We start from the raw sequence: 60,948 nt of genomic DNA, 5'->3' as shown, positions 1-60,948 counted from the left end.
GTTTTAATGAGAGCTTCAATGAGTTTTATACACATTGCAGATTCTTGCGCAGAAAAAAATCTGCATGTGATACTAGTATTGTGGTGTGAACAGAGCACAGAGAACTATTGATTTTGTTGTGCCCTTGAAGAATAACGGACATCTATGCACCAAGGGCTGAACAAGCCCTAATAGTGGCCACAGATCACAAAAACCCTCCCAATGTATGTTTAGACCCTAAAGTGAACCTGTGCTCGCCACCCCCCTGCAGCTGCACACTTATGTTGTTTTTGCTCCACTGCACTCCATGTATCCACAGGAGCGAAGGGAAGTTGTACTGTGCAAACACAATACATGGCAGAGTACCTGCTATCTGCCAGCTGTGAATGACCAGCTCTGTCACATGAAGGGAAGTTGACAGAATACCATGTTCCAGAATACCATGTATACCACTTCCCTTGAGCTAATACAGTAAGTATAGGCAGTTACAGGGGCAAACATTAAAGTGAACCTGTTCTTTTCTCCTGCATGGCCAAGCACGGATTTATGTTAGGGGCGTCAGGCATTTTTTTTTTGTTTGTTTTTACTGCCTCTTAACTCCCCTGCATGTTATCCTATGTGTTCATGCACACACAGGATTTAGCAGCGTTTTGTGGCAGGACAGCTTATTGCCACCACTGCCTGGGCGTCCAGGAGAAGCAGCGTTTTGGCTGGAAAAACACTTGACACACATAAACGCGTCTACACCCGTGTTTAGTGCTTAAATGTTAATTTATTTTCATGGCCAAAATAGATTATTTATTCTGGCCAATGAAATCAATGCCCAAACGCTTGATGCGGGTAAACGCGAAACACACTTTTACAAGAGCGAAACGTTTTTTGGTCTTAAAAATATTGTAAAATACTTATTATATTTGATAAAAACATGACTACTTTATTACAGCAAGGTGGATCAAGTCCCAAAGATGTGAGGTTTCCTTTGCATATATTGGCTAAAGGTTCTTTGTTTTTGAGTTCTTTTCAACAGCTCTAATTGAAGAAGTGTGTTGGAATTAAAAAGGCACTAGTAATTGCTTGGATGCCCAGGCTCGCCATCATATTCCTTATTCCACAGTATTTGTATTATATGTAAAGTGATACAAGTCTTTATTAACAGCCATAAGGATGCCAGGAACATTCTGTCCTTTCCCTCCTAAGTGGGAAGAAAACACCACACTTGGTATAGTGTCTTTGGATGCTGGATGTGGAGATGGGATAGTCCGGAGCAGTCTGGTATCTTGCAGGTTCCAAATTCTTGTGTAGCAATCCTGGCCAACTGAACAAGTTAAACACAGACATTAGTAGTCTTCACTGCCATACCTATGTACTTTAATAAACCTCAATATTTTGCTTATATTTATGAATTTTCACTTCACTTTTAGGACCTTTTTACAACTTCATAAATTGTCACAGATTAACGCTTATAAAAAGTATTAATTACCTTGGAAGTTTTTATGTTTTATTGTAACACATTCATTCACTGCATCTTTTATACTCCGCTTTTGGTTTTTGTTTAAACATGTGCAATAAACAAGCATATTCTCTACAATGCTCATATCCTCAAACAAAAATTAAACATGCTTCAATGAAGTACTCCATTTCCAACAATCAGTGCCATAGTGTTCCCGAAATCCTCCCCAATAAACACAGAACACTCACTAGATTTATATGACTACCTATCACAGATGAGTCATACAGCGCTTAGTATCATGGAGAACCACCATTAGCCTTCTCCTCCTTTGGCCAGCTGCACACTTTCCTTTTAAATGTCTCACACAACATGTAGGAAGACTACCATAGTGTGAGATCTTTAAATCTTTTATTTATTAAAAAACATTTCCACAACGCCCACTCACATTGTTAGGTGCATACCCTTGCAGGAAAAAAACGCATGTTACATCATAAGCATAGGGATAACACGGATCTGGCTCTAGGCTCTCTCATCGCCACCTTCTCCTATATTAACCACTTCCAGTGTCGCTGTGTGGGATGATGTCCCTTCCTGCTATGCCCCAACACAGCATTTCATTTTCCTGATGTTCTCAAGAGGCGAAGGTGGCGGAGAGAGAGCCTAGAGCCAGATCCGTGTTATTCCTATGCTTTTGATGTAACATTCATTTTTATCTTGGTGCAAGGGTATGCACTTAACAATGTGAGTGGGCATTGTGGAAATGGTTTTTAATAAATAAAAGGTTTTAAATATTTCACACTATGGTAGTCTCCCTTAATGTGAATAGCTGAAAGCACTTGGACACTTTAATAAGTTTGAAGGCATTGTGTACTATACTGTGAATAGCTGAAAGCACTTGGACACTTTATATGCACAGAGAGACTTTATTGAAGCACAAAGGACACTTCATTGAATCAGATTTAATTTTTATTGAGGATATGAGCATTGTAGAGAATATGCTTGTTTATTGCACATGTTTAAACAAAAAACAATAGTGCTGTATAAAAGATAGAGTATATATCAGAACTGATACGATTAATATAGCACTTGGTGCAGCAGCTGCGGTGAATTAAGAAATCGCATCCAAAGCGCTAGTTCACATTATTTAAATTAATTCACTACAGCTTTGGTTTTGTTTAATTCATTGAAAATAGACTTTTTCCTGTCAAGGTAAAAATAGATCTTTAAAATGAATTACAATGAAAAACGCAACACTGATTGCACATATAAAAAAACTTTTTAGTTGGCATTCAGTAGATACACCATCCTCTTTTAAACATGCTAGTTCTGTGGATATCATTGAGATCCTCCAGCTTTACTAATGTATGAGCCACTGTCCCGATACATACAGTACATGCAGCTGATGTAAGCTGCTCACGTTATGCCAGGTCAGTACGTACGAAAGCTTGAACATCATATGACAGCCATTACATAAACATTTTGAGTGACAGTTTAACTTAAAAATCCATACATACCAGCAATGAGCAATCCTTCGTCTTCTGTAATATGCAGTGGTAAATATGCATAACTATTGGTATGCCCCTCATAATCCTGTAAACATTTTACCATTCTCATATCCCACAATTTGATCTGTACAAAATAAAAAAATATTTTGAGCTGCCTTACATATAAAAATGCAAATATTTTCAACAGTAACTTCTAGTTGCATAGTTTTATTAAGTTCTATAGTGTTAGCTGTTACTGTACCTGTCCAGACATATCAGAGGCCATCAGGTAATTTTCATCCTGAAGAAGACGCAGACAAGTGATAGCGGAGTTCTGGAAGAAAGATGTCCCTTTTTTCCAGTTAGACGGAGAAAGTGCAGGGACACGCATATCAATAGAGAATACCTCTCCAGAGCGGCACCCATTATACAGCAGTAAGTTCTGAAAAGAGAAGAAATCTCTCAACTCAAAGTGTTACTAAACCCATGACCCTGCATTCACTATATCCGGTCTTCCGCAGTACACAGAACATGGAAATGCAATTTTTTAGCAAATATAAATTGCTAAATACCCCTTTTCCCCCCATCAGCAGAATATACCAGTCTTGTGACTTCTATCAGTGTCCAGCCAAACACTGGTTACTCTTGTAGGAGTTTCATTCTCCTCCGACTGTCCTATGAGACTGCATGACCCCTGATCTTCTGCCCAGACAGTGCTGTTTGACCTTGTGCTGATCACATGCATCCTCCCCCAAAAAAAGAAAACCCTCTCTAGTAATACGCACCAAATAGAGCATATACAAACTTGCCACTGCTGTTCTGTAATATGGCAGATGGAATGGGGACAGTAAAGGAAGTGGAGGATCAGAGAAGACAATATCAAACAGCCTTTTACACAATGTGGAGAATTAACTACTTAGGTTCCACAGTGAGTATAACATGCATGCTTTACTGCACATACAGACTGAGATTTTACTATTGAGGGTTTAGTAATACTATTAAAAGATTGTGCAAACAAAATATAAAAATTACATAGCGTACTTACAAAAGGCTAATATTATTTCAAGAGATGTGAATTTTAATCTTTAGTGCAGTTTCTTACTACGCTAAAAATGCCTTAGCTTTCATTCACATAGACCTTCTGCATTAAACAGTTAAAATTGTCTGGGAAATCAATAACAAACTTTATTTATCGTGTAGTAAGGGACACAGGTATTCAATTACAGTGGGGTCATACTGCTGCCCTCAGATGATTTGGACACTGACAAACAAAAAAACTTTAAGCCAGCTTCTGTAAAATCCCTTCTCTATGCAGCTTGCCACAGTTTTTACTGGCACCCTAGCAGGTTGGCCACCTTCTCCTTCCCTCTGCTGAATAAAGGCTGTATTTTTACTAGCCTTTTTTTCCACACAAATTTTTCTTCTGGAACAAAAAAAAATCAAGATTTTTGCTACACTGCTGCTGGTCTCTATTTAGCAGCCTGCTGGATAAGACCTATGGGCCTAGCCTTGAAGGTGACCTTGGGGCACTGCATTGCGGCACTTTCTGCATAACAATGTACTGTGTTAGTTACTGCAGAACACTTTCCAGAGACATTGCAAAGCCCCAAGTGTTACCATGTCTCTGTAGACTTGTTTTGTGAATAAGGTTGGCGATGCTGAAGCACTAGAAGTAATCTTAATGTACCAATAGGTGCCTTTTCAAATTTCTCACTACCTATAGTTTACAGCAGTAGGGTTAAAAGTTGAGGGACCAAATGCTAATGTCATCCACTGATGGAACTCTGCGCTCTCTCACCTCTCAGCCTAGAGAAAACACCTTCCCTCTGCTACTCCTGAAAAACCATGTGGTTCTCCGGTTCTCATTCTCTTTTCGCTGCCAGGCTACGATGTTCACTTGGTCTTTATGGCTTACTGTACTCAGCTACAATGGCATTCTGCCTTAAGAGGCTCTAGGTGCCATCTCCTGCAGAGTCTGATTTTGGTCATCCAGAGTCCCTTGATAAGGCCATGCCTGTGGCCTCTGGTATCATCTCTGACTCCCAGCAGTCTACCACTGAGGCATCAGAGTCTGTTGCCATCACCCCAGATTTGCAGAGGATTGTTTCAGACCTCATTGAAGCAGTGCATTCTCCCCTGCACATGGAGGATCAGCCTGCTGTTCCAGGCCGTGGGATTTTAGAACTTCAACAGCTGCAAAGACTCTCGCTGGTTCAGGCTCACTATTCCTTCAGGTGGAGTAATTCCTCGCTGGTGGTGCTTTCCTCTGCCCTGGTCCTATGCATTAGCTTGATCCTCTGTGGCCTCCCCTTGATCATTGCCAGCTTCACTTGTCTTGCTGCGGGGTTAATTTCAATTGATCAAATTTGACTATAGGTTCCTCAGGTGGTCCTGAGTTGCATGTGGTTCTCAGGCCCTTCTTATAGGGCTGTCAATGTCTGTTGCTCACCTCTCAATGCTGTTCTTTCTGGTCTATTAAGGGACACAGGAAATCAGATACAGTAGGGGATATTCAATGAGAAGCTATGGGAGCTTACTAGAAATCTACCAAAAGAGTTGGAATATATAACCCAGAAATAAGAAACAATACCAACAATGAGGGATAGATCCCAGGATTTCCCTGAAAGGGAAATCTGGACAATCAAAAACAGTCCCTAAAGAAAGGACCAACCGGTCTACATGATAAGGCTCAAGCCTCATAATTCTAACCCTTAGGATTCAGCTTCCATGATAAGATCAGTGAAATGCAAATGAAACATGAAAGCCATCAATGCATGATATCCCAAATAATAGCTAAAATACCCACGAGACAGGTAGCAAAACAACAAGGGTACACCTTCCTAGGTCAGACTGACTGAAAGAGGGAAAAGGGTGAACAAGAGATGAGATGAGGGCATAATGCAACCCAGAATGGTGCACAAGACGCCAACAAACACAAGGATGAGCAGGGACCCAACCACCTAAACATATGCAAGGGTCTCTGGGTCTGACAGAGGATATTTGTCAAATCTAATCGTGGTCCAGAAGACATGCTAAAACTTCCTTAATAGGCTACACATCAGTGGCAGGAGGAGGACCTACCTCCCAGTGATCAGGCCTCATAGGCCTCTGGCTATACTTTTCTCCCACCGGGGAAGGGGAGGAACCAGCAGCAGGATCTCAGCATGTTCTGACATCCAAAGGAGCACAGAGCCATTCAACAATGGATACGTCTTGCCATGCCAGGTGACGAGGAGTGCCCAAGTGCAGAATCCTCCTTCTGTTTGGAGACTACCAGTGGAAAAGAGCCAGATGACAATGCCATGTCTCTAAAAAGCCCAAAACAACATACTCATACTCAGGTGCAAGGAACATTTAATCTTGCATGTGTAGTCAGATGAAGGAAAACTTCAAACAAGCTTAATAGCCCTGGCAAGGCAGCTCTCACACTACCAAGGCTTCCCTCAATTGGCACCCAACAGTAGCTCAAACCATAGAAATACAGAAAGGAGTGCCAGACCAAAACCAGATAAGAGTCCAAGATAATTTTAATTGTTGGTAAAAAATATACGAAACAGCCAACACATTTCGGGTGCAACCCCACTCCCCCTTCATCAGGGCTCAACATAGGATAAAACATGGATGGACTTCAGTATTAAATTTGACAGCAGGAGCAAAGCTATCAGCCTCAGTGCTTCAGTCTTTCTACTGGAAGCCTGGCCAACTGCGTTGCTCCCCTGCTCTCAAAGCTTCTGTTGCCAACATCATGGTGCACAAGCTGGACTTGGTAGAGCCAGCACACCTGCTCTCAGTCTGATCTGTGCAATAGACAGTGGAAAGCGACTTTCAGACAGCTATATCAAAAATGTTGTGTGTCCCTGACAGCACCAGGAAAAAAAGATCAAATTAAAAAAAAAGAATAAAATTAATAAAATAAAATGTTCCCTACACAAGGATTAAGTTTACTTTTGAAATCTGATATATTGCAAAACAACATGGTGTGATAAAGGAAATTACCTCTGTAGCAAACTGCTGGGCCAAAACATCACTATTTGTTTTAAATGTTCTCCGAACATCTGTTACAGTGTTCATTACCAGGACTTGATTCCTCAGCCCTTCAAAGTGAAGAAAACACAAAAATTAGGAGAAGACATTAAAGCAGTGTTGGTAAACTTTCTTAATAAAGGAGGGCTCAAGTGCAACCCTAACACCTCCAAAGGGCCAGGGCCACACATGATATTCAGTAAATGTAATGTTACAGAAAGCTGACAGATACTGTAAAGATGCAACAGTAGAAAAGAGACTATGGGCAAGTTTAGAGGTGGGAAGGCCTGGAAAAAAAAACAGAGAAATTGGGAAAAACTGTTTTGTTTTTTTTCCATTTTTTCCTAAAGCCATTTCCCCCCCAGAAATATTGAAAAAACAAGGAGCTTGCAATATGTTCTTGTACAATGATAATGAAAGATTTCTGAGACTTTATGTAAAGTCTTTAATTACTGCAAGTTCTCTCAGCTGAAGCAAGCACATCCTGGAATACAATTCAAGTAACACTCTACTTCTCAATGCAAAAATAAACAATATGATAAAATGTACCACCATTTAAACTGTTTTTGCCCGCATCCCAATATATATAGACCAAGAAAAGCTAGAAATGTGGGACTTTGTATGGCAAAAACCACAATGAGTATGCAAAAATATAAAACAGTAATGTTTATTACAAAGGATTAACACAATAAAACAAATCAAAAGATTCAATATAGTAGCTTGTGGTACAATGATTCATATATCGCATATAGAACATACATAGTGTGCAAAAACCCCGACAGTCTGTAGTACATCAACTGGCAAATGGGTTGAAGGCCCAGGAGAGCTATTACAGTGATGTTGTTCAGACAAATCCAACTGTTTCTGAACTCTTATTTCCTTCTTCAGGGTTAATATATGTCAGGTCTAGAACATAACATATCAAATGAATGTAAACAATATAATACATAATATCATTTTGAATTGTTTACATTCAAATGAATATTATTATACAGTATTTATAAAGCGCCGATAGTTCGCTCAGCGCTGTACATTACAAAGGGGGACAGAACATGTGACAGAACAATAACAATACAATGCAAAACATGAGCGGATTGAGGGCCCTGCTCTTTCGAGCTTACAATCTAACAATATAAACAATATAGAACATAATATTATTTTAAAAAATTTTGCAAATAAATAAACCAACTTTTCTTCATAAATTTAGGTCAAAACGTATTCTGCTACATTTCTTTGGTGAAAATACCCCAAATTAGTGTATATTTAGTCTGTAGGAAAGTTATAGAGTCCACAAACCATGGTATATATATCTGACAATTTCTAATTTCTTGAGGCCCAAAAACGCCAGGATAGTACAAATACCCCCCAAATGACCCCTGTTTGAAAAATAGACAGTCCAAGGTATTTAGTAAGAGGCAAGGTGAGTTTTCTTGAAGTTGTAATTTTTTGTTACAATTTTTTGGGAAAATGAAGAAATCTAAAAAAAAAAAAAAAAAAAAAAAAAAAAAAAAAAATCACAATTTTTTTTTACATATTGTCACCAGTCCAGTACAGCGTTATTATATAACTGGTGTGGAGGTGATCAGGGACACTGACTGGTGACCGTATGTAAAAAAAAAATAAAAATAAATTTTTTTTTTTCTAATTTTTCTATTTTGATATTACATTTTTTTTCTTTTACAATATACTCTCACCAAAGCAATACAATGTTACCCTAGTAACATTGAACTACTCTGGGCAAGTGATCAGGATTTTGTTTTTGCAACCATTGTTACCGAATTAAACTGATTCATTCAGTCTTTTGTTGTGATTAACTGTGATTGGGCAAAGCTCTTCACATGATACAGATGGGCTGTGATTGGCCCTGTCTGTACCATGTGATTGATTTGACCAATCACAGCTAACAACACATTTGTATACAATGGATGGCATGACAGGAAGCCATCCATTGTATACAACTGTCATGTGATCTGCTGTTATTGGTCACATGACCCTAGCAACGGGCCGGTGTAGTGATCTGTCATCGGTTGTGTCCCTTGGACACAGCCGCTGACAGCTCACGCCGCTGAGTGGCCCCATGGCCATGTGAGCGTCTCCTTCTGACAGGACGTTATATGACGCCCACTCAGAAGGAGGAGTGTCCCGCCCGGCCATCAATCTGCTATAGGCCGGGAGGGAAGGTGTTAGAAAGCAAGTTTAATTTATTTACCAAATTGGCTGTACTTTTATTTCCATTTGTAAAACTAATCAGGAGAGGTCTTCAAATGAGGAACTTCAGCACTTACCTCAAGTCAGCAGTACATGACAGGATGATAACCTACTAATTCCTACAGAGTGATCCTAATAATCCAGCAGGGATGTGGGCTGCCCACGAGGTTTAGGAGGTGGAAGGGCCAACTGCTGATTTCCTAGGTTAAAGCAGAACTTAATACAGAGAGCATGCTGGGGAGGAGCCAGGGCCGGGTTAACATAGGTGCTGTCTCAGTCAAAGGTTTTGTCCCAGAATCTGGCATGCTTCCTGCACCTGGAAGAGGCAGCCAGCTAAAGAGGACCAAGATGGAGGAGTGGGAATTGCAGTGTGGGAGAGTGGGAACGCTAGATGCACTATGTGGACAAATATGTTTCTGAAGAACATTACAGCACTACCAGAGAGTGGTATAAAAAAACATGGGGGGGGGGGGGGGGGGGAGTAGTCCCAGTTTGCATAAGGGCCCTTTCACAAGGGCGGACCGATGGGTCCACCTGTCCAATTTTCAGGCAGACCCGATCAGACCATCCACTGATCTCTATGTAGCAGCAGATGTAAACAGTAATGTATTTGTTTAATGTATCTGTTTACACGCACCTGGATCAGATCCGCTAAAAACAGCTGGATGGGGATCTGTTCAAAATCCACCTAGCGGATTGGATCAGATAAAAGTCCCATACAGGACAGTAGGCTGTGTCTGCTCTGCATAAGCATAGTGGACAGGAACTTGTCATCCTTCTGCTCAGCCAGGATTAGAGGACAGATCCCTGCTGAGCTGATGAATCCCCTGGCGGAGTCTGCCACTGTGAAGGGGGCTTAACAGTGCATTTTGAATTCACAGTTCCCAATTTACTCCAAAAAAATATGCAAGTGTGAATTTACACTATATTGCCAAAAGTATTGGGACACCCCACCAAATCATTGGATTCAGGTGTGCGCAGAAGTCGCCAACTGTCTGCAGAGTCAATAGCTAAAGATCTCCAAACTTCTTGTGGCCTTCAGATTAGCACAACAGTGCACAGAAAGCTTCATGGAATGGGTTTCCATGGCCAAGCAGCTACATCCAAGCCTTACATCACCAAATGCAATGCAAAGCGCGGAATGCAGTGGTGTAAAGCATGCCACCAATGGACTCTAGAGCAGTGGAGACATGTTCTCTGGAGTGACCAATCACGCTTCTCTGTCTGTTTTGGCCTGACAGCCATGTGCCAAGTGTAAAGTTTGGTGGAGGGGGGATTATGGTGTGGGGTTGTTTTTCAGGGGTTGGGCTTGGCCCGTTAGTTCCAGTGAAGGGAACTCTTAAGGCGTCAGCATACCAAGACATTTTGGACAATTTCATACTCCCAACTTTGTGGGAACAGTTTGGGGATGGCCCCTTCCTGTTCCAACATGACTGCGCACCAGTGCACAAAGCAAGGTCCATAAAGATATGGATGAGCGAGTTTGGGGTGGATGGACTGGGCTGCACCGTCCTGACCTCAACTTGATAGAACACCTTTCGGATGAATTACAGTGGAGACTGCGAGCCAGGCCTTCTCGTCCAACATCAATGCCTGACCTCACAAATGTGCTTCTGGGATAATGGTCAAACATTCCCATAAACACACTCCTAAACCTTGTGGACAGCCTTCCCAGAAGAGTTGAAGCTGTTATAGTTGCAAAGGGTGGGCCAACTCAATATTGAACCCTATGGACTAAGACTGGGATGCCATTAAAGTTCATGTGCGTGTAAAGGCAGGCGTCCCAATACGTTTGGCAATATAGTGTATATCGCCTGTTTAGACCCTTTACAAGTGCCACTGCACTACTATAAGAAAACTAAAACAAGTGTAAACAAGTACATAGATAGTTTTAACGGCATTAACGGCTCTTTTCAATTTCTAGGTATAAATACTGTTAAACCCTAAAAGTATTGCCTAAGTAGTATGTGATCCATTGTTTTTAATACAAACCTGCGGAAAAGCTACAATCCAGTCGAGGGTTTAAGCACCATACACAGCTCCATACATTGGAAACTTTGATATTGTATAGCATTACAGGTTGGCCATCATCTAAAAATTAAGATATAATAAAAAAAGTTTTAAAACTGAGAAGAGATTTGTAATGTTTATTCTGGTTACTAAATATAAATTTCTACTGAAGACGATCACTTAACAATGCAGTGTCAACTCTGAGTTACTGTGTTCAAATCCAACCAGATCTCCATTGATGGAGTATTTATTTTCCTCCCATGTTCAGTAGGTTTTATTCCACAGTTTGAGGCTTCATGCACACTGGCTAAAAAAAAAAAAATGCTTCTCCTAGAGTTTAGCATTTTGCTTGTAGAAGCAACTAATTATCCTGTGTGTCCATGCACATTACGTAGTCTAGAGGCGTTTTTTAAGCTCAGTGTTAGAGGCAGAAAAAAAAACCCTTCTGGTTTGCAGTTTTGAGAGTGATTTTTCTGGCAGAAAAAAATGCTAAACGCTAGTATAAAAAACCACTCAAAATTAGCGTTTTTTTCCTGCCAATAGTAAAAAAGTGCCAAGAGCACTTGCGTTTTTTTTGTTTTTTTTTAAACCAGTGTGCATGGAGCCCAAAACATACAGATAAGATTAATTTCTTCTGCCTAGATTGGCACTTGAATGTATGACTGAGTTTGTGTAACAGTGTACTGGGATTAAGGATTGACTTCATCAGGCTCCTACAGATTCTTAGTACAGCTGTCTGCCCATACTTCTCATACGGGCGGACAGTTACTGAAGAGTGGAAAGATCAATAAACTATGAGTGCGCTCACCAACGCCCACAGAGTTCATTGAGAACTACAGGCCGTCTGCCACGGTCACATATGGTACCTGTATTCCATTCATTCAGAGATTGCTGTGAATGAATGACTTCGCTGTGGGGCCACCGTCACAGAGGCAGAACGGGGGGGGGGGGGGGGGGGGATCATGTTACACCCTAAATATGGGTGTAACATGCTCCCAAAGGTGAACTTATCCTTTAACATATTAGCTGACTTTGTTGGACATTTATTTTTTTCATTCTAAACAACTAGGTGACTATCGGTATTAACATCAACTGAAATGCCTCATAAAAATTTAGCAAAGATCAACTAATGGAATCTCTCTTTAGCTTGTTTACTGTTTTTCGCAAAACAAAATTACCTGCGTCAGGGGCCAAGTTTCTGAACAGACATGCTGGTATAAGGCTAACACAGCCTGGACTATCTTGTCTTCCCAGGAGAGAAATACTGAATTGCCATTAAGGAATATACATAGTCATCAAGTACTCTGCTGTATTTCAAGTGCATCTATGATCAAAATGTAGAATTATATCTTAATTTCCACAATGAATTTCAATTATTTCTAGCCTACTCCTATTAATGTGAACCATCTTGAAGTTTGAAGGCTTACTTTGTGAAGAATCCTGCACATTTACTTCCTTGAATTCTGTGACATATTCACTATGCCCTGTAAGTAGACACCGCTGTGTCACATATTCCACAGAACCTGCTGTCTGGCACAGTCAGTAAAGGAATAACTGCTTACAGTCAGAAAGTTACCGTGGGATATGCAGTCCTTAGAAATAGAAAGTAAACCAAAGAAATGATCAAGAGAAAAGCTGCAAAGCAAGCAGGGAATTCAGGAAGTTGTGGAAAGAGATGGCCAGCAGACAGGCAGCACTCAAGGCATGAAAGGTGATTTCAGTAAGCTTATATTGGATTGTCCAAAATAATTACTGTTTGTATTGTTATTACATTGCTAATGTTATAAAAAGAAAGTGTATGCTGTGACTATATATCTCCTTTAAACTTTGTCTTGTTTATAAAAAAAAAAAAAAAAAAAGGATACAGGACATGTGAGTCTGGTCCAGTGAGTGTGGCCCAACATGCAACATTTACCTTCAAAGGGAAACAAATGCTGTAAGTGACCAAGAAACAGTAAACTCCCAATCTCAATACTGAATAGATAAAATGATGTAGAACAACTTCAGATCTTACACAAATAACTTTATAAAAAGTTTGCCTGACAAAGCACATTGGTGACTCCCACCGTATTGTTCAGGGATGCGCAATTTGTATTGCCAGACGCCCAAGACATGTAGTTCCAGGCGAGGTGCAGGTAGTTTTTGTTTGCATTTAGCACTGCTGCAGGCAAACAGCAGGACTTGTCAGGTGGAAGCATTCAGGAGACTCGATTGCTTGCATACATGCTGAGAAAGAGCGCCCCCCCCCCCCCGCACATGTGCCTGCTCTGTATCCCGGGCTCCGCTTGCCCATCTGCGGACACAGGTTGGGAATAGTGGGCGATGCTGGTTACACACATCCACAGATAAAATACCTCTTCCCAAAAATGTTGAGGCCCCCCACCACCACAAATACACACATGCAAATGCAAGCGTCAGGGCGCCTACACATATTGCCGCACATGCTGGAGTGGGAGCAATATTTCTAGCACCAGACCTCTTCCATAGCACTAACCTAATGACCTATAGGTGTTTTTATAAAGTGTCACCTATAGAAAATATAGGGTACTGAAGTTTGTCGCCATTTCATGGGTGCACGCAAATTTAAGATTTGACATGTTGGGTATCTATTTACTCGGTGCAAGCTCATCTTTTATATTTTCCCAAAAAATTGGGGAATTTATTGTGTTGTTGTGCCCTAAAATTAACATTAGTGTGTTTTTTAACTGAAATTTTGCGTTTCCTAAACCTTTGCGGTAATATCATGTGGCATAAAAAATTGGGGCTACAACTATTTTATTCTCTAGGGTGTCTGATTTCAGAAAATATGTTTTGGGGGTTATATGCAATCTTCAGGCCTAAGGTGATATTTTTAAATGTGTGCAAAAAAACATAAACAATCAAAAACTGCTCTGGCAGTGAAAGTGTTAAAGGATACGTTCATCTTCAGGGAACACGTTAAATGTTCGACTTTTTTTGAATTTGTTTTGTTTTCTTAAGGTGGAACATGTAACATGTTCCCGCTCCTGCAGTACCTCGGTGATCCAAGCCCTTTGTGTCACAACAGTATGGGGAGAAGTTCCCTGTACCCGATGTCACTTTTTGAAAAGAGAGCGACTGTGCGGCACTCTGCCCACACAGCCATATCATTCATTCAAAGAGTTCTGTGAATAAATCAACTACAACTTACTTCCTGTCAGTGTGAAACTGCCTGCCCAAAACAATGTACAGGCAGATTACACTGACAGTCTGCAGGAGTCCTGCATTATACCCACAAACTGCTGATCACTGGTGCAATGCTTTCCAGGCTCCTAAAATGTTTTTTAAATAAATAGTAAATGCACATTTTTTTTTACCTGCAAAAAAAAAATGAATGTTTTATTCTTTTTTTTAAAGGTGAACTTATCCTTTAATGGAGCGGACTCCAGAGGTTGATTTGGCTGCTCAGCATGTGCTTGTACAGAGCACCCAAGTGCTTCCATGTGTGAGTCACCTGAAGGAATAAAGTCCCTGGATGCAGTGCTGGAGACAGGCAGGGAGGTGAGGAGGAGATACACAGTGCAATGTTAAAAATATTAAAAGTTTAAGTTGCCATAAAGCCCTTTTTGTTTTTAAAAGCCACACCGCAGATTTAAACATGGTTTTGGTTAAAATTATTGTTTTTCTTTTATCAGAACAAGTAGCTTGTCCTGACAGACAGGTAGATTGGGACCCCTACTTAGTCCTTGGATACGTCGTTTTTTAAAAAATGTCCAAACCCCTGTTAAACGCTTCCAACGCCGCTCTATAGCAGAAATACTGCTATATTGATGCACGTGTGTGCAAAATCACATATATATATATATACACATGATTTTCGCAGTTCCGGGTAGGGGGGCATGTGCGTGCCCTACCCACGCCGCCATTTGCGGCCTTGCCTGTCAATCACAGAGTCCCGGCCGGTGATTCCCTGCTGGCAATCTCCAAGGATTTCCGACGGGGGAGAGACCTGTATGTAAACAATGCAGATCTCTCCCGTCAGCTCCTGCACACTGCTTTGTATAACAGAGCCATACAAAGCAGTGTGCTTACAGTGAAATACACACACATCCTACATATTAAAACAGCACACAGTTAACCTTTTGATCTCTCCAGAGGTTAACCCCTTCCTGCCCAGTGCCAATAGTAGAATGTCAGTGCTTTTTATTAGCACTGATCGCTGTATTGGAGTCACTGGGGATGCCCCCCCCCAGTGTCAGAATGCCCGCCGCAGCCCTGCTATAAGTTGCTGATCGCCACCATTACTAGTTAAAAAAAAAAAAAAGAAATTCCAATATACAGTGGGGATCGAAAGTTTGGGCACCCCAGCTAAAAATTTGTATTAATGTGCATAAAGAAGCCAAGGAAAGATGGAAAAATCTCCAAAAGGCATCAAATTACAGATTAGACATTCTTATAATATGTCAACAAAAGTTAGATTTTATTTCCATCATTTACACTTTCAAAATAACAGAAAACAAAAAAATGGCGTCTGCAAAAGTTTGGGCACCCTGCAGAGTTAATATCTTGTACTGCCCCCTTTGGCAAGTATCACAGCTTGTAAACGCTTTTTGTAGCCAGCCAAGAGTCTTTCAATTCTTGTTTGAGGTATCTTTGCCCATTCTTCCTTACAAAAGTCTTCCAGTTCTTTGAGATTCCTGGGCTGTCTGTCACGCACTGCTCTTTTAAGGTCTATCCATAGATTTTCAATTATGTTGAGGTCAGGAGATTGTGAAGGCCATGGCAAAACCTTCAGTTTACGTCTCTTGATGTAATCCCCCGTGGATTTAGAGGTGTGTTTAGGATCATTATCCATTTGTAGAAGCCATCCTCTCTTTAACTTCAGCTTTTTCACAGATGGCATCAAGTTACCATCCAAAATTTGCTGAAATTTTATTGAATCCATTTTTCCTTCTACTCGTGAGATGTTCCCTGTGCCACTGGCTGCAACACAACCCCAAAGCATGATTGATCCAACCCCATGCTTAACAGTTGGACAGAGGTTCTTTTCATTAAATTCTGTGCCACTTCTTCTCCAAACATACCTTTGCTCATTCCGGCCAAAAAGTTCAATTTTAACCTCATCGGTCCACAGAACTTGTTTCCAAAATGCATCAGCCTTGTCTATATGTTCATTTGCAAAGTTAAAACGATGATTTTTGTGGTGAGGTTGTAGAAGAGGTTTTCTTCTGATGACTCTTCCATGAAGACCATATTTGTACAAGTATCTCTTTATAGTGGAATAGTGTACCACAACTCCAGTGTCTGCCAGATCTTTCTGGAGGGATCGTGCAGTCAAACGTGGGTTTTGAATTGTTTTTCTCACAATCCTGCGAGCTGTTCTGTCTGATATTTTTCTTGGTCTTCCAGATCTTGCTTTAACTTCCACTGTTCCTGATGACTGCCATTTCTTAATTACATTCCGAACAGAGGATATTGACATCTGAAAACGCTTTGCTATCTTCTTATAGCCTTCTCCAGCTTTGTGAGCGTCAACTATTTTCAGTTTCAGTTTTCTAGACAACTGCTTAGAAGAACCCATGGTGCTGATCGTTGGGGCAAGGTCAGATGAGTCTGGGCATTTAAAACCTTTGAGATTGACATCACCTGGTCTTTCCAGACGATGATTGAGAACAATCTTTGACACTGGCAGGTCTCAGCTTGGCAAAGGGGGCGGTGCATGCTATAAATTCTGCAGGGTGCCCAAACTTTTGCAGACGCCATTTTTTTGTTTTCTGTTATTTTGAAAGTGTAAATGATGGAAATAAAATCTAACTTTTGTTGACATATTATAAGAATGTCTAATCTGTAATTTGATGCCTTTTGGAGATTTTTCTATCTTTCCTTGGCTTCTTTATGCACATTAATACAAATTTTTAGCTGGGGTGCCCAAACTTTCGATCCCCACTGTATATATATTACCATTTGTAAACGCTATAACGTTTACGTAAACCAATTAATTTACACGTATTGGGTTTTTCCTTTTTTTTTTAGAAAAGACGTGTAGCAGAAAACATTTTGACCTAAATTTATGATGAAATTTGAGTGTTACATTTTTTTTACTGGACATGTTTCATAGCAAAAAGTCAAAAATATATTTTTTCCCAAAACTGTCGGTCTTTTTTTGTTTATAGCGCAAAAAATTAAAACCGCAAAAGGTGATCAAGTACCACCAAAAGAAAGCTCTATTTGTGGGGAAAAAAGGACATAAATTTAATTTGGGTACAGCGTTGCATGACTGCACAATTTTCTGTTAAAGTAATACAAAAAGTGGCCTGGTAAGGAAAAGGGGTAAATCCTCTGGAGGGCAAGTGGGTACTAAACACTCAATGACAAGTAGAACATGGCTGCATGGCCAAAACAAAGGTAGACAGATCTGTGGCCATACAAATCCAACCAGGTTAGCTGAAAGACTATATTATAAGAACAGTAGTACTATGACTGCAGAAAGTTACAGATGTGTTTCAGGTACAACTGAATCTGCATTGAAAATCTTGTAAAAAATATGTTATGAGGGGACAAAACAAAAACTGTTGTGTTAACGCTACTGACAAACTGCATTATACAGAAATGGCCAAAATATTGGCACCCCTGCCTGTCAGATAATGCACCACTTTGTCCAGAAAACAGTTGCAACTAGAAAATCTACAATTTCTGGGGAAATTGTGTAAAGTGTTCTTGCAAGTAACCCTTACCAAGTAATGATGAAATGTAAGCAGTGCACATAGCAAGCCTGATAGTGAGAAATGGATTTCAGCTTATATTTTGGAGCTCACAGTTAGCCTCAATGACACAGCTGCGTGTGAGTCATGTTTGGTTGCTATAGCAACTCAGTCAGGAATGTCAGCAGGTCTGTTGTAAACACAGTGTTTAAACTTGCCAACTTCACTGGCGATTGCCATCTTCAAACGCTTGTAGTTTTAAAAGTGTAAATGCTACTGCGAAGAGCTTGGTATTGCAAAAATCACAAGAAACTGAGCTAAATGTTGATGTATAGTATGTGTCTGAAAGATAAAAAATGAAGGCACAGTCGCAGTTTAAAAACGTCCCTTAAAATTTCCGGTGTCTAGAGTGGAGTTTCAATGAAAGTCAATGGGAGGGGTGAGGTGCAAACAAATGGTCATATTGTGAAAACTATAAGAACTATGGCTTAGCCGTGGACATTTTTAGTGACAGCAGGGTTAGCTGAACGTTTTGATATAAGATATGTGTAGGTGGGCTTGAAAATGACAGAGTGATGGCAGTTTACAAATCATGTTCTGATTTTGCCTTCCACACTGTAGCTGTGCTCTGCTGCCACTGTAGATGCACCATTCATTCCTATGGGAAAATTTTGCCACAAAAACCGCAATATTTCTTGAACGATTCGGCGAAACGTTCCACAAAGTAATAGCAATCCGATCGGGAACAATCCGCACGTTTTGATATATTACTTGTCTTTGTAGTGTAAAAACTGTGGGAGGAGTTAGCGTGGCAAATTTGGCTATAAGAATAAGAATATACTTGTGAGATAACAATAAGTGTTCCTGCTATGCAAGAACACTTAATTACAAATGTTTAGGCATGCTCATGTTTATATTGGTATGACACAAAAAAAAGGAGAAACAAAAAGCCAAATTTGACATTCCGCGCAAAACCCCAAAAATGGACTGGACAAAATTATTGGGACTCCAATTTAATGTTTGATAGCACACCTGTTGGAGAAAATAACTGAAATCAACTGCTTCCTGTAACCATAAAGAAGTTTCATACACCTCTACTGGAATTTTGGACCACTCTTCTTTCGCCAACTGCTCCAGGTCTCTAAGATTGGAAGGGTTCTTTTTCCCAACTGCCGTTTTGAGATCTCTCCACAACAGCTCTATGGGATTGGGATTGTTTCTCCCATTTTTGTGTCATACCAATACAAACAAAAGAAATAAACATGAGACTATCTAAACATTTGTAATTGCAACAATTTTCTGGGCAAAGTGGTGCATTATCTGAGAGAATTGCAGGGGTGCCAATATTTATGGCCATGACTGTATGTCATTTTTATATTGCCCATAGTTAGATTTTAACTTTTTGTTCCTTAAACACTGTGTGACACTACTCCTATCAGCTGCCAAATCATGCACCCTTGTCCTATGTGCAAATGCATCTCTCCTAATCATGACGTGGTAACAGCTTCACCTCAGATTTAGTCTATAACTGCTGGCTGAACATGCAAGCATCAGTAAATCATCCTGTAAGCCAAAACATAAGGGGAGGGGGGCAATGCTGCTACTCTGTACATGCACAGAGAGTGAGCATAGCCACCCCAGGGTAGAAAGTGCATTACTGGCAGGATCAAAAGGTAAAAATTGAATTAATTATGCAGTCATTTATGTCTAACAATGTAGCATATATTGAACATCTGATACCTAATCTATGACCTGCCGTGTCACAGACACCCTGCCTGCACTTAATTTGAATATTCCCAGTGGGTGCCCTCACATCAGGATGTCAACAGTGCAACCATCTCTTGAATCACATTGGCAAATGCCACCTCTAAATCAGAACCATTAAGTGAACACAATGCACATCCTAATTACATAATAGCATGTCTGTTCACGAGATACATTTCTCTGCATGTCACTATGCTAGTGCAAACATACAGTATACTGCACTGCTAAACTACATACAACTACATACAACATAATTATATTTGTGAACATTAAACCATGTGATGCAGCGCAGACTGACAAAGCAGTTTCCACACCCAACAATCTTTGAATACCTTATGATTTGTAAAGTAGGGATTATCGTGGCTTTCCACAGTGGGCACATCTTTCCACAGTCCGTTAATGTTCAGAAGACCATATTTACAGAACCCATTCTCCATGTCACTTACTGCAAATAATCTCTGGCATGATGAATCTGCCTGGAAAAAGTGCAATTTGATCACCACTGCAGATTAGTTAATTAAAACAGAGAAATAAATGTACATCTGTACCAACATTAGAAACTGTCTCTTTATATGTACAGCCTGAGAATAAATGTTTTAATATTGTGAACCTACCAGAATAAACTCAAACTTGTGTGCTCCTGGACCAACAGGCTCAGGATTGGCAATATGTACTTCCTTTCTCTGCATACAGTTCACTTTGAGTTCATGGACACGCCTGCAACAAAAAACATTATAAGGCTGCATGCACACTAGCATTTTTTTATTAGCTCAAAAATGCTATATTATTGCAAGTGTGAGGAATTGTTTCCATGCATAATTCTTGCTGTATAGTCTTGTTCCTGTTTTGACAATAGAGCGTGCTCTAAAAGAGACCTTAGTGGCTGGAAGCAAAAGTGACCTGTTGTTTGGTAAGCTTATACTGATTCACTGTATGTAGCATCCTAGGCAATGCAACTAGACAATGTTGTAATCCTTCCCCTTATTCAGTATATGTATGCTGTGGTTGTTTCATGAAAGCTTATGTAGTTTTTGTATGTAAACATTTACTTTTTACGAAAATAAAAACTTGTTTGGATTAAAATAAACAAATACATATTTTATTTACATTATTTGTATATATATATATATATAAATATATATATATACACATATACATACACACATATATATATACACACACACACCATATTACCAAAGTATTGTGATGCTCCTCCAATCATTGGTTTCAGGTGTTCCAATCTCCTCCATGGCCACAGGTGTATAAAATCAAGCACCTAGGCATGCAGACTGCTTCTACAAACATTTGTGAAAGAATGGCTCGCTCTCAGGAGCTCAGTGAATTCAAGCATGGTACTGTGATAGGTTGCCACCTGCGCAATAAGTCCATCTATGAAATATCCTTGCTACTAAATATTCTGTTAGTGGTATTATAACAAAGTGGAAGCAACTGGGAACAACAGTAACTCAGCCACAAAGTGGTAGGCCACGTAAAATGACAGAGCGGGGTCAGCGTATGCTGAAGCGCACAGTGCGCAGAAGTCAACAACTGTCTGCAGAGTCAATAGCTAAAGACCTCCAAACTATGTGTGGCCTTCAGATTAGCACAACAGTGCGTAGAGAGCTTCAAAAAATGGGTTTCCATGCCCGAGCAGCTGCATCCAAGCCTTACATCACCAAGTGCAATGCAAAACATCGGATGCAGTGGGGTAAAGCACGCTGCCACTGGACTCTAGAGCAGTGGAGATGTGTTCTCTGGAGTAATGAATTACGCTTCTCTGTCTGGCAATCCGACAGACGTATCTGGGTTTGGTGGTTGCCAGAACGGTACTTGCCTGACTGTATTGTGCCACATGTAAAGTGTGTGAAGGGAACTCTTAAGATGTCAGCATACCAAGACATATTGGACAATTTTATGCTCCCAACTGTTTGAGAACAGTTTGGGGATGGCCCCTTCCTGTTCTAACATGACTGCGCACCAGTGCACAAAGCAAGGTCCATAAAGACATGGATGAGCGAGTTTGGGGTGGAGGAACTTGACTGGTTGCAAAGAGTCCTGACCTCAACCCGATAGGAAACCTTTGAGATGAATTAGAGCGGAGATTGCGAGCCAAGGCCTTCTCATCTGACATCAGTGCCTGACCTCACAAATGCGCTTCTGGGATAATGGTCAAACATTCCCATAGACACACTCCTAAACCTTGTGGACAGTCTTCCCAGAAGAGTTGAAGCTGTTATAGCTGCAAAGGGTGGGCCAACTCAATATTGAACCCTATGGACTAAGACTGGGATTCCATTAAAGTTTATTTGCGTGTAAAGGCAGGCCAACCAATACTTTTGGCAATATAGTGTGTATGTATGCTTGTGTGTGTGTGTGTGTGTGTGTGTGTGTATGTATACATATATATATATATATATATATATATATATATATATAATGTATTTAATTCTATACCTAACAAGGATGATGGATGCCAGCAGACAGGTCTTTAAAGGAGACAGAAGACAAAACATTTAAGGGGTTAAAGTACACCTCTTCTTCAGGGCTTTAAGTCATATAAAAATTTAAATATCAATATATCTGAAATAGCCGAATTCAGGGCTTAAAATTTCAAGTCCTGAGCTACTAGCCAGGCCTTAAGAGTTACTCGCCACCAACAAACACACACAGAGACACCTGTACACACACACAGACATGTACAAACACACAGAAACATGTACACACACATACAGACACATATATACATACAGACACATATATACATACAAGCACACATACACACAGATACATGTACATACACAGAAATATACACGCACAGACATGTACATGTACATACAGACACATGTACGTGCACACACACGCAGACACATGTACAGATACACACATGTACATACACACAGACACATGTACATGCATACACAGACACAAACGTACACACAAGTACACACACACCACACCCCCCATAAAAAGTTGCAGTACTTCGTTGTTTACTCATAGAGCCGGGTACTGCACTCTAGGGGGAGGCCAAGAGCACAGCACACACTCCTTCCTTTGCTTTCACTGCGCTCAGCTATTGAGCAGTCTGACAGCTCCCAGTGCCAATGACAGATCCGGCCTGAGCTCCGAGCCTGCTCACCAAGACGGCCCTGGGGGACACACTCGCCCCCACCATAATTTCCACTCGCCATTGGCGAGTAGGTGAGTGGAAATTTCAAGCCCTGGCCTAATTAACTCTGCATAGAGCTAGAACCTTTGTTGGGGTTTTAGAGCTACTTGTAACCCTTTTGGGTAAATGCGCTTCACATGCTGTACTAATGACACCAGGAAAAGAAATGGAGGCACCCAGAGACACCAGGACAGAAAGGCAATAAAACCCACAAAGAGCCTCCACCCATCCCCATTATACTAAATAAAGTTAAAATCATAATGACTCCATCAAAATATACTGTATCAGTATCCTTTGGTCAAATGTCAGTGATTAGATTTGACACAGCACTATACACTAGGTAAAACACTTTAAAATACTGTATAATCAACCCGTAATGTTTTACCCTTAAAAAAATCCAAAAAATGAAGGAGCATGTAGTGGACCCGTATTATAATTTTATTTTTACCTGCAGTATGTTGTAAATGGCATCAGTCCAAGCTGTCGTTTCCACACTAGCATAGATGCATTTACTCCAGGCCTGGTGGATTTCTGAATAAACCAAGAATTTTTATTGAACATTAACAGTAATCACATCTGGCAACAGATAATTACATCCTGAAACAGGACAATCTTGTCTGGTCCACATTTCATGATTACATTCAAAGTTCTTGTCTCAAACCTTTATCATTACTAAACTGTTTGTATGTTATAAAAGGGCAGCATAATAGCCATTTAGATCAAAGGTCAATATAGGACACTACATATATGATGATAACATTTAAAACCACTTCATACCAGAACGCAGTGTGGGAAACCCATGCTCCGTATCCCACAACATGTTAAAAATGCACTGCACTTGCAAACTGCAGTGGGTGTCAGTGTTAACTTAATGATACCCCAAACACAGGTCTCTAACTCAGTGTGTTTGCCTGCACCGATTTGCATGGTACAGTAGTGCCATGTCATCCGGTTGCTGTGCATTTTTTAATATAGTGTATGCACCACCTTTGCTGCAGTCCGAATTAATTTCACCCCATTCAAATGGGCGGGCTGAAATCACACTGTACAGTGCATTCCTTTGTGATTCATGGTGTGAACTAGCCCTTCTAAGAAGGGTAAAAACACTTGTCAGTGCTATATCAAACTTACCAAACCAGCACCCACCTTTCTATTTTTGTCTTCTTCAAGAAGTTGAAGCCTTTTCTGTTCCATTTCCTTCTGCATTATACCCTCTCTAGTCAATGGGTTACAGTTATTGTGTCCTGGAAGCAGGCGAAAATACCTGTTCTTTTCGGGGTCATAGTAAAACCCTGGTAGTTCTAAAAGGAATAAAAAAAACCCTGTGATTTACTTATTCATGGTCTCTGTGGGTCCCATTTATAATAACACTGTTATAGCACATGAGAATATGTATTGCATTTATATGTATAAAAACTGGGCATATGCAAAACTGTTGTTACCTGGCACTGAAGATCTCTGATTACTACTAGCGGATGAACTTGCTAGTGTGCTTGATTCTGATGATTCCGATATACCTGACCTATACCTAATTAGAAGAAATAAAATGTCATTAGTAGACCTTATAAATACAAAGGGAGCGTGTTAAAGGTACAGAGGTGCAGAGAATCTGTAGAAGACGGTAGTTTTTTTCCTGCCTTACAAGCTAGTGTTGATTAAAAGTATCCATGAAGTCAGCAAGTTTGTTATTCTTCATGTATACTGTTCAATTACTGAGCAATTAAAAATGAAAGAAAATCATACATGCTTCCTTCCAAAGCCAAATCAAAAAATACTGGAATAATGATTGGACATCAGAAAAAATCTAATTAGAGCAAAAGTAACAAAATTGCAAACAAAGAACATAATCAATAAAGTACACCTGTCAGGATTAAATCGTATAGCCTGTTAAACTCTCCTTTCCAGAGTCGTTGTCGTCATTCTCTGATTGCAATGTTAATGCTTTGGCTTCACTGCTTTATGAGTTACTGACCGACGGACAACAAGAGTACAGGTATGAGAAATTCTGACACTTATAGTATGCTAGTTGACATCGATGACTCAAATGTATCTTAGCCAGACACAGCTAGGCAATTAGCATGTTCAGAAGTAGGTCAGAAAAGGCAGCCCACATATTAGTCGTATATTAGGTCTACTTTAATGCATGCTAAGACAACTAACATGCCATTAGGCTGTTTACAGCAGATTTTTGGTATGCAAAATATACGATTGAAAGAGTTTTGTTATATCTGTTTAATAAGTGCTAAAAAAAACCCTGTTGATCCTGCCATAAATATTGTGAGTGAATTACTTCCTGTGTTCTCTGTCTATGTTGCACTGTTATCAGTTAGCACTGTTCACAGTTCTCTGCGAACTACAGAAACCCCACTCCATATATTATAAAGAAAAGAGATTAGGAAGTGTTCTGTAATCCTACCACTTTTCCTGTCCTATGGCGACAACATTGCTCCTCCAAAGATGCAGTGAGTGGGCACTGTCACACTAGTACATGAAGTGTGTTATTGGCTAGATCCCTAGGTGAAAATAATGAAGTAACAGCCTGGAAAAATGAAACCAAAGCAGCCACTGCCTCTCAGTAAGGTAAGCTGCAATATTTTACATTTTTATCCTTGGGTTTAGATAACCTCTAAGAATCTATTAGCTTTCTTTAAATACTTTAGACTTAAAAACTTCGGATTTTTAATAAAGAAAAAGGATTTAATTAACCTCAGATCGTGTTGATGCTGAGTAATTGTAGGGTACGTGAAACTCCACAACAGTAAGCAGCAATGTAGAAAACGCGAGTGGCTTATGTTTCACAGTCTGTCCCCAGATAACATGATCAGAAAGTTAGTATTTGCATACTTTGAAGGAGAGCGCATATACCTTTTATTAAAGTGCCTCTGAGAATTATTTCTCCACCATTTACGATTATTCTCTCTCTTAGGACCCATTTCTTTTGTCTGGTAACATTAACATTGCTCGAGGCTGTAAAAATATATTCAGTTAGTATACACAAATCACTGAACTAATCACAAGCGCTAGCAGTTATTTTAGCGCAACAAAAATGGAATAATTTAGTTGCGCATATATATCTATATACACACACACACAGATACATACATACATATACAGCCCTCGAAATTTCCACTCGCCCGCTCACACTGGGTGAGTGGAAATAAGGTGGAGGCGAGCACTGCTGGGATTAGGGGTGTGTGAGGGGGACAGCGGTGGGGGCGGTAATAAGTGATCTCCTGTATGTCTTTCCAGGAGATTGCTGCTTGTCACCGCCCCCACCGCTCATCCCTGATCGTTGCCACCCTCCAGCTGTGTGCTTTTCAGTGCCCAGCCCCTCCCCGTCCTCCGCACCAAAGGAGAACAGGGAAGAGAGGCTAGATCTGCTCTGCCTCCCCCTGTCCCTGGCCACACTCCAGTCCCTGCAGCTGCAGAGGATGTGTGGGTGGGAAATTGTACACAGAGCAGCAGACAGCTCTGATGCATGACTGAGCCAGTGAGTCTGACCTCCCTTCCTTCCACTCACCCCTCCCTTCCTTGAACCCACCTCTCCCTTCCTTCCATCTATCCCTTCCTTCCTTCCACCCACCCCTCCCTTCCTTGAACCCACCTCTCCCTTCCTTCCACTCACCCCTCACTTCCCTCCAATCCTTTCTTCCACCCCTTCCTTCCACTCACCCTTTACTTCCTTCCCACCCTTCCCTTCTTTCCACCCCTCCCTTCGTTCTTGCCTTCCTTCCACCCCTCCCTTCCTTCTTGCCTTCCTTCCACCCCTCCCTCCCTTCTTGCCTTCCTTCCACCCCTCCCTCCCTTCTTGCCTTCCTTCCACCCCTCCCTCCCTTTCTTCCTTCATTCTGCATAACACCTTTAACAGTGCCATTTCATGAGATAATTTACGAGTGCGTGTTTAGGGAGGGCTGATGGGAAGTAACTTGTAAGTCCTGGCTAGTAGCTCGGGTCTTGAAATTTTAAGCCCTGTATATGAAGCCAGGTGCTCGTGTAGATAGGGTAGTCATATATTCACCTACCCTTAACTCTGATTTCAATTCTGGTTAGATGGTGTGTTGGGAATCACCCTCATTGTTCTAAAGGGCAATACTACACAAATGATTTAGACTGAAGCTACCTGCCATTCTCATTGAATAAGTCCTTCCTACCACAGTCTGCAATAGTTGGCTCTGGGCTCACCATAGTTCTCCATTTAGGCAAAGGCTAAGGTCTTCCCCATTTCTGGGTTAATTGTGTTCACAACATCGGCAATAAGTTCCACTTCTACCTCCAAGATCTGTTTATTGAATTATCTGCAAGTTCATTTTAAGCTGTGCATTTCTCTCTGTGATCTCTCAACTCTATTGATGAGATTCTTCCATCCCAACACACACAGGTCTGGTGCCAGAAATGTGACATGTCGTGTTTGGCTGTCTGCTGTTGTGGTCCCTTAGCAGTGATTTTAGGGCCGGTCAGACCACGTTGGGCAGTGTACAGGGTGAAAGGTATTTGACAGCTATGTTTACATTTTCCTGGTATCAAACAGCCTGGGTAACAGGTAGGGTTGCAACCTCACAGTTAGGCTAGGTTCACACTTGAACATCTGCATTTTCATGTGTTTTTGTGTGCACACTATTTAATGCATTTTTGTCAGCAATGGAAGCACCTGCACCTTTTTCCAAGCTGCAGAGAAGCACATTGCATAGGTGTGAACGGCCCCTATAGACAATAAAAGGATTCCTTCTGTCTTGCATTGCTGTGTGACAAATTGCACTGCACAATGTATGGATTGCACTAACTCTGAAGCAGTGTCAACAATTAATGGTAAAGATATAACATGGGGAGAAGTTTTTGTTCCAGAAGAATAATAACTTTAGGGCTCATTTACACGTGGTAAAAATGGACGGTTGAGCCGCATTTTTCACCACCACCCCAACTGCCCCTCCTTAAAGAGGTTCTAAAGTCTTGTTTTTTTTTTAACTTAAAGCATTCTATGCACAAAGGTAAAAAACACTCTAATACTAGTGTACCCCCTCCCTGTTCCATAACACTAAGCTGAGTGCTCCATCGATCCAGCGCTGTGCCTGGCTGCAGCTCTTCTCCCCTCATTTCCTGCCATCACATGAGATTCTGAAAGCAGTGGGAGCCATAGGGTCCGGCTGCTGTCAAACAAATCCTGTGAGGAGGTAGCAGGGGTGTGCTGGTGGTCAGTGGAACTTTGCCCCCTCGTGCTGGTGCTCAGTGGAACTTTGCCCCCTCGTGCTGGTGCTCAGTGGAACTTTGCCCCCTCGTGCTGGTGCTCAGTGGAACTTTGCCCCCTCGTGCTGGTGCTCAGTGGAACTTTGCCCCGCTGTGCTGGTGCTCAGTGGAACTTTGCCCCGCTGTGCTGGTGCTCAGTGGAACTTTGCCCCGCTGTGCTGGTGCTCAGTGGAACCTTGCCCCCTTGTGCTGGTGCTCAGTGGAACTTTTCCCCCTTGTGCTGGTGATCAGTGGAACTTTGCCCCCTCTGTGCTGGTGGTCAGTGGAACTTTGCCCCCTCTGTGCTGGTGGTCAGTGGAACTTTGCCCCATTCTGCTGGTGGTCAGTGGAACTTTGCCCCATTCTGCTGGTGGTCAGTGGAACTTTGCCCCATTCTGCTGGTGGTCAGTGGAACTTTGCCCCATTCTGCTGGTGGTCAGTGGAACTTTGCCCCATTCTGCTGGTGGTCAGTGGAACTTTGCCCCATTCTGCTGGTGGTCAGTGGAACTTTGCCCCATTCTGCTGGTGGTCAGTGGAACTTTGCCCCATTCTGCTGGTGGTCAGTGGAACTATGCCCCATTCTTCTGGTGGTCAGTGGAACTTTGCCCCATTCTGCTGGTGGTTATGGAACTTTGCCCCATTCTGCTGGTGGTTAGTGGAACTTTGCCCCCTCGTGCTGGCGGTCAGTGGAACTTTGCCCCCTTGTGCTGGTGCTCAGTGGAAGCTCTGTTGTTTTTCTTTGAAGACAAAAGATGTTAATATATAGGTTGTTTTTTCTAAACTAAACCCTCATTATTCCAGTGTAATTGCGGTGTTGGCACTTTGATAAATAAGTGTGTATTGGGTTGCAGTTTGGGCGCTCAGAAATGAGATTGAGTACCGATCGAAACTTGGTACCTGCTCCCCACAAGATGTAATGTGCCAAAGGTGGTGGTGGAGGGGGGGGCAGATGAGAGGAACTTCCCTTTAAGGGTGCTTTCCCCTTTAAATCCATGGCTGATGGTCTGCCTTACTTTCCGCATGTTCTAATTCATGGAGCCAACCAAACAGTTCGCATTGTCAGGGCTGTTAGAACCTGCATGGTACATACTCCACACAGAACTGGTCTCCTCCAGATACAGCAGGAGGAGCTCAGTGTCTCCGTACATCATCACATGCAGTACAGCCACATGGAGACCTAGGATCAAAGGCACTCCTAATCTGCCAGCAACCAGTCATGGCTAGTCCTACGACACTGCCCGCCAGGGGGCACTAAGAGGGGCATCACCAACACAGAGCCCCTCCAAATACTCACCCTGCACGGACAGCACACTCCGACTCTTCACAGGAAATACAAATACACGTGGAACCATCGAGAGCGCCTCTTCATGGCACCAACACAATCAGCGCTCACTAGTGGCTGCTGCCATCTAGCGGTCAATGCCGCGATTGCCTCTACATGGAATTAGACTGCAGTTCAGGAAAGGTTATGTTGAACCCTCGGTAATCCAGAAGCCGTGCTCTCCATACACTGCACTGACTATGGATACAAAGCCCGGAGCCGCTGGGTGCAGTTTGGAATAAATGGCTGTATATTATCCTGTGTGCTTCCCCCACCCACCACAGACAACATGTACCAAGCTTGGATGTGTTTCCTGTATGTACAGCTTGTTATACCTCAGGTGGGGGAACACATTTCTGTTTAGGGATTAGACCTTCCGTATAATTTCTTGGATGGAAGTATAGAACAGATAGAGGAATGTACAGGTCATGAGGGTGAGAGGATTGGGGAGTTCGTCCTGAGAGCAGAACAAGGAACCGGAGTTACCTCACAGCTACATGGAGGCCAGACTGATAAATCGGCAGCAGGCCCGGGCTGGGACAAAAAGTAGTCCCGGGCACTTTGGAGTGAGCAGCCTAAAGCCCGGAGACCCTTTCCTCAGAGCCCGGTGGCAGAACGCCAGGGCCTGGTCACAAGAGCGTCCCTGATAATGCCGCCACTAGTGTCAGTAGGTTTTTATTTAATTTTTCACAATTTCAGATTTTATTTTATTAAGTGTTCTTGCATGGGAAGACCACTTACCGTTATCACATATATATTCTTATTATTATAGCCAAATTTACCAGCCTAACTCCTCCCACGGTTTTTACACTACATAGACAGTAATATACTGAAATGTGCGGATTGTTCCTGATTGGTGTGCTATTACTTTGTGGAACGTTTCACCGAATGGTTCACAAAATATTGGCGTTTTTGTGGTGAAATTGGTCCCATCAGAATGAATGGCAGAATGTTTAAAACTAGAGTGGGAGCTGACAAAGCTAGAGTGTGAGCTGAAAAATCAGGACATGATTTCTAAACTGCCATCACTCCCTCATTTTCAAGCCCACCTACACAAATCGTATATCAACACTTTCAGCTATCCCTGCTGCCACTAAAAATGTTCACGGCTAAGCCATAGTCCTAATAGTTTTCACAATATGTCCATTTGTTTGCAACTCACGCCGCCCATTGACATTCATTGAAACTCCACTCTAGCCACCTCAAATTTGAAGGGCAATTTCTAAACTGCGACTGTGCCGTCATTTTTAATATTTCAGAGACATACTATGCATCAAAATGTAGGTCTGGGTCTTTGGTGTAGGATTTATAATTTTTAAACTACAACCGTTTGAAAATGGCAACCGCCAGTGAAGTGAGCAAGTTGGAGCAGTTTGTTTTTAACCGCTCTTCTCTGCCCTTGCTGTAGAGTGAGTTGCCATAGAAACCAAGGTGTGTGAGCAGGCAGCAGAGTGACCAGCCACTCCACCCAGTTACTCCGCCCACTCCAGTTGTGGACTACTGGTGGAGGCAAGAACACTTCACACAATTTTCCCAGAAATTGTAGCTTTTCTAGTTTATTTTTTTGTAGGGAGAAAGAAGGAAGGAAAGACAGAGAGAAAGAGGGAAAGAGAGAATGAAGGAGGGAAACAAGAGACAGACAGAGAGAGAAAGAAAAGAGAAACAGGAGACAGAGTGAGAAAGAAAGAGAGACGTATAGAAGGAAGGAAGGAGGGAAAGAAGGAAGGAGGGAAACAGGAGACAGAGAGAGAAAGAAAGAGAAACATATAGAGGGAGGGAAAGAAAGAAAGGAGAGAAACAGGAGACAGAGAGAGAGAAAAAAAGAAAGAAAGAGACATATAGAAAGAAGGAAGGAAAGAATGAAAGGAGAGAAACAGGAGAGAGAGAAAGAGACATGTATAAAAAAGAAAGAAATGAGAGAAACAGGAGACAGAGAGAGAAAGATAGAAAAGAGAGAAAGTAAGGTGAGAAATAGGAGACGAAGGAAGAAAGAAAGAAAGAAAGAGAAAGAATGAAGGAGAGAGAAAGAAAGGGGAGAAGCAGGAGACAAATAAAAAACTATAAAAAAAAGAAAGAAAGGAGAGAAACAGGAGACAGAGAGAGAGAGAAAGAAAGAGAGAACTATAAGAAAGAAAGAAATGAGAGAAACAGGAGACAGAAAGAAAGACAGGAGAGAGAAACAGGAGACAGTGAAAGAAAAAAAGAAAGAGAGGAGACAGCGAGAGAGAGAGAAAGAAAGAAAGAAAGAAAGAAAGAACTATGAAAAAGAAAGAAAGAAAAAAAAATGAGAGAAACGAGAGAAAGAAAGGAAAAAAATGAGAGAAACGGGTAAAAGAGAAAGAAAGAGAAAAAAAAGAAAGGAGAGAAACAGGAGACAGTGAGAGAAAGAAAGAGAGAACTATAAGAAAGAAAGAAAGAAAGAGAAAAAAGAAAGAATGAGAGAAGGAAAGAAAGAGAAAAAAAAAATGAGAGAAACGGGAGACAGAGAGAGAAAGAAAGGAAACAAAATGAGAGAAACAGACAGAGACAGAGGACTCTGATAGGGACATGTGATATAAGGAGGACAGGTCCTGTGTTATCCTAATACATACCAGTGTTTCCCAGGTCGTGACATTGCATGACAGACTCTCAGTGACTCTCACATAGTATTGGCATTATGCCCCCGCCCTGACTTTTTTTTTTACTGCACCCCCAGACCAGATAGGCTATGTCTGACCTTGCTTGTTTCCTAGAAACATTTGGGTGCCATTGCAATTAATGGCACCTGTGCACGTCTAGCAAGGAAAGCAGGTTTCTATGAGGTGCGGGAAACATGCACTGAACAGTGCCTTTCCCGCACTGTGTTCTGGTGTGAACAGGCCCTTAAACAGTATTTACATGAATCTGAGGACAAAAAGAAATAGCCAGAGATAAAAACTCTCCCCTCTTCTTCAAATTTAGGCCCCATTCATTAGCATCCTGTGAATGTGAATGGGTTGCCCTATCCACGCCAATGAAGCTTCTGCACCTTTTTGGATGTAGCGTTTCATACTTTTTCTTTACCATGTGTTTTGGGGCAGATGTAGAGCTTTTTGCTACACTTATAAAATCACATTTCCTGGCTGTGTTTGGTGTGCCGCTAAAAATGTTCACCAAATCCCAACCTGCAGGCAAAACGCACTTTTTTTTAGCAGGCACACAGGGGTGCCTTTAGCCCCTGGTCACATCGGGTGCGATGCGGCATGCGATTTGCATGCCAGGCGACTTGCAAATCGTATGCCAAGTCGCACTCTATTGTCCGCTATTAGATTTCTACTTTTGTTGCAATTTGCATAGACATCTGTGTCAGATGTCTTGGAAATCGCAAGGAAATTGGCAGGTCACCCGATTTTGAAATCGTGCGATTTCACTGTAAGTCGCACGATTTAAAAATTGGCTTTGATGTGACTGGGGGGTTAATGCTTAATGACACCTCTATGCATGGCAAACCACCTGCATGTTCGTGTGCAAAGCCACCTGGTGCTGCAGCATCATGCAATTACATGTAGCACAATTTAAAAAAAAAAAAAAGGTCCAAGTCAACTTCTTTACCCGCATTTCTGCGGGTAGGACAGCCCATTGAATTTAATAGACAGCCTTATCTGCAGAACACAGGTCGCACAAGTATGAGTCTAGGCCGAATGACACCACAAGCATGACTCGTGCTTTTCATGTGTTGCAGAAATACACATTCTCAGAACGTGCAGATGTGAATGCACTTTAAGGCTGGGTTCACATATATGCGGTGCGGAATATCGCATGTGATTCGCACAGGAACCGCACTATATTTCTGTGAAAATCAAATGCGAATTGGAGCCATACATTTTGTATGGCTCCAATTGTACTGCATCCGCACCAAAAAGGTGCAAGACCCTTTTTTTGGTCTGCGCTAGAATCGAATTGCATGGGTATTCACACCTATGCAATCCGATTCTGCACATCACACCGCGTTTTCGGGGTGTTGTTAACATACATACCCACAGTGGTTCACATGAACGGGATGCAATTCTGATGCGGTGCAGAATTCGCAAAGAAAACGCTGCGAATTCCGCACCACATCAGTGTGAACCAGGGCTTAGAATCTCCTTTCATGAAAAGTAATGAGAAAAATTAGGAAAAAGGAAGGAAACTATCAGCGTTAAATTTGTGTGACCAATTCTTCTCAATATTACATAAAGGGGGAGAATTACTAAAACTGGAGAGCTCAGAATCTGATGCAGCTGTGCATGGTAACCAATCAGCCTCTAACTTCAGCTTGTTCAATTAAGCTTTGGCAATAAAACCTGGAAGCTGATTGGTATACTGTGCAGAGTTGCACCAGATTAACACCTGAAACGAGTTTTGCAACTTTGGTAAGCCTGCGGTCACATGTGTGGTGCAGTATATAGCATGTGATTTGCACAGTAACCGCACCGCAAGCGATTAGAGCTATACATTTGGTGCAGGACTCTTTTTTTGGTCCGCACTAGAATCAAATCACATAGGTATTCACACCTATGCAATCCGATTCTGCACATCGCACTGCGTTTGGAGGTGTTGTTAACATACAAACACCCACAGCGGTTCGCATGAATGGGGTGCGATTCTGATGCAGTGCGGAATTTGCACAGAAAATGCTGCGAATTCCGCCCGTTATCAGTGTGAACCAGGGCTAAATGCTAGTAAAACTGTAGATCTCATTGCTACCGCTCAGTGTATCCAGGTTAATTATACCTTGTTTTTTTCAGGGCGAGCTAGGCTATCATTTGGTGGGGAATATAATTGATATTGCCTGTTTTTTTTTAATATTATCAAAGGAAAACAGGCCCACAATAGTAAAACAAAGTAATTTAGCTGTATATTTCTTTGCATTACCATAATTTACCACCAAAAAACAACCTGAAATTAACATCTACTTCTGACTATCAATGCGATACCACATATGTGCATGTTATTTGTTTATACCCTAGTATGGCCCAGTAACTATAGTGTATATTTTTTTTATATCCTAACCAAAAAATATTTTGGTTGATTTACTAAAAGCAAATAAACTGTTCACTTTGCAAGTGCACTTGCTCCAAAGCTTAGCAACACATGCAAGGAAAATAAACCAAAACAGCATTTTTGCTTGCACATGATTGAATGATGGAAGTCAGCAGACCTCCCCATGATTTATTAAACCCTGGAGCTACTGCAACTGCAGTGTGCACTATTAGTGTCGGTTCACACTATATAAACGCAGTCCAGATGCCTTCCTGGATGCTTTTCTGCATTTGTGTTTTGACGCATTTTGGTGCGTTTTTGATGATTTTCAGTTCATTTTTTCCCCTCCCTTTTTCTTAAATTGACATGGCGTTTTTGGTGTGTTCCATTGCGTTCCGGTGCATTTTTTTATGTGTTTTACTGCATTCCAGTGCAGTTCTGTGCAGGAAAAATGCAGCCTGTTCTACTTTTTTTTCTGCAACTGGAACACACTGGAACTGCAAGCACTGATGTGAACATTGACAACCATATAATCTACTTTCTGTGCATTTTGGATGCAGAAAAATAGCACACTAAAACGCATATAGTGTGAACTGGCCCTTAATAAATCAACTCCAGCGACATTAACTGACACTAATACAAAATAAAAAAGTGTTTAATCCTAGCTAAAACACTCTGACCATGACCTTTAATACTGACCTTTGACAAAGACCCTGACCCATGACACTAGCTTAGCCCTAACCCTGACCTAGATCAGACCCTTATCTAGTTATTATATTTATTTATGTACAATTTAAAGCTGACCTCTAGCCAAAATGTGTTTTTTTTTTTTCAGCTTTTCAATAAACTTGCAATTAATAAATAGTTCTGAATATAAAGAAAAAATCCTCTTCTGCTGCCAAACCTAGTATGATAAACTAAGAGTGGCAGCAAACACCAAACTGCGTTTTCACACCAAAAAATAAATGAATAAATAAATAGGGCTGCACTACTCACTAAACCTAACCATAAAGCAAAAAGTAGACACCTGACAGAGCCCCTAACTAAGGTGATATAAGTGCATACCTAGAGAATAACCAAATACAAGTGAATGAAAATATCCAAACTGACTAGATGCCCTGCTAGGCAATATCAAATATGAACAAATCAATAAGTGAAACTTCAACATATGTGCAAATAGACACTCTGAGTGATATATATCAAGGAATAAATAAAAATAATGATAATTATATATATATATTTATCAAAGCACACAAAATAAAAAGAAATTGTTGAATAATAAACACCTGGTTGAGCTCTCAACCCAGTGACAGTCTGTGAATGAATGTCTGTAAATGTAGTAAAAATCAAGATTTGTAATTCAGATAAATCTTCAAATCAGCATATATTCCACAAATTACTTGAACAGCGTTCAACCTTAGAAGTCCTCCACCAGCTAGCGTGCACGCTCACCTCCAATTTTGACCTATAGGGAATATAGGTCAAATGCGCTTTAATATCAACCAGCTCTCCTCTGTAAGCGTACTTTACTGACTCCTCCAATTCCTCATCTGAAATCCATGCTCAAAAAAACATCAAAGGACATCTCATAGTGTAATACATACATGTGTAATGTATGAAAACCATGTATCAAATACTCAACTATTAAAAACAGGCCAGAAGACCCATACAAGCATTGGTAATAAAATACATAGGAACACAGGTATACCAAGATAGCAGCTGCCGTCCGACCAGAAATGATGTCACCACACTTCCTTCCTACGCGTTACATCACGAATCACATGACTTTCTCAGGGAATCCCTGAGGAAGTTCTGAAAATGTTTCATTTCTGTCTGGGACCCTCCACGATTTTACCTTTCACGAAAAATTAGAGGAGCAGTTATCACAGGGACCAGACAACACAGGCAGCGATAATTATGCCCTGACAGAGGTTCTAAGTCTTCACTTTCTACTGAAAGAATGTTTTGTTCCTATTGGATAGGTTTCCATTACTTTCACATTTGCTTTCTGTCCTTCATGACAGTAAAAAAGAGGAAATCTCTCCAAGAGGGACACAGGAGTGCACATACAAACCTGACAGATGTGCTTACCCTTGTCCACTTTATAAAACAACTAAAAAGTGTTACCTGCAGCTGGGCAATAAAAGGATCGTAAATGTTGTTTTTTTATTTATTAAAATTACAAACATGTTATACTTACCTGCTATGTGCATTTGTTTTGCACAGAGCAGCCCCGATCCTCCTTTTTTGAGGTCCCCTGCTGATGCTCCGGGCTCCACCCCCACTCATGCGTGCTCGTCCCTGGCCCACGCTCCTTACCATTGGCTCTGATTGACAGCACAAGGAGCCAATGGCTCCGGTATCGAGCTCAGGTATGTATTTGGGGAGGGGGGTGCATGCAGAAGTTTTTCTTTTTCATTACTGCACAGAATACAATCAGGTAAAAAACCTTCTGCTTTTACAACCATTTTAAGGGCTCATGCACAAGGGGCTTAAAGAACAATGCTTTTACAGGCGTTCAGTGTTTATTTTTTGCCTTGCACACCAGGTGTTTAGATCTGTATTTTAATAGCAGCATTTAGAGACATAAAAAGAAACACACTAAAGCTGCATTTTGAGGGGAGTGTATGAGCATAATTTGTGCATGCATGCGTATAAACACACATGTGCATAAATGTATTCCAATGGCCAGAATAAATTATTGTTCTGGCTAGTAAAATGCATTTATGCTCAATGCCATACACACATAAACGCATGTACATACGTGCATAAACGAACAAACGCTTATACTTAGATGCATTTTTTACTGTCATGTTCTGGCACAACAAAAACTGCATATTTTGAGCATAAATTCATGATCCCATGTACGTGAGGCCTAAATGGGTTTTAATATACAGGTAGTGGCATGCCCAGCAATGATCCTCCAAAATTGCTGAATCAAAGCTCCTTGTGAAGAACTCATACTGAAAAAACTGAATGCAAAAAAAGGCACTGTTAATATTACACACAATACACTGGAAACAAAGAGAATGTGCTAGAAATAATTAATATCACATATGTAGGAGAATTCACAATGAAGCGAGCTCTTCAGCAATAGCACTTCCATGATTTTATTATTGTCTTTGTGATGTGGATATATGTTCATATACTGTAAGTTAGAAAGATAGTCTTTGTTCCAGGTGGCAGAAGTGAGCAGTTTGGGAGAGAAAGGAAAGTTTGAAGGTGCCAGTGAGGAGGGTGGCAGTTAAAGTAATTCTAAAGGCTTATTTATTTATTTATTTTTTTAACAACAAACATGTCTATACTTACCTGCTGTGTGCAGTGGTTTTGTACCGAGCAGCCTGGATCCTCCTCTTCTCAGGTGCCCTGCTGGCATTCATGGGCTCTCCCTCCTGTCAGGTGCCCCAACAGCAAGCAGCTTGCTATGGGGGCACCCACTGCTCCGTGTACCCATTCACACATGAAGCCGCGTCTCGGACCCCCCCCCCCCGGCCTTCTCATTGACTCACTGGTTGTGATTGACAATGGCTCCCTCATCTGTCTCATCAATGAGGAGAGGGAGTCACAGGATGGCCGAAACTCCAGTGCACATCACTGGATCGAGAGGGGTGAGTATTAGGGAGGCTGGGGGGGATGCTGCATGGAGAAGGTTTTTTACCTTCATGCATTGAATGACTGAAAGTAAAAGTCCTTGAGCCTTTACAACCACTTAGGTAAACCCCCGGTTTTTTCTTGCATGGTCAAACCACAGGTTTATTTTAAAGTAGTTCTAAAGTCAAAAGGTTTTTTACCTTAATGCATTACTTGTTTGTATTCTTATTTTTATTTCTTTTTAAAATAATAAACATGTTATACATAACTGCAGCCCTGACCATCCTCTTTTCAGGTCTCCCGCCTTTGCTCCTGGCTCCTCCATCTATGGAATGAAGCCATGTACACCCAAATGATGTTGATATGGCCACAAGAGGAAGGGGAAGTACTATACACTTTGGGTGTACTAGGTGGAAATGGTTTGGGTGGAGTAGGAGAAGTGTTGCATATATAGGATTGCCAATCACTAGAGTCTACAGCCTCTGAAGACACCCTGTGGGAGGGACAAAACGCATTGGGCGGAGACTAGATGTGATGTCACATCCGGCTGGTGGAGCACATGCCAGAACCTGACTTCTGGTCCAGCATTTTTTATGAGTTTGTACATTTTATTCATGTAAATGCAATGAATATGTAAATTGAGATTATATAAATAGTATTACGCTGCGTGGGCCTTCTTGCCATTCCTTTCTTCTATATGAGAGGACATCAGCTGTATACCTATAGGAAATGCAGCTAATGAGAAACTGAATGACAGGAATACAAGTCCCAGTGATCCCAAGGAATTAACAATATACATTAGACTCTTCACATATAAGAGTCCACAACTCTAGGTGAGTGGGGGAACAATGGAGGGGAGCACCATGCAGCAATTTTGCCACTTTATTCTGTGGAAGAAGATTGTACAACATCACTATTGACTGTATAATTATTTGAACTTTACGTTGATGGGTGTTTGCCCTTTGGACACTATGTGGATATGTGTTAAAATTGTTTAGGCTTTGTAACCACTTTAAGGTAGAAAAAAAATATCACTAGCCTTCAACACTAGGTAAAATATAGAACAAAACGTCACATTTAGACATTTCTAAAGAACCTGAATACAGTCAAGACTGATACCTTATATCTTAACACAGATGCAATCATTAACATTGACCATTTTATATAGTCACATGTTCTTTAATGACATAGACAAATTAGCTACAGCTTCAAAAGAAAACAAATTATCCCAAATTCAGATATTGTGGAGTTTAATACTAGTGCAGTGATTCCTCCCAAGGATGTCTTTCACTGCATTAGCTGGAAGAACATAGATCAAAGTCTCCTGTATGATTATGTCTGCATTCCCATAATTGAAAGGAACTATAAAAGTAGTGTGCATGTTCAGATGCACATTGTGTCTGTTATGAACAGAGATCACTTGTACGTTGCATAAGGCACAGATCTGTGTGGACATGGTTTGTTGTGCCTAATGAGATGAATTGCTTGCTAACATAGGTTTCATGTGTATTACAGACTGTATGCATATACGACTTGACATCCAATCTGCAGCATGGGTACCAGGCATATGAAATAACCTTTTTTTTTTGCAAGGGGCCACACATTTCTTGCAATATGTTTTCTAAAAGGTAAAGTTTAGTAAATATTTACCTATTTTGGATGTAGACAGATTATACATTGAACGTTCTTTTAATATAGTGAACAGTGTTACAAAGTGCATTCACATTTCATACCTCTTTCTGTACTAAAAAGTTAAATGTATCTCTGATTGTTCTACTATAGAACATTTTGAGGTGGATTTACTAAAACTGGAGCAGCTGTGCATGGTATCCAATTAGCTTCTAACTTCAGTTTGTTCAATTAAGCTTTGACAATAAAACCTGGTTTCTATGCAGAATTGCACCAGATTTTGCACTCTTCAATTTTAGTAATAACCCCCTATGTGTTAAATGCCATCTCTTCTGAAATTAGTGCAACTAGAGTGCTGCCTATGCCATTCATATATAATACAGCAGTTTAACCACTTGCCTACTGGGCATTTATACCCCCTTCCTGCGTAGACCAATTTTCAGCTTTCAGTGCTCTGACACTTTGAATGACAATTACTCAGTCATGCAACCCTGTACCCATATAACATTTTCGTCCTTTTTTCACACAAATAGAACTTTCTTTTGGTGGTATTTAATCACCACTGGGTTTTTATTTTTTACACTATAAACAAAAAAAGACAGAACATTCTGAAAAAAAAATGCGTTTTTCTTAGTTTCTGTTATAAAATTTAGCAAATAAGTAATTTTTCTTCATAAATTTTAACCAAAATTTATACTGCTACATTTCTTTGCTAAAAATAACACAAATAAATGTATATTATTTGGTCTGTGTGAAAGCTATAGAGTCTACAGGCTATGGTACCAATCATTGAAAACTGATCACACCTGATGTACCGAAGGCCTATCTTATTTCTTGAGACCCTAACAAGGCAGGGCAGTAAATCCAAATTCCACCCAAATTACCCCATTTTGGAAAGTAGACATTCCAAAGTATTTAGTAAGTGTTATGGTGAGCTTTTTGAAGTTGTAATTTTTTCCCATAATTATTTGGAACATTAAGATTTTATTTTTATTCCCCCACAATATTGTTATTTTAACAAGTTAGTTCTCACACACAGCACAGGCATACTTTCAACTACACCCCAAAATACATTCTTCTACTCCTCCTGAATATAACAACACCAAATGTGTGAGACTTTTCCACAGCCTGACCACATAGAGAGGCCCAACATGCAAGGAGCACCATCAGGTGTTCTAGGGACATAATTACACATCTAACATCTTGACTACCTGTTACATTTTTGAAGGCCCTGAAGCACCAGGACAATGGAATTACCCACAAAATGACCCCATTTTGAGAAGCAAACACTCCAACGTATTTTGTATGAGGCATGATGAGTCTTTTGAACATGTAATTTTTTTCCACACGTTTTCAGAAAATGTGGCGAAAAAATGAAAACTTAATTTTTTTTTTTTTTACACAAAGTTGTCAGTTTATAAAATATTTCTAACACATAACATGTAAATACCACAAATACACCACCAAATACATTCTGCTACTTCTGAGTATGGTGATACCACATGTGTGAGGCTTTTCCACAGCCTGACCACATAGAGAGGCCCAACATGCAAGGAGCACCATCAGGGACATAAATTACACATATAATATTTTGACTACCTATTACACTTTTGAAGGCCCTGAAGCACCAGGACAATGGAATTACCCACAAAATGACCCCAGTTTGAGAAGCAAACACCCCAACATATATTCATATAAATGAACATGTCATTTTTGTTCCACACGTTTTTGCAATATGTGGAAAGAAAATGAAAACTTATTTTTTTTTACACAAAGTTGACCATTTATAAGATATTTCTAACACATAGCATGTAAATAACAAAAAATACATTCTGATACTCTTCCTGAGAATGGCAATACCAGGTGTGGGAGACCTTTTAACAGCCTGGCCACATACAGAGCCCCGACATCCAAGTAGCAGGTCAGGTGTTCTAGGGACATAAATTACACATCTAACTTCCAGACAACCTATCATTTTTTAAGGCCCTTCATATTTCTAACACATAGCATTTACATACCAAGAATTACACCCCAAAATATATTCTGCTGAGAATATGGTAAGCAAAAGATTACCTGTGGTTTTAGTAGTGCAGTTGTCCACAGAGGAGAGCATTTGTCCACGTAGTAGGGAAGGACGTGGTCAGCAACATCAAAAGCAATTGTCCAGGCAGCAGACAGGATTATTTTCTATAGTCAGTACAGGAAGCAGACAGACATATTGTCAGCACAGCCAAACCATTGGTCCAGGCAGGAGGCGAAGATGTGGTCAGCAACAGCCAAAGGAATTGTCAAGGCAGAGACGTGGTCAGCACAGCCAAAATATTAGTCATGGTAGTAGGCAAGAACATGGTCCATGGTACAAGTAGCAGGCAGAAGTGTGGTCAGTTCATACAGCAGGCAGAGGCATGTTGGCAATAAGTTGTCAGCAGGCAGAAATATCAGGCTTAGGGCCACAGTCAGGTAAGACCTGGGCACAGGGGTATAGGCTTCGTCCCACCCATCTTTGAAGCCTCTGGACTAACAGACCCTTTTCTGGGAACTATAAAACCCAGAGAGAACCAAAAAGGCACTGGGTGTTATCGTTGTAATGGAGGAACTGCATGATCATTAGATATCTTTACTGATGAGAAAATTGGCATATGATGGATTGTGTGTGTAGACCAGTAGGAGTGTAATTAATTTTTTTTTGTGAGTCCCATTTTAAATGTGAGGCCCAAAAAAGTTCTAAAATTCCCCACTGTTAACTGCTTCCATTCATAGGGACGGGCATAACTTGAATCTGGGTTGGTAGCTGTGAATTGTTGGGCATAGAGCTTGCACTGGTCTACAATTAAATTTAGCAAGTCATTGATAAAAATTAAATTGAAAAAATCTATGGGGGCAAAATTTTCTGTGTTCACCTGGACTCCTGGCTAGGCAGTAAAAGGGGGGATGTTAGCTGCTCCAGAGTTAGGGGAAAGCCATAGGGGGGTTTGAAGGGCATATGGAAGAGCGGCATGGGTCCTAACCCTTTGGGGATGAGGTGACACCCCAGTAGTACCTGGCCTTTCTTGAGGTTCTCCATTTCTTGTGGAAGCCACTGCTCTACTAGTGGATGCCACAGTGCTACTTGTGGTAGCCTGCTCCTCACCAGAACGCCTTCGTTTGGAGGGATACTTTCCTCCTCCTCTGATTCTGTAGCAGACCCACTGCTTAAAATGGGCTCGTAATCCAAATCAGAATCAGACTCTGAGAGCTCCCTGCTGCTCTCGTCGGTCATGGTTAGGATTTGGTAGGCCTCCTCACAGGAAAATTATTTTTTAGACATACTGGGACAGATGTGGCTGCACTGATGGGTGCTGATGAGGCTGCTCTAATGAGGCTGCACTGCTGGGTGCTGATGAGGCTGTACTTGTGGGTGCTGATGGGGGTGCACTGCTGGGTGCTGACTAGGGTGCACTGATGGGGACACCTCTCCACTGTTCTAGAGTCCAATGGCGGTGTGCTTTACTACACCACTGCCTCTGACGCGTTGCATTGCACTTGGTGACGTAAAGCTTGGATGCAGCTGCTTGGCCATGGAAACCCATTCCATGAAGCTCTCTACGCACTGTTGTTGTGCTAATCTGAAGGCCACATGAAGTTTGGAGGTCTTTAGCTATTGACTCTAAGCAATTGAGTTGCTGTTGTTCCCAGTTGCTTCCACTTTGTCATAATACCACTAACACTTGACCATGGAATACTGAACTGTCACAGCAGAAGCTGATCTGTGAGTCCCAGTGAACTGATTTTCAAAGGCACTCGCGTATCGTTGGGCAGGGAGGAACGACAGAGCTCTGCCTATGTTTACATAGGCAGAGCTCTGTTCTTACAGTCATGTGTCTCTGTTCTCTGTGTCATGTGTCAGACACAGAGCTGGTAACATAATCCATCACTCCCTCTTGTACCAGCACCACCTAGTGTACACCAAGCACAGCCAGCCACATACTTACCCTTTGATCACCCTAGATGTAAACCCCTTCCCAACCAGTGTCATTAGTACAGTGATCAGTGTATATTTTTAGCACTGATCACTGTATTAGTGTCACTGGTTCCTACAAAGTGTCAGTTAGTGTAAAAAAGTTTGACACAATACCGCAGATCGCTGCCATTACTAGTATAAAAAAAAAAATTCCAGTATATGTCCCATAGTTTGCAGACGCTATAACTTTTGTGCAAACTAATCAATCTATGCTTATTGGGATTTTTGTTTACCAAAATATGTAGTAGAATACATTTTGTCCTAAATTTATGTAGAAATTTGATTTTTAATTTTTTTTATTGGATATGTTTTATAGTAGAAAATAAAAAATATTTTTTTTTTTCAAAATTGTCAGTTTTTTTTTGTTTAGAATGTAAAAAGTAAAAAATGCAGAGGTCATCAAATACCACCAAAAGAAAAAAGAAAATAAATTTCATTTGGGTACAGTGTTGCATGACCGCGCAATTGTCAGTTAAAGTTATGCATTGCAAAAAATGGCCTGGCCAGGAAGGGGGGTAAATCTTCTGGAGAAGTGCTTAATATCAATTACTTGCTCCATTCATTCAAAAAATGTTAAGAGAACCTAGGGAGATCTCCCTCTTACCACCCTCTTGGTTTGAAAAACTACATTCTATGAAGATGAATATACTCCCCAAGGATAGCACTTGTATGAATAGAGGATCTTCTCTCCTGACCAGCACATGCAACAGAAAAGCGAGGAGCGGCCTCAGTCTACATATCTCCACTAAACCACGACACGGCACTGACATGTTTCGCCCCACCCACTAAGGTGCATTAGTCCCTATGACTAAGTCTTGGTGAGTGGGTGAAACACATCACGGGGCGTGGTTTGGCCATGTCATGAAGGCTGAGGCCGCTTCTCCCTTTTCTGTTGCACAGGCTGGTCGGGAGAGCAATAAAAGTGCTTTCTACTGGATCAGTATATAGACTTTCAAGCACCCCATCTCCCTGTGGATCCGGGGAAGAGTCCCATCTTATGCTTTGAGCGGCGTTACACGTATCACAAATCAGGATACAGTGAATTCTGCCCAGGATGCTATATTTGTTAGGACATTCTGAATAGGAATTCCTATATCCAACTTCCTTTAATTTCAAAAGGAAGTGATAATATTTATCTGGGGTGACAAAAGACCTCGAACCAATGAACCTGAAAACCGGAAGGCCTGGAATGAGCAAACCTAAAGAAATATTCCCAATGCAGCATATACAATATGTTCCAACCTATACCCTTCCATTCTAAAGTTTCACATTCAACATAGACTATGATTAAATCACATTCATACTATCCCTTTCCAATCAAACACTTAATGTAGCTTCCAGCCAGGAACAGACTCAAACTCATGTGTCCCTCTCTTTTGTTCTCTCTCAGTCTTTGGGACAACCTTGGCACTATACACAAGATCCAATTGGCTCATAAGTCCCTGGCTCCCATTCTTTATAACCTCACTTTTATCACAGACCTCCAACCCAAAGATTTTGCCTTGTAGACATATTAAGGTCTCATGAGGGTAGCTGACTTGTGAAATAGTCAAGGAAACCTGTTAATATCAGTTCCGCATAAAGCCCAGCACACTGTTTCGCTATACTCAAATAGTATATATTCTTAAATCGCTGGAAATCACAGTCTTGTCTATGGTAAAATCTTTTTTATTATCTTTGCATTTTTTAATGTTTAATGCGTTTTTAGAGCTCTCACTCAGTCCATCACTGTGCCCATCTGTAGCGGTTCTCCTTGCTCTCACAGGCTTTGCTGAGGAAACAGGAGCCATTGGCTGGGGGTGAGCAGCACTGTGTTTATGGATGCAGGCAGCACAGGTCAGGACTGAGCCTGGAGATGGTACCCCATAGGATGCAGCTTCCTATGGGGTACCACCAAGAAGAGGAGGAGCCAGGAGCACCAGAGGGGGACCTCAGAAGAGGAGGATTAGGGCCCCTCTGTGCAAAACCATTGCACAGAGTAGCTAAGTATGACATGTTTATTATTTAAAAAAACATTTTTGGCTTTACAGTCACTTTAACTGGGCTGCTAAAACACTGCTTGACATGGATGGATGGGAACTAGGCCTAGGGTAAGGCATGGAACTGGAAGGATGGCACAAATGATTTCTAGAGCAACTAAATAAATACTTTGATTATACAGGCAAATTATAAAAGGGACTACTAGGATGGAACATGGTCCCTGCACATATAGTTTCCTTCATCCTTGGTGCCTCACCTAATTACTTCAGGGTCTGGGGACAGGAGGGCACAGCATATCACATATGATGGACTTGCACAAGAGTCTAGAGATTTTGAACTAAAATATACAGTTTTATATACTCCGTCACCCAAATAAATCTCAGTAAATTCCCATCTGAATCTCTGTTAAACCCACCTGTCAGGGAAATACACGGATGCTCCATAAGATTGATTGCCTTTGTTTTCATAGCAGCTAGAATAACTATTGCCAGATCTTGGAAGATGTCTTTCATTCCTTGAATTAATCAATGCCAAACTCTACTAAACTCAAACTAATTATTAACGATAAATGATCTGCTATACTGAATGGAAGCCTTCAGAAGGGTTTGGAATCTCTGGAATACAATACCTCTCAGGGGCCTTGAAGAATGATTAGGCGGGTGGCCCTGTGGGACAGCAACTCCCCTTTTCTGACCCCCCCTTCCTCTTGATCGACTCCTGCCCTTTTTCCAATCCCACCTTTGCTTGCTGAACTGCAGCGTGGTGTTTTTGAGCTTTTGTTACCCTGAGATGCTTGTGAGTATATTTGCATGATCTAAATTGGTGTTTTTAGCAATGTTTATTTATTTAATTTATTTCAGGGTGTAACGGAAGCGTAGGCAGGACAGAACACACCAAGAAGATGGGGAACACACAAAGCTTTATTGAACTATGAAAGACACTCAATCAGGACAGTTCATGGCACTCTGCAACATGCGGCTTGTAGAGACACCCATGGGGACTCAACGGGACCTTTGTGATGGGGTCTGGCCTCAACACAGCTCCCACACAGCGTACTAGGGACGACATCAGGCTCACGGTGACTCAACAGGACTTTGGCTGTGGAGTCTGGCCTCAGCACAGCTCCCACCCAGCATACTAGGGACTACATCAGGCTGACGGGGACTCAACGGTACTTTGGCTGTGGAGTCTGGTCTCAACACAGCTCCCACACAGCGTACTAGGGACGACATCAGGCTCACGGGGACTCAACGGGACTTTTGCTGTGGAGTCTGGCCTCAACACAGCTCCCACACAGCGTACTAGGGACGACATCAGGCTCACGGGGACTCAACGGGACTTTGGCTGTGGAGTCTGGCCTCAACCCAGCTCCCACACAACGTACTAGGGACAACAGGCTCACGGGGACACAGCAGGACCTTGACTAGGGGGGCTGACCTCAGCACAGCTCCCACCCAACTTTCTAGGGACATCGGGCTCACAGGGACTCAGCAGGACCTTGACTAGGGGGGCTGACTTCAGCACAGCTCCCACCCAGCTTTCTAGGGACATCAGGCTCACAGGGATTCAGCAGGACCTTGACTAGGGGGGCTGACCTCAGCACAGCTCCCACCCAGCTTTCTAGGAACATCAGGCTCACGGGGACTCAGCAGGTAGTGATGGCTCAAGCACTCAGGGGCATACCAGGTAGCTATACTCTGGGCACGCCATGGGGCGGTTCAAGTAAGGATAGGGTGCAATAGGGGCAGCTCATGACAAGGGTGGTTTGAGTGCACAATAGGGACAGTTCATGACATGGGTGCTCTGTGCGCACAATAGGGACAGTTCATGACATGGGTGGTCTGTGCACACACTAGGGACGGTTCATGACATGGGTGGTCTGAGCACACAATAGGGGCAGTTCATGGCTTCTAGGGACATTCACGATAGGCGTCTTGCAGATGTTCAGCAGAAGGCGGCTTCCAGGGGGGGTAGGCAACTTGCGGGCGTACAGCAGCAGGCGGCTTCCAGGGAGGTATGTAGCTTGCAGACGCTCGGCAGCAGGCGGCTTCCAGGGAGGTAGGCGACTTGCGGACAATCAGGGCTCCGGCAGGTAGGTCCTGGCTCACAGCAGACGACATGAACAAAAAAGGGGGGCCAACCTCCTCAGCACACAACACAGCGGGTAATCTGGGCCCCAGAGTGTTAGGCAGGGTATCATGGGGCCCACAGCAAAACAGTTCTAGCCCACAGCAAAGCGGGCAATCTGGGCCTCAGAGTAGGAGGGGGATTGCAGGGAGTGGGACAGCGCCCAGTATGGAAATAGCAAGGAGAGGGCCAAAATACTTGTAGTCCAGCCCCAGGGGCAAAGTTAAAGTCTCTACAGCAGTTTGTAATCCAACAGAGAGGCAGAGGGGAAGTACAAGAACAGTTCAGGCAAAACAGGGGGAGCATACACTCACAGATCCGACAGGGCGCCCGAGCCCTCAGGGAAACAGGATAGTATGACACAGGTACCTGCTGGAGTCCAGAGTATGCATGGCGTAGTCCGTGGTAGTATTCCCCCCGAGTCCTGGGTGCCTGTAAAGGGCAGCTGGTGTAGTTCTCCCCTTTAGCTTGGGGCTTGTGTGGCAGCTTGTGGAGGCTCTTCCCCTATCCTTGGGGGTCTCAGGGCTTTGGCAGCTCATGGCAGCTCTCCCCCTATCCTTGGGGGTCTCAGGGCTTTGGCAGCTTGTGGAGGCTCTCCCCCTATCATTGGGGTCTCAGGCTTTGGCAGCTTGCGCTCTCCCCCTATCCTTGGGGTCTCGGGAGTGGTAGCTCCCCCATATCCTTGGGGGGTCTCAAGCAGGGTTGGCCACGAGGGTCCCGCTGCAGCTGTGATCCCTCAGTGGCTTGGCAGCAGAAGAGGATGACCGGGAAGAGCCCAGCACCGGTCTCTTAAAATGGTGCTGGACGCTCCCCGGTCATCCTGGCAACGAGGGGCGGGCTGTGGGCAGCATGCCTCGTTGCTCAGCAACGAGGCATGCCCCCTGGAAAAGGGACTGAAATACACAAATGACAGGGAGGAAATTACTTAATGAAGTTTTGGGACTGGAATGCACAAAGGACAGGGAGGAAATTGGTTAACGAAGTTTTGGGACTGAAATACACAAAGGACAGGGAGGAAATTACTTAACGAAGTTTTGGGACTGAAATGCACTTTATTGGGCTGGAATGTATTATTGCAGGGGAGGCTGGACACAGCTAATTTGGGGCATCCTGGCGGCAGCCCCTATACTGTGACACAGGGACGTATATAGTGCCGTCAATTTACGCAACGCTTTACATATATATTGTACATTCACATCACTCCCTAACCCTCAAGGGGTGTACAATCTAAGGTATATTACTCTATGGTCCTTTATATTCCCCTTAAAATCTTACTGAAGAGAATTGCGCTTTCTGGACAGCCATCGGGGGACCTGGTGGGCATGGAGGTTGTTACCATACCCAGGTGTAATTTTTAATTGGTGAAATCTGCGCTAGTGATCTCTTATAATCTGAAGATTCTGGTTATCTGGTAAGGGAATTCTTATATCTATGTTCAAGGTGGGTGGGAATGAAACATGTGGAACTGTGGCATTTCATTTTCACACAAGATTCTACACTGGCCCCCTAGTGGAGCCCTGAAACATTCTTTTGGGAGTGGACATTAATTTTCACACAAGATTGTTTATATTGGCCTCCTAGTGGAACCCTGTATATCCCCTTGGGAGTGGACTTTCAATTTTATTACTGTACAGTTTATCATTGATTTATACTGAATATGCTTTTATTTTTCTACTATATTGGTGGTTTTAGTTATTGGTGCTGATATACACATACACTCAAAAATATTTAAATATATAAATATATGTCAACATATGCACATAAACACATAAATGTATTGTAATAAATCTGCACTGTGATAACACGTGTGGCTGCTGGCAAAGTTTAATATACTCAAACCTAAAAACTTACAATATCGTGAAATGATGCAGCCCCAGTGAATATAACAAAAACATAGTAAATAAATACATAAGTAAACAGTGTTCAATGTGCCAAACATGAAATCTTTTTTAAATCAAAGTCCATATATTCTCAGATAAAAAGGATCTTCCACCATCCCTGAGAATGTCTGTTTGGACGAAACTAGTTGGGACAGAGTCTCAGTGCTGACGTCACACCGCTGCACAATTCTGCGACATCAGTGGCTCTCTCAATGAGTTTTTACTGTTGTTTTTTTCCTGTGAGGTTGTTTTAAATAGATGACTGGCTCTGTTCTACAATAAACATTTATTTAAACTACTACACTATCATTGGCTTTCTGTTGGCTCCTTGGTGACCTCTGTGTGTTGCAGCGTGCACTACCTTTTGCTGCTGCCTAAAAGGAGTGATTCTGGAGTAGACGTGCATACACCTAGGGAGGATTTGTGCCTGAGAAACATGCTGTGTCTGCTGTACTTATTACAGCTTACAGTCTGATGAGTGTGCATTTGATTAAGGTGGTGTTTTCGTTACACTACAAGGATCTACTGGATGGTGGAATATCTTTTTTATCTTACTATGTGTGGATTTTGATTCACGAGAAACTTCATGTTTGGTAAATTGAACACTGTTTATTTCTTTATTTTGCATGTTATATTTACTGGCGCTGCATCATTTCACAATATTGTACATACAAACACATACACACACTTATGCACAGGATATCATATACAGTATAATATGATCTATGTATACGAGAGATATGAGAGTTCACACCAGGGGCGGACTGACAACTCATGGGGCCCCTGGGCAATAGGGGATCATGGGGCCCCTGTGCCCTTGCCCAAACTCAAAAAAGCCTATGAAAAAGGTACCAGGGGCATCTCATGGGGCCCCCTACTGACCCTGGGCCCTCGGACAGTGTCCGAGTTTCCAAATGGTCAGTCTGCACCTGGTTCCCAGCGATTACGGACAGCTCCGGGTGCGCACAGCTGGGGGGGGGGGCGCCACTGGGGCACACAGGAGGGTGCGTTCTGGGAGGACTTCATATGACACCCTCCCAGAACTGGACAACCGCGCTGTACCCATCATTCGGCTATAGCACAGCTGTGAAGTGGTTAAACTGCTCAGCTAAGGGCAGTTCAATCACCCAGACCCGTAAGCCATCGGAAGATTCCCATGATGTTCAGTAAAGTGTTTGGAACACTATGGTGTTGATTTACTAAAACTGGAGAGTTCAGGGGTCGAGAATACTGGTGTAGCTGTGCATGGTAGTCAATCAGCTTCTAAGTTCAGCTTATTTAATTAAGTTTTGCCAATTAAAAACTGGAAGGCAATTGGTTTCAGTGTAGAGCTGCACCAGATTTTGCACTGTCCAGCTTTAGTAAATCAAACCCTGTTTCACATTACCATCTTTTACAAACCTCTTATGCTCGCCACACCTGGCATGAAAAGTTCTGATCATTCTGTCTACATATAGAAGCCAACATCCCAGGAAATAAACCACAAATCCAGAGGAACAGTTTTGAAAGGAGGTCATGGTGAAGGTTCTGCCACAACCTTAAAACACTTTCTAGCCACGTGACACGTGTTTACATGTGAGGCATTTTTTGTAAGCAATTGCCTGGTGCAATTTTGCATTTTACGTTTGTACCTTTTCATGAATGAGAACTTAGGCTTGTTAGGAATGAGAGATTTTAAATGAAGGCCCTACGTGAAGATGGGCCAATGTCTGGAAAACACTCTTTCCATATGAGGGAATTGTCTACAGAATTGGATGACAAATCTGATGCCTTGATTCACTTTTTTGTCACTGGCTTCCTGAGGTCAAATAATGGGAATAGGTTTTCTCTATCACTTCTTGTGTCTAGTCCTTGTCTACAAATCTGTTTTAAGACTAAACTTTTCTGTACACAGGAGTTGATTTACAAAAACTGGAGAGTACAAAATATGGTGCAGCTCTGCATGTAAACCAATCAGCTTCCAGGTTGTTTTTTGTCAACGGTTAAGTGAACAAGCTGAAGTTAGAAGCTGATTGGCTACCTTGTAGATCAACCCCATAGTCTTCTTTACCTGTACATAAACATTAGTTATACTGCACTTAGATCATGGCCTGTGGTGTTCTTTTGTTATTACTGGCAACAACAAAACTGACAATGCAGGATAACCTTGTCCACTACCAGCATACTTCAGTTTTTTGCTAGTGTCCTTGGGGGAGTGGATGTGTTTTCTTCAGCTCTGCTGTCCCATGTTCATTTGAAACTTATTCTACTATGAACAGCTGCTGGTTGATTCGTCCCTGGAAGTCTGTCCAGTAAGTCAACAAGCACAGGTTTTCCCAGTTTGGAATTTGTGGAAGTTCATCCTATCAGCTACATGCCAGATTTGAAAATTGTAGAAGGCTCTTCAGTTCTAAGTAGTGCAGGTTCCCAGTTCATTATGTACGCAGTTCTGCAGTTGTCTGTGTTCCAGCTCACACAGGACTTCAGAATTCAGGTCAGGCCAGTATGGCAATCATTGAGTAGTATGTAGTGGCACAGCAGTCAGTGAGCAGTATGTAGTAGCAGGGTGATGCAGTATGTAGTGGCAGGGCGGTCAGTGAGTAGCATTTAGTGACAGGGTAGGGCTGTATGTAGTGGCAGGGCAGTCAGTGAATGCTATGTAGTGGAAGGACAGTCAGTGAACATTATGTAGGGGTAGGGCAGTCAGTGAGCAGTATGTAGTGGCAGTGCAGTCAGTAAGCAGTATGCAGTAGCAGGGTAATAAGTGAACAGTGTATACTGGGAGGGCAGTCAATAAGCAGTATGTATTGGCAGGATGGGCAGTCAGTCACTTACCACATGGCTGGAGATTGAGACTTCCCAGATTTCTCTCTCTACTCTTCCTCTTGCCCCATTGTCAGCTGCTAGAACAGCCAGAATGAAGCATCCACTTGTGCAAGGATAGGGAGAAATAGCCATGCTCTCGGCTCTGCCCACCACCTCCAGTTGCCCAGGAAGAAACTGCTGAGAGCCCCCTGGCACTTGGCTATGCTAATATAGGGCACTTTGGGAGAAAGATCTAACTGTGGAGAAGGGAGAGTTACAGGCAGCCCCTGCCAGGTCCCCCTGCTGACCCAAAGGGACCCCATGCCCAGTACAGAAGGACTACCTGTGCCTTATCAGTGGCCCTGCCTACACTTCCAATTTTTGCCCTGCACTTAAGCCTTACATCTGCACCTCGGCTGCTCAACAAAGTGCTACCCTTGGTTTTAACCAAGCTACACACTCCCATTGTGGGATTCTTAGATGATGTTCCATTGAGAGAACAGTCTGCACAGTCTCTGCCAGACAATGCGGCTTTGACTGTGCAACTGTTACAGCAGTTTTGGTGAATCCTGTAACAGTGTTATTTCCACAGGAGAAACTTCAGATTTACCAGTCTCCAATTTGAGCTTTTCAGTAGAGAGCTGGGGGGTAGAGACTGCAGATGGGTGTGTCAGCAGGAGGCAGAGAAACAGCAGTACACTAATCTTCCCAGTGATTAGCTGTGCAGGGGGGCATGTCAGCACAATTCTGACCATTGGATAACAGGTTGTGCTCCCAAGTAGAATGCAAAGAAGAAAACTGACCATGCTGGGATGGATGTGCTTCCATGCCTAGTGGGGTCAGTCTGAAAAGAAGGCAAGGGGGACTGGCAGGATCACTAGGTATTTCACACAAAGGAAGCAATGCAAAGAGAATAGTTTACTATTTCATACAAGTACATGGTACAGCAGACAAATATCAGGAATATTGAATGTTGGGGTAACATACACTATAAACCACTTCATATATTACATAAATTGTGCAGGATGCGATTGGATTTGTGCCTGGGGTGAGATATGGAGTAGGAGAGGATTTGTGCTAGGGAGGGGGTGGGAAGGTTTAGTGTTAGGAGGGGGTATTTGAGGGGGGAGAATTGGGGAGGAAAGAATTTGTGCTAGGAGCGGACTTGGAGGCAGGGATTTGAGTTTGGAGGTGGGCTAGGATTTAGTGGATGGAGGGTGGGGGGTTAGAGGATTTGTTTTAGTAGATAATATGGGGGGGGGGGGTTGTGATAAAAAGTCACCCCTGACCCCTGCACATTACACCCAACTGACCCAAGCATTTTCTGCATTACTTACTCCTGACCCCTGCATTTTGTGTTACTCCTGACACCTGCACTGTGTGCGTAATGTACTCCTAAACCAAACACTAGCCATAGCACTGGGTGTGTTAGGCTGGTCATTCACTGATAGAATTTTGGCCAGGTTAGCAGGCACTGGCCATATTTTGATTGAAGTGTGGTCATCCTTGTCAGACAGAAGCTGATCATTTGATTGACCTCTGTTGAAGAAATATGTTGGAAAAAATTTAATGATCAGTGGCTGGAGCCAATCGGCTGCAGCTGCTGATCAATGCAATCTGACAGTGTTTACTGCCACTGTCAGAATACAGTGGACAGAGGGAAGGAGGCACCTCCATCCACCTTGTTTGTGTGGAAGGAGGAATCTGTTTAGCGCACTAGCTTAACCAAAAAACTGTGTATGGCCAGCTTAACTGACTCCTGCACTATATACACACTATACTGTACAATACATAATTTGCCCAAAGTATTTTTTGTCTCAGCAATTTCTGGTTATTAAAGCGGAACTTCACTCTCTCAATCAACACTGATAATTTTTAATCCTTCTGCTGTATATCATGTTTACCTGTTTTAAACTTTTTTTAACATTACTTCATTTACTTCCTGGTTTTCATGCCTAGGCAAATGATGTCATACATCCCAGCAATCTTCAGGAGGGGCGGGGTGTCCTAGCTCAGCCAATGCCCGTGTTAGGGGCAGATGGATTCCAGGAGGTAAATGCTACATTAATTATCTGCCCTTACTCAAGATGGCCACTGCCAGAAATGCCAGGGGGTGTTTTTAAAAATGATTTCTCAACAAAAGAAAGCATGGAGACATAGATGGATGGGGGGGGGGGGGGTTGCTCTGAATATTAAAATTGAATTAAATAGCATTATTGGTGTGTGGTGCTCAGATGCAGTTCAGTTCCACTTTAAGCAGTTCCTGATTATTTTAATGTAGTTCTTCTTTAAGGTAGACTAAGACTGCTGTTAGCTCTCTGCCAATCTTCATTGTACACTTTGAGAGTTTGGACAAAGGATATGACTAATTCTGCTGAGTTAATCCCAACTAATTGTTTTGTTTTAAAACTAGAGCTCATGCCTGTTTCCTTGTACTATGGTGTTGATGGGCATGTTAATATCGTATGTCTCATATGCAGAACAAGTTCCCTGTCTGTTCATATGCAGAGGACTCTTTGGCCAAAATGTTGGTCTGTGGAACAAGAGTGCAAAAAATACTTACTGTGTATGTCTTATGATGAACTATGTATCTTTGTTGCTTGCTTGTCCAAGATGTCACTGGAGGAAAGATTACCCCAGCGAAAGAAAACTAAATTCCAGTCTGGAAAATCTCTGACCTCTGAAGCTAAAATTAGTTCATTTTATTTCACCCAGACCTTCAAGTAAATGCCTGTGGCCAAGTCCTCCTCACAATGAGGGGCAACACCAGTTCCCAAAAGTGAAGGTAATCTGTTACAGCTCCGGTCTCAAGTAGCTGTTGCTGTCATTCTGGAAAAAGGAAACATTAAAGAGTTCTACTCAAACATGCTCACAATTCTCAAAGCAAAAGGGGCATACACTCCATTCTGTATCTAACAGCACTGAATGTCTTCAAATACAAACATTTTGTGTTAAAGCAAAGTTCCACTCAAAAGCGGAAGCTCCACTTATTTGCCTCCTCCCCCCCTCCACTGCCATATTTGGCACCCGCTCTCACTTCCAGCTCAGTTTGCTGAGGCAAAGTGAGCCGGAAGTTTGGCCCCCTCCTCCCTCCTGCAGTCTCCTGAGAACTTTCACAGGTCCCAGGAGACTGCCGGACCAATTAGGAGGTGCAGCGCGACTCGTGCATGCGCAGTGGGCACCAGGTTGTGGAGCTGTAACAGCCTGGTACCCACAGTTGAGATGACGGTGCCGTGGAGGAGAGAAGAGGAGAAGGGACTGCGCGGGTGAGAAAATCGCTGGACCCCAGGACAGGTAAGTGTGTGTTTTTTAAAGGTCAGCAGCTACAGTTTTTGTAACTGCTGATTTTAATAAACACTAAAACGGCTGGTACAACGCTTTAAATCTACAATGTCATTCATTGCTTCCCATCCTCCAGGAGACCATCAAAGATGCCTACTTGCATTTCCCAATCTTTACAGTGCATCAACACTATCCATGTATAGCTGTGGAAACACAGCACTATCAGTTTCATTGTGGTCTAGCCACTGTGCTTGAGTATTCACCTAGCTACTGTGCTGTGTTCACAGCACATTGCCATCATGGGATATTTGTACAACCTCTTGCTGAGACAACAGCTCAAACCCTGTCAGACAATGTTCAGAGGATGGTTTAGTTGGATTCTGAACCTTCAGAAGTCAGTGCAAGAACCAGCTCATTGCTTGGATTCTATTAAAACTGACTTTACTCTCCTACCTTCTCTATACTTATAATCTCATCTCCATGTACATTCCACACCCTGACTACTTCCCTCTGAGCCCTCACATTCTGGTACATCATATACCATCTTTTCTTTTATAAGGCTATTATTCTCTCTATTACTTGCTCTGATTCCTTCTTGCCTCATTGGGGGTTTAGAAATATAATTACATATATGACTGTATTTGATACTTAATTTATCACCTGCTTTGGCATGTTGCCATGCTATTTTGTACTGACTAACTTCATCGTTGGTTGATGTTATGTGTGCAATAAAAACCAATAAAGATTTCCTTTGGAAAAAAAAAAACTGACTTTACACTCCCAAGTTCACACTCCCACAGTCTAGAAGCTGTCCATCTCTTGACTTTTGCATGTGAGTTCTGGGATTGATGATGGCCTCTTTCAAGGCAGTCACATATGCTCATTTCCACTCCAGACCGTAATTTTGGTTTCATGAGACAATGAAGTACAGTCTCCAGATTCACAAACTCCCCTGACATTTGGGAACAAGTTGTTTCTGGCCTGGTGACTCAAATCCACTCCTGGAGTCAAGAAAGACCTTTCTTCCTGAAAGTTTCTCATGTCACATGCCAGCCCAATAGGTTGTGAAGAGGTCCTAAACACCCTGTTGGTGCCAGAAGTAATTTGCCTCCCAATCAGCATACTAGAACTACAAACAATTCTATTATTCCTTTATCAATGGTCCTTTCAAAGGAAAGAGCATCCAATCCAGAATTCAGTCAAACATCAACTCAGAGAAAAAAACAGATGTCTCGCAACTCACAGAGTATGTGACCAGATTCAGTCATGAGCAGAAGTTCCATGTTCCAGCCCTGTGTGTCATGCACATTGCAGGCATTGAAAGTTGGCAGGCAGACCTCTTCAGTTGACAATGTCTGAACTCAGGGAAATGGCCTTGTTATCTGGAGGTGTTTCAAGACCTCTGTGGCAGGTAAGTAACACTAGATGTGAACCTCTTGGCTTCCAGATTAAACAACAAAGTGAGCAAGTTTTTCTCCAGGTACAGGGATCCTCTAGCCATAGTAGTGGATGCTCTGGTGACTCTGGGGATCAGTTTAAGCAGATCTACACCATTTCGCCTCTGAAGCGTCTTCATCATCTGCTCCACAGAATTAAGACAAAGCATTCCAGTGATGCTGATTGCACTGAACTGGCCTAGGTGGATGTGGTATTTGGACCTCAAACTACTGGCAGACCCTGCTGGCTCTTCCAGTGCTCCTGAATCATTTGCCCAGGAACCAGTTGACCACCCAGTAGTTTCATGTTAGCTGGCTTAACAGTATGGCTTTTGAAGCCCAGGTCCTCTGAGATAATGGCCTATCCAATTCCATTATTCCTCTGCTTCTAAAGGCTAGGTAATCTACCTCTTGCAAGGTCTATCACTGCACTTGAAAAGAGTATCCCGAGGCATCCTGGTCTTTCTGCATTCTCTTCTGAAGCAACATTTGGCTTTAAGTTAGATTGGCTGACTCTCTTTTTGGCATTCCTGATCATCCACATTCCTTTATTTCTGAGTGGCTCATTCAAGCCTATATGCTTAAAGCAGAATGTCATTCTAAATGTGAAGTTCCGCTGGTTCACTCCCTCCCTCAAGCTTGTATTTGACTTAAAAAACCTTTTTTTGGGGGAGGGCAAAGGTGAGTATTGATTTTTATAAGTACCCACTCCATTTCCACAATCCTTGCCTAGGAGAGGATGATGTCCCTTTCCCCACCCCCTCCCCTCCCGCAGCCTTCTGGGACAATCACATTTCCCAGAAGAGTTCAGGACCACTTACAAAGCACTGCGTGAGCTAGTGCATTTGCACTGGGGAGACAGCTGTGGTTCCTCAGGAAGTCAATAATTGTTTTCTGGGCCTTTCAGCATCAAGCATTTGTTTCTCAGGTTTGCAGGGTTACCACCTGGTCTTTTCACACATTCTCAAAGTTTTACAAGGTGGCTGTTCATGCCTCATTAGGTTCTTTAGGCTGTTCTTTGAGCTGCAACTAGCCTACATATTTACCCTGTTTTGTGTGCATTTAGCACTTTGTTTGCGGTGTTCTCCATCCCTCAATTGGACTACTTTTGGATGTCCCAGTTACTTCAGTTATTTCTGACCATGTGTTCTGTAATGGAAGTTTAGGTAAATTGGATTTTTTTCTTACCTTGAAATTATTTTCTTGGAGTCCATCTGTATTGCTCACTCCTGCTACTATTTTGCATGAAACCTCCAAGGATGTCACAGGAGGCTTCTTTTTTGCAATGGAGGGTTGACCGTCTTCGGATGATGTGAGCCAGTAAGTCTCCTTTGCGGGGCATGTTATTGACAGGCTAGGCTCACAGGAAAGGGCAGGACGACAAAGTATCATTCTGTCCTGAAGAGGACAGCTCTGGAAAATGGAAAGAGTAGGTTGTAATTGGGTGAATATAGGAAAAAAAGGATTTCTTTTTTTTAGAATTACACTTTAAGTCCATTTCTTAGATTGCTCCTGAACTCTGGGAGCACACATGTGCATGACTTGATTTTTCACCATTCCAAATTTACCTCCCCGCACTATTCAGTAGTCAAATGCACTGAGGCTGCCATATTCGATTGTTGACCTGTAAGGTGAAGCTCACATTCAGGAAGGAGTCCAGGCTGTTTGTATATTGTGCTCCCAGAATTGAGGTGCTCCTTGGGTGCCTAAAAATGCAAACTTGGGATTCCTAAACATACTCACAGGCAAGGTGATTTACCTGTTTGTGATAATAGTTTTGTTTGGTCAGTTTTTTTTATTAATGAAAGGCTAATGAATTTTCCCAAGTTGTTAGCATCCCATGAAGGCAGACATACAGGCCACCAGGACAAAGGTCATTCACCATGAAAACAGGTTGGAGGATATGGGAAACAGACAGCACAGAAATAATATTTACATTCTGGGGCTGCCAGAACGAGTAGAGGGCAAGCAACCAGCTGAGTTAATTGAACACTGGTTACTGGAGACCTTTGGGAAGGATAGCTTTACTACCCTGTTCACTGTTGAAAGAGCTCACAGGATTCCCACTAGACCCTTGCCTCCAGGTAATTCTCCTCACCTTTTTATCCTGAAATTGTTGAACTACAAGGACAGAGACAAAATCCTCATCTTAGCACATGCGAGAGGAAATATTGATTTTCAAGGTTCTAAAATCTCTTGTTTCCCCGATTTCTCCACTGAAAACCAAAAAGGTCAAAATACCAAGATGTGAAAAAGTGCCTTCGGCATTTCAACTGTCATATGCTATGTTGTATCCGGCCAAAATCAGGGTTGTGGATGGCAACAATACACAGTAATTTGATACTCCATCAGCTGCCTGCTCTTGGTTGGATCAGAATGAACAGCGACTGCATAATGCTAACAAGTGATGTGCCTATTCAAATATGGATATGTTTTCTATGTGTCTTAAGTATTCTGTTAGGCGGGTGGCGTAACCTCATTATGCTACCTTACTAGGTTCCTGGAATATGTCACTCAAGTGCTCATGCATTCCTTTCTTCCAAGCTACTTGTCAGGGATCGCGGCTCCGTGCTCCACGATCGCGGCTCTGTCCCCCGCGCATGCGCATTGGCGGCAGATCACGCCGGGACACAGGCACTAGGTCCCGGCGAGCCGCGGCTGACAGGACGCCGCGCATGCGCAGTAGGTGCCGGGGGCGCGCCTCAGGCGCCCAATGACAGCCGGGGGCGCGTCCTAGCCGGCCAATGACAGTGCAGGGCGCACTATTTAAAGATGCCCTGCACTGTCACAGATTGCCGCAAGGTCTTCCTGTGATCCCGAGTTCCTGCACCTGTCTAGTGACCCTGATTGACCCTGACTACGCTGCCTGCCACTGTGATTGACCCGGATTGCCCTGACTATTCTGCCTGCTCCTGTGATTGACCCGGATTGTCCTGACTACTCTGCCTGCTCCTGCGTTTGACCCGGATTGCCCTGACCATTCTACGGATTGACTTCCCTGCTGACCCTGCGTGTGACCCGACTACTCTTCGCCTACCGATTCTGTACCCCGCTTACCCTCACGGGCCCACGATCCGTTACTACCCTGCTGGGGCCGCCATCCTCTTCATATCTGGCTCTCCCGGTACCTGTCCCCAAAGGTCTCCTCAGCCACTGGTGGGCCTGCTCGGAGGTCGTGACCTGGCCCGGGACTGTTTCAAGTCCATCCCCACCATCAGGGGCTCTGGTGAAAGCACAGCCCGGGCTTAGACCCCACGCTCTGAGTAGGTCTGTCAGTTGGCAGCCTGAGGCACCACCTGGCGGATCATAACAGTACCTTGCGGCCATGACAGAGCCAGGAAGTGGACCGGCGTCCCTAGAGGATATTTGTCAGCACCTGGCAACCTTGACCCAGGCTTTCCAGAACTTCCACAGTCGCTGCGCCCGACTGGAGGACCGCATGGAGTCATTAGCTCCCCTGACTCCCCCTGCTCAGAGTCCTCCACCTGCAGAACCTCCCGCTAACCTGGTATCCGGAGCGGTTGCAACACCCCTAGCTCCTGAACCCCGCGTTCCTCTGCCGGAACGATTCCGTGGTGACCGGAGCCGCTTCCGAGCCTTCCGGAACGCTTGCACCCTGTACTTTGACTTACAGCCCCGCACGTTCACCACCGAGACCGTCAAGGTGGGGTTTATAGTCTCCCTCCTTCAGGATGAGCCCCAGGATTGGGCTCACCGTCTGATGGAGAAGCACGACCCCCATCTTGACTCCGTGACCAAGTTCTTTCGGGCCATGGCCGTCTTGTATGACGACCCTCAGCGGGCTGCTTCCGCAGAGGCTACTCTATACTCTCTGCGGCAGGGCCGCCGGACAGCCGAAGAATACGTGTCCGATTTTAGGCGTTGCATGGGAGACACCAGATGGAACGATGCGGCCTTATGTCACCAGTTCCGCATCGGGCTGTCTGAGTCTCTCAAAGATGAACTAGCACGAGT

At 42.5% G+C, this 60,948-nt stretch overlaps 1 protein-coding gene across 1 annotated transcript; it reads right to left on the bottom strand.

Moving 5' to 3' along the window:
* Positions 1-731: 731 nt before the first annotated feature.
* Positions 732-29,355, bottom strand: DCAF4 (DDB1 and CUL4 associated factor 4). Its single transcript, XM_089686865.1, has 14 exons — positions 29,258-29,355; positions 25,609-25,710; positions 24,186-24,271; positions 23,890-24,044; positions 23,192-23,274; positions 20,192-20,294; positions 19,910-20,053; positions 13,020-13,069; positions 12,333-12,418; positions 11,137-11,235; positions 6,910-7,007; positions 3,176-3,355; positions 2,944-3,058; positions 732-1,294 (listed from the first exon to the last, which is right to left on the bottom strand). Exons 2-14 carry the CDS (start codon positions 25,674-25,676, stop codon positions 1,083-1,085), a joined length of 1,479 nt encoding a protein of 492 aa, XP_089542991.1. The 5' UTR covers positions 25,677-25,710; positions 29,258-29,355; the 3' UTR covers positions 732-1,082.
* Positions 29,356-60,948: the final 31,593 nt, after the last annotated feature.

Source organism: Staurois parvus, unplaced genomic scaffold, assembly GCF_062004578.1.
Source record: "Staurois parvus isolate SC_StPar_1 unplaced genomic scaffold, SC_StPar_1.0 ptg000414l, whole genome shotgun sequence".
Taxonomy (NCBI): domain Eukaryota; kingdom Metazoa; phylum Chordata; class Amphibia; order Anura; family Ranidae; genus Staurois; species Staurois parvus.
This window is presented reverse-complemented; position numbering and strand designations above follow the sequence as displayed.

Bases quoted from the DNA above. Each gene is read 5' to 3' on its own strand.
- DCAF4 (XM_089686865.1), bottom strand. From the start codon at position 25,676: ATGGGTCCTAAGAGAGAGAATAATCGTAAATGGTGGAGAAATAATTCT. The intron at 20,054-20,191 runs GTAGGTTCACAA...CACTTTTTCCAG, and splicing joins ACAAGTTTGAGTTTATTCTG to GCAGATTCATCATGCCAGAG. The intron at 7,008-11,136 runs GTTTGTATTAAA...TTCACTTTGAAG, and splicing joins GGATTGTAGCTTTTCCGCAG to GGCTGAGGAATCAAGTCCTG.